The following is a 72,089-nucleotide window of genomic DNA, read 5'->3' as shown; positions in this document are numbered from 1 at the left end:
ATCAGTTCACAAAGCCGCCCTCAATCTCCCATTCTGTTCCTAAAACAACGCCATTACTCACTTTCAGTTACTGTCCTCTCTTCCTATATATCAAAACTTCAGAGTTTACCTTATCCTCAGTTTCTTCTCTCCTGCAGCCTTTTTTCTTGGCAGTGGGGGAAGGGGGTTGTCTTTTAATACCCTATCATCCGCTACTGTATGTTTTCTTTTCATTACTCTTTTCACTTGATGCCTTTGTTTTCTTCTTATGTGACCTCCTTCGTTCTATTTTGTTTGTGTGAAATAGCATTGGCAATGGCAGAATCTTCTCTTTTCCCCTTAGTTTACGACTAACTCTGTTCTGGTACTTATTTTTTTATTGACGTATAATGGACATATAATGTTGTATTAGTTTCAGGTGCACAAGATAGTGATTCGATATTTATATATATTCTGATATGACTACAAATGATCCCCACAATAACATCCGTCACCATACATAGTTAATTTGTTTGTGTGTGTGATGAGAACTTTTAAGATCTCTTCTTGTAGCAACTTGCCAGCATGCAATATAATATTGTTAACTACATTCACCATAGTAGACTGTGGTACTTATTTTAATATGTTTTTATATATTGCTACCTAGAGTAACTGGGATAAAACACACACACACACACACACAGATGGAATTGTGATTCTCTGTTGTCAGTCATTTGAGAAATAATTTATTGCCAAACTTCTCTAAAATGCATTTTATTCATATCTCCTTTTCTTGTTTATATTCATTCTAACTTGTCTCTGCTTATTTAGGTGGAATGGTTGGAGTTCTTCATTGTTGAGTTAATAGTTATAAATCACACTTCCAAAAGATAGTTGTGGATTATCAAAAAAGGCTCGAAAAAAAGAAGGCTAGCATTGTTCCCCTGTGCTCTCCACATGTCCTCAGGCTACAGAAATAGTCTTTGATGGATGTTCTTGTTTATTGAATGTGCTAAAACTAGGCAGAAGTAAAAGGTGGTCTGTTTCTGTTGCAGAAGTTTAAGGGATTTTCCCCCCAACTTCTTATTCCCACTTCCAATTATGAACTCACAGAACAGAAAGAAAATGGTGATTTTTCTCGTGGAGTGATGAAACCCAACTGACATGTAGGAGGAAGGAGCAGAAGTTCTGTGGGTTTGTCAGGATGGTGAGGACATGTTGTCTTGAGAATTACTTATTAAAGTCGGCGAGTTCACTAGGATGAAGTAGAAAGCTATACACTGCTAACCACATGTAAGTTCCATCCTGAACTTCATTCCCTTATAGTTAGAAATCTGGAGATGTAAGCGGTCATGTCTTGAAATTTCATAATATCTCACCGAAGAGATGTTTAATAAGTTTTTAATTTAGCTTGGTCTGGGTGCCAAAAAGAAAAAGAAAGCAGAGGATAACCTCAAGTGCCAGCTCTAATTAATTGGTAGTATCTTCTTGGACTGAAACGATGAGAAGGTCCCATCTGGACTCGGTAGGCAAGTACAGGAATGTAATAGGCATGCTTGCCATCAGCCCAGAAGAGGAAAGAAGGCAGGGTTACTGAGGGTCTGTGGGCCCTCCTGGGCTAGAACACCTTTCAGCACTTCAGGTTTGCATTTCAGCCCTGTACATTATTAATTTGGCCTCTTATTTTCTGACCGATACTACTGTTTTTTTGGTGCCTGATGCAAAGGTATGTTGTGAAAATAGTGTAGTAATAACTACCCCTAAGAAGAGTTTATACTTTGAAATATAGAGACACATGGTACTTGTACAACTAGGTTATCTGTTTTTAGAAACTAAACCAGGGCATTCGTGAGCTACTATATCACTAGAGTTTATCATGTGTGTATGATTGATCATCTCAAAGTGAATTTATTGATCTTTAAATTGGTTAAGGATCAAGAATGATGATTTCAATTAAAGAGTCAGTCCTGTCCTTCTCAAGTAAATAAAATTTAAGTTGCCAAGTTTCCAAAGGTAGTTTAAAGCTTAGAAATGGCCTGGCTTTTCAAAATTAAGTAATTGTATTGATTTATTTTTTTTATTTCTGGCAGCTACAGATGAATTCGGCACATGTTTTTGCCCACTTTTGTGAAAAATTTGCTTTGTGTACATTCTGTCCATTTTGCGTGTGTTTAGAATATTGTGCCTTAAGTTCAAGTAATTAAACACCCTTTCATGGCATGAACCAGACTTGATCTCTAACAGTTTTGCAAATTTCAAGAGACGAAGTGACTTTGGAATTAGTGTAGAAAAATTAAATGTATAAAAATAAGTGGGAATAGTAGCTACAGTATTTGCTGGAGAGCCATGTGGTGGTGGGGGGGGGAACATATGGGTTTCATTTTGGCAAGGGAAGGGAAAAGAGTTATTAAGACATGCAATACAACAAAAAAGAACTCACAACATTAAGCAACATATTGGCTGTGGGTAGGAGAGGCTCATGAGAACCTGACAACTTTCTAAGTTTTTGTCTTGGAAAACACACGAGTGGGTCGATTTGCTCTTTGTGCTCTGGAAATTGAAAATGTATTTACCTTGAAGAACTTCTAACTTGCATTCCATCACTCTTGAAGTTACATGATCAATCGCCTTATCATTATGAATAAGGGGAGCAATGTGATCCTGAGCAGTTTTTGCCTAAAACTTGTGTATCTTTTTGAGTGGCCTCTTTACTGATGATGCATTCTATAAATCTATTCTGTAAGGATCTTATTCCATCATTTTCATATTTGTTACTGGCCTGACATACCACACTACTTAATGTGAAGGTAGATATGTTAAGGGTTCCTTTTAAAATTGTATATTTTTTCCAACACATGTTAAGTGAAGCCAAGGGAAGATGGAAATGTGCTTTGCCTTCTGTGAGCTGCAGAACTGGGACAGAAGTGGACTTGCCTTCAGTTTCATTATTAGAGAAGCCTAAAATGTCACACATCGATCAGTAGTTTATGCTGTTGCTAGACAAATACAACAAATAATAACCTAATATTGTAGGCCATTCTCAGGAGCAGTAAAACTTATTAGAGGACGAAAGATGTTTGGAGCACAAACACATCACATGAATTTCTTACACAAAGGTACAAGCAATGAAAATTTGACATGAAGTTAAATGAGGATTTGAAAATGCCAAAAGGAGCATTAAAACAGAGGGCTCATAGTGACTTAGATGTATTCAGCATAGAACAGTCTACATCTTTTAGGTTGTGGCTCTCAAAATATCCAAAACTAAACAATGTGTATATGCTTTCTGATTCTTGAAGTTTTCTCTGACTTGCTCCCACTATTCTAGCAACGGGTCCTGAGTCTTCCAGTCCTTTGGACCTGGTATCTTGGAGTAAGTTTCATATATTTTTCGTTGTTATTACTGTCAATTCCTATCAAACCTGCCTTTGACATGTTACTGACGTCCATTCCCTTTCTTCATATTCTAGTGGCTATTATCCTGGTCTAGGATTTCATCTCCATTTTCTCACTAATTCTTTCTTTCCCTTTCAGAGTGTCCTATAAGATTACTCTTCTTAAAACATGATTGAGTCGTGTCATGGCTATACTCTAAAGCCTTTACTTCATTGATTTAAGTATATGTTTGGCAGTCTTGGTCCTTAATCATTTGCTCACAAGCTAATTATTAAAATTGTCTTTGATATTTAAAAAAAGTTAACGTTTATTTATTATTGAGAGACAGAGCATGAGCATGGGAGGGGCAGAGAGAGAAGACACAGAATCCGAAGCGGGCTCCAGGCTCTGAGGTTTCAGCACAAAGCCCGACGCGGGGCTCAAACTCATGAGCCGTAAGATCATGACCTGAGTTGAAGTTGGACACTTAACCGACTGAGCCACCCAGGCACCCGAAATGGTCTTTGATATTTGAATGACACTTGATACTTTCAAAGAGTTTTCACATAGTTATCCTATGGGATTTTCTATAAAACCTTGTGTGACAGGTAGTTTTTATTACGAGTCTGTTACCAAAAAGGAATGTAGGGGCACCTGGGTGGCTCAGTCAGTTAAGCGTTGGACTTCAGCTCAGGTCATGATCTCACCGCTCATGAGTTTGAGCCCCGCGTCAGGCTCTGGGCTGACAGGTCAAAGCCTGGAGCCTGCTTTACATTCTGTGTCTCCCCCTCTCTCTGCCCCTCCCCTGCTTGTACTCCATCTCTCTTTCTCTCTCAAAAATAAAGAAACGTTAAAAAGAAAAAAGGAATGTAAATTCTACCGGTTACAAATTACAAACCTTGCAGTTGTCACTGTGGGATTTGAACTTACAGCCTCAGACTCTAGAACAGTGTTTGTACCACAGTTACTGTCCCCCCAACAGCTTCTCTCTCTCTTTGCCTCTTTTGTCCCAGGTCACTTACTCCCACATTCCTCATCCAAAGATATAGTGTGTTAAGGCTCATTTCTAGTTCTAATTACTCCATGATGAGATATTAATTTTGGAAATATGAATGTAAAATAGCTTAGTAGCTGCACAACTTCAGGAAAGTTAGGGCAGAGTTCCAGAAGCAGGTTAACTGTTAACTTAGGGAAGCAGAAGGAACATAGTTTGGTGAAAGTGACAAACAAGAAATAAACACCAAAGCCTGGTGAGCTAAATTATTTCCATGCTTGGACATGGTAGTGTTAGAGTCCAAGATAGGTTTTGTGATACGGGAAGAAGGAATTCTGTCGTGCGGCAATAAGAGTTTAAAGGCTGCCTTGGGAAGGAAACGTGGCTTGGGAATGCTCTCAGAACAGTGCTCAGTGAATGAAGTCAGTGATGAGGATTTTGGATAAAATCAGAAGCCCTGTGTTGCTCTGAAAAAAAAGGGTATTTAAGTACACTGAGAGTCAAATTTTCATCTGTAGAATGGGATCAGTAATTTTCCATTTAATGTTTTGCTTAAATATTAAATGAGATATGTGAAATGCTCTGTAAACAATAAAATGCTATGCCAATGCAAAGTAATCTGTAATATCAAATGTGTTACAAAATTTCAGCATGATTGTTAAAATAAAAGTGAATCTTTAACACCAAGGTTGGGAATTTAATTCATTTATATTGTTCTAATCTCATTATGATAGAAGTGTAAAAACTCCAAGTTTGGTCTTTAAATTTTATTATACCAGATTAAAGGTGGCTAATACTGTCTCTGTGACTTTAATAGATTGTCACCGGCCATGCAAGACAAATGTTACCATGTAGATTTTGCAGAGATAGTAAACTCTCGATAGCTAGAAAACTTCCTTTGAAAGAATCACATTTATCCTTGATACATGGGGTCAGATATTGGTATTTAATGTCTTATTCAGACTTTACCATCTAAGATCACTGAAGGACTTTAGAATGTTTTCTTTGGCTTTCTAATAATAGATTTTTGAATTTGACTTTGCCTTACCAAAGTTACTTATTTATTTCAATGGAATGTATTTAAGGATGTCATGTACCATTGTGCTCTTTTTCATTGCCCAGGCATGTCTGGGCCAGGGGTATGAGGTGGGGCAGGTGAGGCTGAAATCCAGCCTTCCATAAAGGCATCCAAGCTATGCTCCCTGGCATGTAACTGCATCTGCCCTGAGGAAGTAGAGCCTTCTTTCACATAAATGCATTGTCCTTGTCCTGACTGGTTCTGGTGGCTGAGTCTACCCCAGTGGATAACTTGCTTCTTTAGTTCTCTGAAGGGGCCATATAGTGTGGAGGTTGGCCTGTTGTTGCTGTTGTTCTATTTTATTATTTTTTTAATGTTTGAGAGAGAGACAGAGCATGAGTGGGGGAAGGGCAGAGACAGACAGACAGACAGACAGACACGGGATCTGAAACACGCTCTGAGCTATCAGCACAGAGCCCGATGTGGGGCCCAAACTCGGCAATGGCTAGATCATGACCTGGGCTGAAGTCAGATGCTTAACCAACTAAGCCACCCAGGTGCCCCATGTTGTTGTTATTTTTATCAAGAAGATTATGAAGGTGATGAGCATAGAAGTTAGAAAAAAATTTCAGGAATGAGAAACGAATGGTTCAGTCAACACATAAGAATATTTCAGGTACAATGAGAATAATAGCCTTCAGTATGAGCTTTAGAGCTGAGAAAGGGGAGTTTGAAAGGAGGAAGTCAGAGACACTAACCACGTCACCCAAAGATGGTGTGCATAGAAAAGTTCAGTTTGTGTGAAAATCCGAGAAGCTGGTCTGCTAAGTCTGACCGTGGAAGAGGTGCTTTCGGGAAGGTGTGTGGAAGCCACTGCTTTTGCAAGGCTTCACTTAGTGGTGGGCTTGGGGCCATTGTTGGTCAGACTCATTGTGACATGCACAAATAGTAAAGAAATCTGGAACATTAAAAGTGCAAAGCATCAAAACTTTATAGGTAGGATGTTGATCTTATTTTTAAAGTTGTAAGAGAAAGCTGGAGGATCGAATGGGTAGCAAGGAGGTAGGGCACACCCACTCTCTTGGTCCATTCAGGCTGCTGTAATAGAATACCATAGGACAGGTGGCTTAAAACAATGGAAATTTGTTTCTCATATTTCTGGAGGCTGGGAAGTCCAAGATCAAGGTGACAGCAGATGTGGTGTCTGGTGAGGACCTCCATCTTAGTTCACAGTTGTCTTCTCTCTCATCGTCCTCACACAGTGGAAAGGGGGATGAGTTCAGTGGGGTCCCTTTTATGAAAGTACTAATTCCATTCTTGAGGGGGTCTGTCCTCATGACCTCATCATCTCCCGAAGCCCCCAGCTCCTGATACCATCGCATATGGATTTGGTTTCAACATAAGAACTTTCAAGGGATACAAAAATTCTGATTACCCCCTAACTGGCTGCTTATTCTGAATGAGAAATTCCCATGCTTTTCATTGTAATGCTGAAAAAGTGCCAGAACGTCACTAAATCTGTGTTTGTAAAGTGGCAATAACAGTGACGTGAATATGATATGATGCAGTTTTGTATAATTCTTCATATGTGGTGGATATCTAGTGAATGTTACCTACCATTTTTGGCTGCTATAGGAACTTATTGGAGGCTGAGCTTTATTGGAAATATGACTTCTATATTTTAGGCTTGTGGGTTATCAAAGTAGTAAATTCATCATTAATGTACATACTTTTGACACTTGCTTCCTTCAGTATTTAAAAATATTGATGTAAGCAGATAGTTCATCTCCTAAATAGAAGGGAATATGTTGACATGATCACTCAAGTGATATACTATAAGTCATTTGACATTTAAAATGTCAGTTTGATTGAAAAATGAGAGTCCTGGGCAGATTAATGTGATTTAAATGGGGTTTGGTTCATGTACATCACCAAATGAGTGATAACTGGGTTCTAGAGACTGGATAGACCGGGGGTAGGGCAATTCACTGGAGTCCTGGGGCACTAGGTCTGAGAAACAGGAGGGAGGTGATGCTCCCCTTTGTCACCAACAAGTGTGTTTCATAACAGGTAGATACACCTGATAGTCACGAGCGGTTGGCACAGGTTTTGGGATCTTGGGTTCGTAGATAAAGTGAAGAAATAGAGCACAGTGTCAGGATTATCTATCGATTGCACACCTCATTCTGACCATGGCAAATAGAGGGTCAGGGTGCCGGTCCAGGAAGATAGGATCAGGAAGTCAAAAGAGCTCTTTCCAGTTACAAGTTCAGGCCTCACAGGACTGAAGAGGGAAACAACTTACTGGAGCATAGGGCAGACCATGGGTCCTGAGAACCAGTGCAAGAACCAGGCTTGAAACCACAGCCACAGCAGTTTCTGATGAAGCTGCTCATGCTGGGACCCTCACTGGAAGCTTCCTAAATCCCTCAGGTAGGCACAGGGCCAGACAGAGAGGCTGGAGAGCACAGGCTGCAGGAGACAAACAAATACTTTAATGGACTCCAGAGCCTTTAGAACCTGAAATAAAAGTAGAATGTTCTACATGTAAACACAAGCATTCTGAGTGATCAGCACAGAAATACATAGGTCATCATTTTGTGTAAAGTCATAAGGTAATGACTTTTTATTACCATGGTTGTGCTTGATCTAAATGAGTTATCTTTGATTTCTGTGTACTTTGAGAGCTTTGTACTATAACATGACATCTCTGTCCACCAAATCCACACCTATTTACTCTCTGGCCTCTTTCTCCTTTAATCAGCTAGGTACTGCTTTTCATTTATACCTGTATTTTGTTTGCCTGCTAAGTTAGATGTGAGAGTAGGAGGTGGAATTGAGAATTGAGAGACTGACAGGAGCCAATTCACTGAGGATTGCATTACTGTGTGTACTGGGTTGGAGAGTACCCTGTTCTCCCAACTCATGTCCTTGTCAGAACTTCAGAAATGTGACCTTGTTAGGAAATGGAGTTGCTGTGGATAGAATTAAGGTGATGTCACACTGGGATAGCGTGGTCCCTTAATCTAACATGACTAATATCCTTAAAAGACGACAAGAGAAGATACAGAGAAGGCGACAGGGAGAATGGCGTGTGAAAACAGAAGGAGAAACATGGGTGATGGGTTTGTGAGCCAAGAAATTTCTGGCAAGCCAAGAATTGTTGGCAATACCAGAAACCAAGAGAGAGGCATTAGATAGATTCTCCGGTAGAGCCTTCAGAGAGAGCATGGCCCTGCCAACAGGCCAAAATTCTGATTTTGGATTTCTAGCCTCCTGGCCAGAAGGGAAATAGAGTTTGAATGCAGGAAGTCAGAAACATTCACTGTGTCAGCCCAAGGATAGCATGGCTGGAATAATTCTGTGAGAGAATAAATTACTGTTCTTTTAAACACCCAGTTTGTTATAGCAGCCCTAGGAATCAGATATACCACATAAAGGAATTTAAATACTATATTAACTTATAAAGAATTTTAACTACCAAACATAGTCTTCCGTTGGATATCAGTTCTATGTATCTTTTATGATATAATACGTTATTAGAGTAATAATTTTAAAAGACTTAAAAGAGGATGTAATACTTCCTTGAAGGTACCCAAAAGTTCTCATTTGTAGATCAGGTCAGTGCCTTTAAGGCATTTGATACAGTTTCTCATGGTATCCTTCTGTGCACTTAGAGAATTGCATCCTCTAAATAGATTTCTTATTCTATATTTGATGATTTAGACTTTGGCCTAGAGGAGGCAGATTAGGGCATATTAAGATATACTCTAGGGTAAAGGTAGCTATATCCTAAATAGAGAAATGAAAATAGGCAGAATTGCCCATCACCAAGAACATATTGCTTATATTTATCCCTCTTCTTAAAGCAATGATCCTTCTGCTCTCACCCTTCCCCTTTTTATTAAAATCTGTCAGTCTTCCAGATCTTTAAAGTATTGTCTTTAAAGTGTCATCCCCCACAATTAATCTTCTTTCCATTGTTTAGGCCAAATGCAAGTCTTCTGTGATCTAGTTTAGCATATACCATATGCATGGAAGTTCTTTGTAAATTTTTTGAAGACAGGTACCCTATTTGATCTTTGAAATATCAAAGTCCTAAAATATCTGCGTCCTGTTAGACATGTGTCTTGAGGTGGGGGGAAGTCTTAGTCACCAGTGAATACTGTGGCAGTTGATACAAGTACAATCCTTAGCTTTTTGGACCATTAGGGAAAACTTGGATCTAATAAAGAACACGAAAAGAAATGGATTCCTTTTCCTCCGAGGCTCAGATGAACAGTGTTTTTGGACATTTTCAAAAATGACAGAGATTCTTTTTAGTTTAGGGTGTGTGTGTGTGTGTGTGTGTGTGTGTGTGTGTGTGTGTGTGTGTGTACTGTGCTTTCTAAAACACAGCAGATACTTGATGGGTTTTGTTAGCACTTTTTAAAAAATTTTTTTAAATGTTTATTTAGTTTTGAGACATAGAGCATGAACAGGGGAGGAACAGAGAGAGAGGGAGATACAGAATCTGAAGCAGGCTCCAGGCTCTGAGCTATCAGCACAGAGCCCAACATGGGGCTCGAACTCACGGACTGTGAGATCATGACCTGAGCCGAAGTCAGACACTTAACCCACTGAGCTACCCAGGCGCTCCGTAGCACTTTTTTTTGAGTATAGTTGACACACAATGTTACATGAGTTTCAGATGTACAACATGGTGATTTGACAAGTTTATACCTTATGCTATGTTCACCCCAAGTAGCTGCCATCTGTCACAATATAAGACTATTAAAAATCATTGATTCTATTCCTTAGGCTGTGCCTTTTATTCCCATGACTTAATTCATTCCCTAACTGAAAGCCTCTATCTCCTCCACCCCTTCACCCATTTTGCCCATCCCCCACCCCCTCCCCTCTGGCAACTACCAGTTGGTTCTCTTTAGGTGTAGTTCTGATTCTGCCTTTTTTTAAAGTAAGCTCTGTGCCCATTGTGGGGCTTGAACTCACAACCCCGAAATCAAGAGTCATATGTAGTACCGACTGAGTCAGCCAGGTGCCCATGTTTGTTTTTCATCATTCCTTTGATTAAGGCTTTGATGTTGCCAAAAACGTTATGTTAAAAAATAGAAATAGTAAAACATTCAGCCATCAGTAGCTAACCATTCTTTGCAGATAGGTTGTATATCTGCATATTTCTTTGCCAGGGATTTTAATTAATGTTTCAGAGAGGCTCAGCGATTTGGAGGACAGAACTGGTTCCAAGTGGCTGCATTTCTTTAAGGCCTGAGCCTCCTGTGGAGGCATCTGGATTTGAAATGCTTATGAACATAGTCTAAATTGCAACCTAGATTGGTATTGTGAAGTTTATTAATAGATTCGGTCAACAGAAGGGGAAAGTAAAAAAACAAACACAAGATACTTGCCCTCCCAAATCATAAAGGCATCTATTTTTGAGGAAGTGAACGAGAAGTATTCTGTTCATTAAAATAATGGAAAAGTTGACATTATTATCAGTAGCCATAAAGTAGGATAGAGGTGTGTGAAATCATGTGAACAGTTTAGAGAATAAGCTAAAATTAAAGTAAGTTTTTGAATTGTACTTTTGGAAAAAGGACATAATATGCAATCAGGTCATGTCTCTCATAACTTAAATTAGATGAAAAAAATCAGATGAAAAAAATCACATAGATAAGAAAATGTGATTAAGTCACTCGAAATAAGAATGTCATTGTTACCACTTTCTTTTAATAAGTGAAAGGTGAGGAAAGATATCCTTTTAAACTATGTGTGAACAATTCCAGTACCTTCTTAAAAATGAAAATTGGATTGTAATATGGGCTTGTCTTTGACCATATTCTAAAAGGATAATATAATGAGTTGGCAAAAGACCCCATAAAGGGAGTCCGTGTACAAAGGAACAAATACAAACACTCCTACAAACAAAACTCCTACAAACAAAAGTCGATGTAATTGGCAGCAAGATTCAAGAGAAAAAAAACAAAAATGGGCCCAGGGAGACAGAACATGTTTTTCCTCCTCATTTTGGTGTTTTCTAATCTAAGGAAAACCAAAACAAAACAAGATATGAAACATTCCATCTTTGTGGCAGGAGAGTAGAAAGATTCAGGATTATTGTTTATAAACTGATTGGTGTGAATTCAGAATCTAGAAGACACTCCTGTTTTAGAAGTTCTAACACCATGAGCGTTGCTGCTGATTGTTAGATTTTTAAAGTATTTTTTTTTTACATTTAGCATTTTACTAATGCTCAAAGGAAACGTTATTTATTAAAATACAGAATGCTTGAAAGAGATAAATTGAAAGGAAATAACTGATATTTTGCCAACTTCTTGGCTGTAGCTTTAGAAATAAACCAGAAGGAACAGTATGTCAGGATTACCATTTCTTTTTATTGATTAGACGCATTGTTTGCATCATGCGACCTACCTAGTACTAAGGATTTGGGGGCCTTTCTGCAGTTCTTTTTCACCTATTAAAAGTGAAAGAAGTTATCTGTGCTACTTTTTAAAGATTCCTGAGAATTTGGATTATCAAGAGAACAGATGAGTCTTGCTTATTGCAAAACCAATATACAAAATTTAATTTTACAACAAAGGTAAAGTGAGCATTAATGTGGCACACTGCTTTTAGTAAAATCCCTTTAAACGACACTTTTCATAGTATTTTTTTTTACCTTATTATATATTTCAGTTTTATTCTTAAACACTTTTTAGGAATATCTCCATTGAGCTAATTCAAGTATCCCCATTTGTATACATTTTCACTTTGTTTTAGTTCATGGTTTTGTATTCCTTTTTGGAAAATTGTGTGGCAGTAAAGTACTAAATAAAAACAGAGAATTTAGTGTCCCTTGTGAAATACAGTCATTTTTTAGTACATATTCTTTGCTCTGAAACATAAATGATTTATAACCAAGACAGTTCATATCTGAATCAAGTGTGCATGATGAATACAGCACCATCTACATGTGTTAATTGAAACAACTTGGAAGTAATTTTTAAAACTGCTGAAAATTTTCCTTGCCATAATGTGCAATTTTTTTTTCTGATACACCTAACCTTTTGCCTGCCCAGTGGGATTGTTGCTTTTAAAATTTTTCGTTAGTTCCTAAACTGTATTCTAGTGTGTTTTTCTGTACATTTGCTTGAAGTGACTGTATATTTGAGGGAAAGCGAGAGTAGGTTTTCTGATGAGTTACAGTGGTAATATTATTGCTGGATGAAGCAGCTTTTAACATCGAGAATGACCATAAAATGGTAATATATTTAATAGAAATAACTTTCTCTGTGTTATAGCAATATATTGTAATAGTTTTCTGTACGTGAACTTACCTCCTTCCTACAGACAATTACTAAGTAACTAGTATATTTCACAGATAAAAATCTTTGATGTGCCTGGGTGGCTCAGTCAGTGAAGCGTCCAACTTCGGCTCAGGCCATGATCTCATGGCATGTGAGTTTGAGCCCCACCTGCTGTCTGTGCTGACAGTGTGGAGCCTGCTTGGGATTCTCTCTCTCTTCCTCTATCTCTCTGCCCCACCTCCCCTCTCAAAAAAATAATTAAAATCTTTAAAAAAAAATGTTCAGTGGACTTCAGTACACATAAATGTATACATACATACATACATACATACATACATACATACATTCTTACATACATACATACATACATACATACCCTAAATAGAAATGCAACATGCCCTTTGGAAAAAAAATCCATCAAAACTCACCTGTGTAGCTCTCAAGAAGCTATTACCATCTTCTCATCAGTTAACTAGGAAAACTAATGACTACCATCTTTTACCTAAATTTTCTAAGTCTAATATAATACTTTTTAAAATCCTGTGCAAATGCAAGGACCATATAGCAAGCAGTATAGTGAATCTATTTGATCACTTTTTTCAAAATTGTGTTAAAATTTTTGATAATTATAAAGGATGGTGCATTGTTAAAATATTTTTAATTGAAGGCTAATGGTTATATCCTTTCCCTTATTCTTTTTTTATTAAGAGCTCATTTCAGGAAAATAAAGATAGTGATCGCAATCATTTTTAGGTCTTAATATGGACGATTTCCCATGCATGAGCATGTTTTGATTTTTCTTTTTTTCGTTCAAGTTTTTATTTAAATTCCAGATAATATACATTGTAATAGTAGTTTCATGTACAGAGTTAAGTGATTCAGTACTTAAATACAGCACCCAGTGTGCATTACAGTAACATATTTACCCAAAGGATATAAAAATACTAATTTGAAGGGGTACATGCACCCTCCTGTTTATGGCAGCATTACCAACAGTAGGCAAATAATGGAAAGAGCCCAAGTGTCCATCAACTGATGAGTGGATAAAGAAGATGTGATGTGTACACACACACACACACACACACACACACACACACACACACACACAAAATGGAATGTTACTCAGCCATAAAAAAGAATGAAATCGTGTTTTGGCTTTTCTTGTTTAATGAATACACACTGTAAGTAAGGTCTTACCAATTTCCTTTTATAGGTAAGGAAATTGAGATTCAGAAAATTGAGTAATTTGCTTAATATCACTATTAAGTGATAAAGCTAGGATTTGATCCCAGATAGGCTTTATATCCAAGTTCATAGGACCATAAGCTTCCCGAGGGCAGAGACCATGACTTTTGTTCCTGGTATTTAAGTATCTACCATATCCAAATAAAACCTCTTACTACCAGATTTCATGGATATTTTGAATTCCTTTTGTATTTTTTAAAGAAAACACATTTTGGAATCTTACAGCAAATGTAAGCAGTTTCGTTAGCTAAAATAAAAATCAGGAGCAGTATTTAGTATAAATATATCATGGGAAAAAATAAGCAGCTAAAATGTATGGGGTTTTTGGAGACACAAGCAAAAATGTATATTTTTTTTGCCTTACACTTGTTGACTTCAACATTTCTATCTAACTGACCCCAGAGACTTGTAATAACTTAGGTATTTCAGATGGAAAAAGCTTTGGGTTACCTGAAAGAGGATGGCTGAAAATAAGTTGTATTCATTTCAAGGTGCTTGGTCCATCCCTTCAGAAGTACCCAAAGAGAGCTTCATCTTGGCCCATTGGAATCCATGCCAGAATGCAGCATACTCTAGGATACATGTTGATGATGTCACACTGTCACTGTCCTTGGTCACAGCCTGGAGGTTTTCTTCATAGTCTTGAATATAGTTTGAAAGCCTTAGTGTTTTGTTCACTGTTTTATGTGATGTCCTGAAACTGTGCTTCATGATTATCTATTCCTCCTTTGTGATTCACTTCACAATGGAAACCCTCTTATTCCACACAGGACAGTAATAGTTTGGTATGTTAGTAAATGGCACCATATGTCAAGGATCTAAGTGTGATGGCAATTCGATGTAGTAGAGTAAGGGAGTTGAGGTGTTTCAGGACCCGAAACACAGTATGAAATGAGGAGTCACGACGGATTGCATTGGGTAGCTGCAATCTGAGCAAGACTTGAGGCCAGCTGGGTGTCTGTGGGGGAATTGTTCCAGGTAGAGTGAACAACTAGAAAAAAGGCTCTAAGATGTGTTTTTTGTGTTCAAGCAATAGCAATGAGGAATGTGGATTTTACAACCGGACAGTAGTAGTAAACCATGAAGTTAAGGGGCTTAGCGTATAGATTAGAGACATGTACACTTTGGTTCCTGTGCACTGGAGCAAGAACATGGAGGCATTTGCAAAACAATCTGAAAGGAGATTCCTTGAGTAGTTTTATAATATCCCCCATAGGAAGGCCTTTTTTTAGCTTCAGCTCCTTTTACTAATTTTGTCCCACAAATTTAATTGAGTTTTATAGAAAGAACACATGGCTTTATTTTATACTCATATTTCATCTAATTATGTAGTATATATGTCATTAAATAAATAAGAATGGAAACAATCACAGAGGACTCTTAGTAAGCCATATGTTCTGGTTATCTTTTGCTATATAACAAATTAGTCCAAACTTTGTAGCTTAAAACAGCAGTCATTACTTATATCTCGTGTTTTTGCGAGTCATAAATTTGGGCATGGGTCAGCAGGGTGATCTTTCTACTTCATGTTGTATCAACTGTGATTATGCAATGGTAGCCAACTGTCAAGTGGCTGGCCAGGAGAATTCAAAGCAGTTCCACTCACATGTCTGGTGCTTCAGTGGGGATGACTGGAAGACTTGGCTCAACACTACTGACCTAGTGCCTACATATGGCCTTCCCAGCCTGGTGGACTTAGGATAGTTGAACTTCTCACATGGCAGTTGAGGGTCCAAGAATAAATGATGCAGAAGGGAGGAAGTGTGAGTTTCCAGTCTCTTGAGGCCTGGCCCCGGGAAGCAACAGAGAATTTCTTCTACCATATTCTCTTAGTCAAAGCAGTCATGGAGCCAGGCCATATTAAAGAAGGAAAACAAAGGCTTTACCTCTTCACTAGGAGGGGTATCAAAAATGTTTGCAGCTATCTTCAGTCCATGAAGCATACAGTTCAGGGCACCTGGGTGGCTCAGACGGTTAAGCATCGGACTTTGGCTCAAGTCATGATCTGACGGCTCTTGAGTTTCAGCCCCATGTCGGGCTCTGAGCTGACAGCTCAGAGTCTGGAGCCTCCTTCAGATTCTTTGTCCGTTTCTCTCTGTCTCTCACCTGCTCGTGCTCGTGCATGCTTTCTCTCTCTTTCTCAAAAATAAATAAATATGGAAAAAAATTAAAGCATACATTTCAACTTAAAAGTGTAGCTTTCTAATTAAGATCTTTCAGCAGGCCATCTTGGTACATCAGGAATGTAACAGGGAAATGGAAAGTTTTGGTGTATCCAAAAATTCAGGTAAATGGAGGCCTATTAAGACAGAAGCTGGTAAGGGGTACATGCACCCCTATGTTTATAGCAGCATTATTTACAATTGCCATGATATGGAAGCAGCCCAAGTGTCCCTCAATTGAATGGATAAAGAAGAATGGTATATTATTTAGCTATGAAAAAAGAATGAAATCTTGTCTTTTGCTATGACATGGATGGACCTAAAAGGATTATGCTAAGTGAAACAAGTCAGTCAGAAAAAGACAAATACGATATGATTTCACTCTTAGGTGGAATTTAAGAAATAAGACAAAGAGAAAAAATGAGAGAGCGAGAGAGAGCGAGAGAGAAATCAAGAAACAGATTCTTAAGTACAGAGAACAAACTGATAGTTACCATAGGGAAGGTGGGGGGGGGGTGGTGAGGTTGGGTGAAATAAGTGATGGGGATTACAGAGTGCCCTTGTTGTGATGAGCACAAGGCAGTATAAGGATGTGTTGAATCAGCATATTGTACACCTGAAACTAATATTACACTGTGTTATCTAAGTAGAATTAAAATAAAAACTTAAAAAAAGAGATGCTAGTAGAATTGCATTCATTGTTTTTATTTCACATTAACCTCATTTGAAATTATCACTCATATGTCTACCCAGATATTTAAAATCATAAAGGTGTACTGTATTATTTAGGAGTCAATGTCCATGTTAGTGTAGTGTAGTTATAAACATTTTAGTCTCTAGGAATCATATTCTTTTTGTCTGTTCTCTTTTAAACAAAACCGATCAGTTTTTAAATTTAAATTTACTGTACTTTAAGGTTTTAAATACTTACCTGAAAAGAACACTTTCCAGATTGGGAGGGTTGTGTAGATTTTACACTGCAATAAATCATTGTGAAAAATATGGGCAGTCAGATGTTCGAGATTCTCTTCCTACTTGAACCCTAAGAAATATTAACCATCTTCTCACAGGATTTTTAGCACATCTGCTCCTTTTAAAGCTATGCAATGGAGGTGTGCAAGACTGAATCGATTGTCTGTTAGAGTTTACTTTGTGTCTTTAAAACTTTGTTTTTCAGTAAAGGCAATTGCTCCTTGAGTAATACTGGTTGTTCCACACCCACTAATTATCATACAGCCATTTAAAGTTGAAATAGTAATCAAACCAATGAAAGCCCAAGATTAGCTGCCTTCCTTCTTCATTTTCTAGTGGAGTGACTCATCTGAATATCTATAAAGGATTTTGTGGTGCATTCCCCAGCAGATGCAGTGAAACAAATGCAGTACACGCTTTTAACATACAGCTTTGAATGTTAGGTTGAATTTTAAGTTGGACATATTTTAACTTCTACAATTTAATTATGGGAGTTAAGTGATCTTAGGGGATCATTTCCAGTTATGAATGGACTGTGAGGATTTGGGTTTGATTACACAAAGAAAAATCTATTTTAAACGGTAACATTTATATTTTTTGCCCATCAGAAATTACTGGTTGATGCTTCTATTAAAATTATTAAGAGCTAAGTCTATAATGATACTTGGGGCAAATTCTCATTTAATGAATGGCATACTGCATGACAGGTTGTGAGGTGTTAAGAGATAATTGCATGCCTAGAAGGTGTGGTGAATCATATGAGCAAAGGCCAAGAACATCCAGAGACCAAAATTCACAGTCATTTCAAATATTACTCCCTGGTGTGCATTATTCTACTTAAAATTTGCATACTTGTTATAAATATAAAGACCAAAAATTTTTTAAAAAGATGGTTAAATGAGTACTTTCATAATTTTTAGAAATGTATTTAAACATTTACCAACCCAGTGCAATTTATTCAATTCATAATTATAAATAGGGGAATATGCCACATACTATTCTGGACCTTCCTTTTGAAATAATCTTGAGTCCCAGAAGACTTAAATGCATGCTATGAATCAAAGAAATATAATGTATCAAATAACGAAGTGTTTACTTAGATGCATTTTGATACTCCTATATATTTAATTTTTAAGCAATTATTTTTTATTAGAATTTCTTTATTAGAGTCAAAAAGCAAGTCCTTAATTGTCCTTGTTTTGATAGAAGACCTCAGTGTTTTATCATTGATAACCAGGGAAATTATGGATAAGAGAAAGGAGACAGACAAAATGAACATTTTACGGTTTATTAATTTGTGTTCAATAAAATAATATGTGCCTTGCTGTCCCTTATATTCCTTACTCATGTAAAGGTAGAACTATTTCTGCTTGTGGAATTAATGTTAATTTTCTATGCCCAAATACCATTAGTAAAGGCTGCAGTGAGCATCTGACTCCACTACTAAAAACAGTAACAGATGAGGAGAGCAAGAGAGACACAGTGACAAAAGTAACTTACCATTCAAATTATACCTATGATCAGGACCTACGTTTAAATCCTGATTCCTACATTTTTAACTTTGTGGTCCTGGCAGTTCTTAAACTCATTTGCCTTAGTTTTTCCACCAGCATCTGTAGATGGATATTAATGGTAATTAACCTCTACATTTATTACAAGGATCACATGAACTAATGCGTGAAAAGTGCTTTGTAAACAAACAACCCAATTGAAAAATGGGCCAAAGACCTTAACAGACACCCGCCAAAGAGGATCCACAGATGACAAATACACATATGTCATCAGGGAAACAAAAATTTTAAAAAATGAGATCCCACTACACACCTTGTAGAATGGCCAAAATCTATAACACTGACACCACCAAATGCTGGTGAGGATATGGAAGTGCAGGAACTCTGATTCCCTACTGGTGGGAATGTAAAATGGTGCAGCTGCTTGGGAAAACGATTTGGTACTTTTTACCAAACATATTCTTACCGTACGACAGTAGCACTCCTTGGTATTTACCCAAAACGATTGAAAATTTATTCCACGCAAAAACCTGAACATGGATGTTTATAGCAGCTTTATTCACATTTGCCAAAACTTACAAGCAACCAACAGGTCCTTCAGTGAGTGAGTGAATGGATAAATAAGCTGTCGAGATAATGGAATATTATTTAGTGCTAAAAAAAAAAAAAAAAAAAAAAAACAAGCCATGAAACAACATGGAGGAATCTTAAATGCGTATTACCAAGTGAAAGAAGCCAATCTGAAAAGACTACATATTATTTGGTTTCAACTATATGACCTTTGGGAAAAGGCAAAGCTCTGCAGAGAGTAAAAAGATCGCAGGTTACCAGGAATTAGGGAGAGGGGGATGAATATGTGGAGCACAGACTTTTAGGACAGCGAAAATACTCTCTATGGTATTATAATGATGGATATATGTCATTATGCATCTATCCAAACCCATAAAATGTACAAGAGCATGAGTGGACGTTAAGATGAACAATGGAAACTGGGTGATGATGATGTGTCAGTGTAGGTTTATCACTAGTAACAAATGTACTATTCTAATGGGGGATTTGACCACGGGAGAGGCTATGCATGTGTGGGCTCAGAGGGTATGTGGGAACTCTACTTCTCATTTTTGCTATGAGCTTAAAACTAAAGTGAAAAAGATAAAATTAAGTCCATTAAAAGACTTGAAAAGGCTTAAAAAATAAAGTCTCTTAAAATTAAAAAAAATATTTTTAGTAGATACTTGTTTACTTCACCTCTTGTTACATTATTCTAATCATTTTATCGTAAATGAGTGCTAAATGGATTCATTTTTTTAACAACTAAAGAAAAACAAGTGCTTTGAAAGGCTTCCAACCCTTACGTGTTCAATACATATTAGATAATTTTTATTAAAATACAAAATTGAGTGTTAATACTCTCAATTGATGAAGTTTTAATATGCATGAGATGTATATGAAATGCCTAGAATAGGCAAATCAATACAGGTATAGAATAGGTGAGTAGCTTTCAGGGTCTAGGGAAGCGAAGAATGGAGCAAGACTGGTAATAGGTATGAGGTTTCTTTGTCAAACTGATAAATATGTTTTGCTTTAGTGGTGAGAGTTGCACCACACTGTGAATGTACTAAATATCACTGACTTGTGCACACTTTAAAAGAATGAATTTTAGGGGCGCCTGGGTGGCTCGGTCAGTTAAGCGTCCGACTTCGGCTCAGGTCACGATCTCACGGTCCGTGAGTTCGAGCCCTGCGTCGGGCTCTGTGCTGACAGCTCAGAGCCTGGAGCCTGTTTCAGATTCTGTGTCTCCCTCTCTCTCTGCCCCTCCCCTGTTCACGCTCTGTCTCTCTCTGTCTCAAAAATAAATAAACGTTAAAAAATTTAAAAAAATGAATTTTATGGTGTAGTAATCATGCTGTATTGAAAACCTTCTAAAAATTAAATGAGAAGGCTAGAGAGACAAGTAAATTTTGGAATGGTATTTTTTTAATCGGTTTACACAATACCTGGCATGTTAAGCACACTCTACGTATATAATATACACTATAATATGTATGATAATATGTATTATGTACAATATAATAACATGTCATATATATTTTATATCTCACATATATATAAATTCTCAATGAAGTATGTATTATAAATTAAAAAAAACAGATCTTATAATAAGTGCTTCACTGAAGATAAAACACAGTGGGTGATTGGATGGTTACTCTAGTTCCAGAAGGCTTTGCTGAAAAAAGGCTTTGCTCAGGTATATCACCTAAGATATGATTGTCTAGAATGAACCAGTCTTCTAAAGCCTAGGAAAGAGCATTCCAGAAGGACGGAATAACTAGTACAAAGACTCAGAAACATGGCTGCCTTCATGTGTTTAAGGAGGCCACAAAAGAGAGAGAGAGAAATGCAGGAGGGCTAGGGCCATAGTTGGCAAGTTAACCTCAAAGGATACTTTGCAGATTTTCTCATATGTGAAATGAATAATAGTATGGAGAATTGATGTGAGGTTTAAAAAATCCCGTTAATACTTATTAGTGTAGTGTCTAATTCATGATAGGAAGTAAATAAATATTACTACTCTATTAGCTTGTCAATTACATATAGACTGGCCCAATCATGAGCAAATTTAAAATAGATTTAAAATGGGGCAGCTGGGTGGCTCAGTCGGTCAAGCGTCCGACTTCGGCTCAGGCCGCAATCTCACGGTCCATGAGTTCGAGCCCCGCATCAGGCTCTGTGCTGACTCTCAGAGCCTGGAGCCTGCTTCAGATTCTGTGTCTCCCTCTCTCTCTGACCCTTCCCCGTTCATGCTCTGTCTCGCTCTGTCTCAAAAAAAAAAAAAAAAAGTAAACATAAAATAAAATGAAATGAAATAAAATAGATTTAGAGCACTTACAGTGGTACCTTGGGCTTCTGGAAAACCTACTCTTTCTTAATCTGTGAGGAAAGAAATGGTGAGTTTTCCACTGGTAACAAAAAAGAATTACGTAATAGAAAACAAACTGCTCATACCTTCATCATTTTTTTAAAAATTCCATGTCATGGGATTTTGGACTTACTCTAGTCTTCATATTAATTGGTTTTGGAGTCAGAATGCATTTTCTTACTTTTTTTTAAACTGGTATCCTTATTTATTTTTTTGTATCTTCAGTGGTTCTTCTTGTTCTTCACGTTATCGGGAGAAATGTGTATAAAGTTAGGAGGAGTAGAAAGTACGAAAAAGAAACTTCCTCTCATTTGGTTAATTGTCTAAAAGCCTGTATATAGATCATGGATATAGACAAAACGTGGCACACTAAGTAATAGGAAAGTATCAAAGACCTTTTCGCTTTTATTAAAACCATCATAAGGACTTTGGCAATAGTTTTCTTGCTAAGGTTATCATCAGCGCTCTTAACAGAAGGCATAAAAGGACTTCTAGGTTTTGCACACTGTATCTTAGTATTCTCTAAATATAGGAAAATAACATAATGCTGCAGTCAAAAGAGGAAGCTTAGAATAAGCTTGGGAATAATGTAAATTTAAACTTTCCCTTACTTTCTAGCAGTAGGAACTTAAACTAGTTCATTAAACTTTCTAGGATTCAATTTCCTTATACATAAAATTATCATACTAATAATTACTTCTTAAGATGCTGTAAGAAAAGTATTGAGTACAGTTTCTGTGATAGGCAGTATTGGTAATAATATAATAATCATCACCATCACTACCTTTCCCTTTATAAAATTCTAATGACGACAGAAAGATAGTTTTAATTTAAAAATCAAGCTGATATTGTGTTCTTGTTAAAATATATACAAGTACAAAGAAAAAATATCTCTCTACTAAAATAGTAAAAAAAAAATTAAAAAATTTGGTTTTGTAAACCTGACCTTGATAATTATCATGATAATTAAAATAATCACTATTATGTTACTTGTTTTGTGATTAACTTCTATTTATATGCTTTCCCTCTATTGATACTTTAAAATATTTCATAGCTGAATCACTTGGAAAAGAGTTTCATTTCATATTATGTTTTCAGTATTATATTGAGCATTTGACTCCAATTTCTCTACAAAAGTTGGGGCCCCCATCCTTTCCTTTCAACAACATTTGTGAGTTGACAAACATCAAGGGTTATGCCGTAGCACGCACAAGAGATGTGGAAAGATACTGTTTAAATTAGTACCATAAATTTTCCTTTTATGTTTCCCAACCTCATATTTATTGAAATGCACTAAATTGCCTCAGACATCTCAGGATACAGTATTCAATTTATAATAATCTTTGTGGTTAACTTAATTCCATTAAACTTATCTTTGAAAGGTGGCAAATTAAGCAATCCAGAGTGCAGTTACATTTCTTTGGGAGATGCTGTGAACTATGTAGATGATTGCTGTGTGGTGGGGCGGGAGGAGTATTCAAGAAGTAGTTATGTAATTTAAAAAAAAAAACAACAACTTGTGTATGGTCTCTTTCACACCAAAGCTCTCTGCTGCGCTACATGACTTTGGATGATGTCGCACTGCTTGAATCACTGCAGTCCTGACCATCTGGGGTGAAAAATGATGAGTTGGCATTTTCACCGATTTAAAGGCCTACATTTTTATTTTCTGACCAGATTTCTCCTTAGCAAAAGTAATCTCTAAAAAGAGTTTGGGCATTTCACTTTTGGCAAATTTCTTTTCTTGGGGTGAAATGTGTGTGTGCAGATTTGGATGTGCAACATAAGATTGTAGGTACTTAGTTACTGTTAGGTAATTAAATGCTGTGTTGTCATGGCAGTAAATTTCCTGTGTTGTGCATCACTTTTGGGGGGATGTGTGCTGTTTCAGTGACACTCGCTGAATTGATTTAGTGGATTTCCTGCTTGCTTGTTTTAGTACCCTAGGGACCAGCTAGTTCTTTGTGGAGCTTGTGAGCCTTTCGGATTTTACCTGGGTGTGTGATAAAACATGAATACAGTGTCCCCCAACTTAGGAGATCTGACTAGTGGGTTTCTCTTGATTCTCCTTTGTACGGTACCACCTCTCCAATCAGACTGAATGTCATCAAGGCTCTTAAACTTGTTTGAAGTTCTTCCTATCTTCTGAAAACCAGATATTAAAAATTTTTAAACTGTCATACTACATGGCCAATCCCCAATTGTGCTCTTTATCTGTGGTAGCAGTTTGGCGTTCTCGGTGCACAAGCCAGCCCCGTTTGGTTCAGACATATAGCAAGGTATATATTTGGAGAGAATATTAGGAAATAGGTAAACATTCATTTAAAATGTTTGACCAAGGGTGCCTGGGTGGCTTAGTAGGTTAAGCGTCCAATTTGGGCTCAGGTCATGATCTCATGGTTCATGGGTTTGAGCCCCACATCGGGCTCTGTGCTGATAGCGCGGAGCCTGGAGCCTGCTTCAGTTTCAGTCTCTCCCCCCCACCCCGCCCCCTCCTCCACTCACACTCTGTCTCTTTCCCTCTCTCAAAAATAAATAAACATAAAACAAAATGTTAAATGTTTGACCAGTTGTGACGTTACACTGGCAGGTTGCCCTCCCCTGTAACCTGGGGCTGTATTCCTGACTCCAACAGGTCTTCTGCTGAATCATGCTGTTAATCTCATAGTAGATAAGCAAAGAAGCAAATAGATGAACACAACCATGTTAGAAAAGGGAGTTTTTAGATGCATAGATTCTGGAGATAGTGCTGAGTTCAAATCTCAACACTGCTATTTAATAACTGTAGCCTTGGACAAGTTACTTAGATTCTTTCTGCCCCTCTTTATTTTTAAAGTGAGTAATGATATGCTTACTTTGTAGGTTTGTTGGAAAGATTTATATCTCTTAAAAGGTGTTCAGGACATAGAGAGCATCACATGATACTTTACATTTACTATTACCATTTCCTTGGGGGAAAGATATCAATGTCTAGAGATACAGCTGTATCTCCAGTTACTGATATAAATAATTTGAGATGAGGGAACCACTAGCAAATCAGAACTTCGTGTAGATCTATTCTGTGTGTATGCCACAGCTATTGTTGTTTTTTTATTTGTCAAGTTTCCTGAATTCCTATTGGAAAACCTTTTGGGGTCATTTCCATTAGTGTTTGTAGGATAGCTTGCTTATTTCAGGGGAAAGTACCCATTAGCGGTACAGTACAACCATTGTGTCAGGGAAATCTACTAAATGGAGTCATGAGTGTTCATCTTTGTAATTATATAAGTGTGCGTTTCACAGGGCCAGTGTTGTAGCAGTAAATGGTTATAAATCATAGAGTGCTAAATGTAGATGGGACCTTAAAAGCTGTGGAGTCCAAACCCTTATTTTATAGATCAGAAAACTGAGGCTCACAAGATGGAGTGATTTGTCTAAAGTCATAGTAGCTACTGTCTGAAATGAGGAAAATATCCAAATGTCTGAATAAATCCTACCTTCTTTCTGCTAAAATTTTATGTCCAAATTAGTGTCTGAAAGATACCTTTGAAAATAGCAACATTTTCTTTGTCCCGAACATCTCTGCCGTGTTCAGAAAAACCTAGAAAGCCCACTTGAAAAGCTATCCCTTTTTTCTCTTTTCAACTTCTGATTAAGACAGAAGCTCAAACTCTGCACTCTCCCTTACAAAAACAATCTAACATATTGAGACTAACACTAATAATATTAGAGGCAAATTACTACTTCCCATATATATTGGCAATATATTTGTGGAAAAACCCACTTAGAATTCAGAGACACTCCATACCATTTCAGGACACCATCCCAAAACCTGATTAATGAAATGAGTGACCTCTGACTCAAGAATGGATCCATGACGCTTGAAATACCGAGCAGTAGCTCTTAACTACTGATAGCAGAAATGTGATACATAAGGCTCTTGTTTGACCCTTTCAAAAGTTGAACTGAACCACTATCTGTAAAAAGCTGAAAGGCACAGGCAGAAGCTGGGATCCCAAAGATTCCCGTTCATACAAAGTATGTGCTTCCCTAATGGCTATTTATCTTCCAACTCAGACTAGGAATTGTATGTGGGAAGGAGGCTGCTTGTGATTTCACAAGCAAGCCAGAGAAGCACAATGAGGGATGATACTGTCCCTTTAGTTGTCAGCCTTCCAAATGTGAAACAAATAATAGCAGAGGGATAAATGTGACAGAAAGCAGAGGAGAGAATCAGAACAGTTAGATATGGGAAACATCAAAGAACAAGAAATAGCAACAAAGCGATGCCAGAAGCCAGCAAGAAAGGGGGGGGGGCGGGATATGTTGTGAGTACCAGTAAAATTGGTGAAGAGTGGCTGTAAGAAGGGGTGGAGAATGCTCACAAAGGAGGCCTTAAGAGGCCGGTGATCTGTTACAGGGTGAAAAGAAAAGGAAGCTGATGACTTTTCTCTGAGGCAGAGAATACATACTTTTCTCTTAAAAAAAATAAGTGGAATTAGAATGCATTCAGGAATGGAAAAAAATTAAAAGAGATGAATTCAGAAAGAAGTAGCAACATCATTGAGCATTGCACCTGTGATTGAAACTGCTGGGTTGTTTATGTCTCCTTCCAGCTATAAAGCTTGTTCCTGGGAAATCACCCACGAGCCTGGAAATTAGGAACAGGACAATGAGAGTGCCATCAGAACATCAATTAATCCCAAAAGAAGGTTTGCTGCCAATAAATAGCTGAGTGTGCAGGCCATGTCACCTCTGTCTGATGTTTCTCCCTTTCAAATAGGTAACAGTGACAATTACTTTATCTAGCTCAGGGGACTTTAGTAAAGAGATAGGAGGTTAATGCATATATAAATGGAGGGAATGTAGAATAAGCGTTCCAGAATATAGTGGTTAAAAGGACAGACTCAAAGCCGAACCTTCTGATTTTGAAATTCAACTCCTTTTCATCTTATCTCTGTGCTCTAGGGTGGATCACTTAACCTCTTTTCCTTAGTTTCTTCATTTGTAAAACGCAGTTAATAATAGTGCCTACTTCATAGGGTTGCTGTGAGGAGTGAGAAAAATACATGAAAATCACAATACTACCTGTCACCTATTAAGGACAATCTGAATGATGTTCACGGTGTTGATGCTTTGGAAATCAACTTTTCATATGAGCATAACGTAGTGCATTCATTGATGGTACGACATAGGGATTAGAGTTATTGCTGGTGATGAAAAAAAAGTCCTGACATCATTATGTTCTGTTCATTCACTTTCTCTCCTTCCTCATGTCCACATTTTTTCAGTCCTGTCTCTCTCTTAGTTCACTGCAAAAGAAAATCATTCCTTTTTGCCTGACTTGCTGAATATATATTATTCATCAAGCATTTATCAAACACTTACTATATACAGGCATTGCTAGAATTATGAAGAGGTTGAAGGCACTTTTTTTTCCCTGAAAGATACTCATCAAAACAAAGTAGCTCCCAAAAAAGAATAAATAATAAATGTTCTGATAGATGTATGAAGAAACTAATTTCACCTGGGCATACTTGGATGCTAAGAACAGACTTGCCACAAATGTTGAAATAATAATTGTTTTTTTAATCATTGCGTTTTAATGGTACAATATTACATCAAGCTTTCTTATATCTCACATTTCACCTTTTCATCTGTCTTCTAGTAAAATGTAGGGCTGGAATCTCAAGTGTCCTCACTCTTCCTGTCATCCTCCCCTATCACTAAAAAAAAACCCTATTTTAGGCTTAAATGTTTCTGATGATGTTTTTCAGTATCTCATTCTATTAGGCTAACAGTTCTCATGCTCATTTAAAGCAATACTCATGACAGAGAACTGAAAAATAGCACAAACCCTACTTCTTATGAACCTTAGGGAAGGAGGCAGCAATCTCTCTCAAAGTCCTTTCGTGTAATTTATGAGGTTAAGAATTATAGTAAAGAGGGCACGTGGGTGGCTCAGTCAGTTCAACGTCTGACTCTTGATTTCAGCTTAGGGCATGATCCCAGGGTAATGGGATTGAACCCCCATGCTGGGCTCTGTGCTGGGCATGGAGCCTGCTTGAGATTCGCTCTTACTCTCTCTCTGTCTTCTCTCTCCTCTCTCCTCTCTCTTCTCTCTTCTCTCCTCTCTCCTCTCTCCTCTCTCCTCTCTTCTCTCTCATCTCTCATCTCTTCTCTCTCCCCTCTCTGCCTGTCTTCCCCCACTCCACTCTCTCACTCTCTAAAATTAAAAAAAAAATAACAATAAAGAGATTTTTACAGGTTTTTTTCTTTAGTGGTGCAAGTTTACATGAAAGCACTTGGAAATTCTTAGTGAAATAGAACATAGTTGAACTACCTCTACTATTTGACAGGCAATAAGATGCTTCTCATGCCAATAGTTGTTGTTTTCAGCACCCCCAGTATGCTTCCCTGTGTGTGCATTTTACCTATGTTATCTTCAGCAAGCATTTTATATATTTTAAAAGGAACCAGAATTAACTTTCTTTTTTACCATATGAAGTAATGTATGCTCGCTGTCCAAAGTAGACTGCAGAAGAAGACAGTGAAAATAAGAGTTGTCTGAAAGTTTACGATTCAGGAATAACCAGTGTTAACTGTTTGCTTTATACAGTTCTGTTGACAACTGTATAATGATAACGAATGTTTATTGAGCATTTTATATGCACCAAGCAATTTGAATGACTTTCTATGTTAAATATTACCAGTTATGGCTCACAACAATCTTAGGATCTAAGTACTGTGATTATATCATATTTTAAATGAGGAAATGGGTGCAATAACAAAGTGCAGTACCTCATTCACGATCGCTGTTATAGTAAGGAATGGACCCAGGATTCTAACCAGGCAGTCAGGCTCAGAGCCCAGGTTTTTAACCACTAAGAAGTAATGCCTTTTTAGTATTATCACATGCACACAATTTTGTTAAGCTGCTTTAACTCACTTAATATATAGCACATGTTTCTTCCAATGTTTTTTTTTTTTTTTAACGTTTATTTTTTGAGACAGAGACACAGCATGAACGGGGGAGGGTCAGAGAGAGAGGGAGACACAGAATCTGAAACAGGCTCCAGTCTCTGAGCTGTCAGCACAGAGCCCGATGCAGGGCTCGAAGTCACGGTCCCCGAGATCATGACCTGAGCCGAAGTCGGATGCTCAACCGACTGAGCCACCCAGGTGCCCCTCCAATGTTTTTAATACTCTATAAGAGTATGATTTTTGTTGGCTGACTATAAATCTATCCATTCCATGTACTAGAATTGTTTTAAGTCCTATTTGATGGAGATTTAGTTTGCTTCCTGTTTTTCACTATGGAAATAATCTAGCATATTTTGCAAAAATTCTGACCAGGTGTACCACTTTTTGGTGAGTTGAATATTTATTTAAATAAGCAGGTATTGGACCCCAGCGGTGTACATAGCAATATGAAACATGCAATAAGTATTTTCTGTGCAACAGCTTGTTCCACGAACGATGCTAGGAGGCAAAAGGGAATAGAAAATTATAATGCCAGAGTTTCTGTTCCTAAATATGTTATAATCTAATGGAAGGAGATCCCTGTAAAGCAGTGTGTTTAAAATAATTTTTAATGTTTATTTATTATTGAGAGAGGGAGAGAGAATGGGAGACACAGAATCCAAAGCAGGCTCCAGGCTGTGAGCTGTCAGCACAGAGCTCGACAAGGGGCTCAAACTCATGGACCATGATATCATGGGGCTCAAAGTCATGGACCATGAGATCATGACCTGAGCCGAAGTTATACGCTTAACCGACTGAGCCACCCAGGTGCCCCTAAAGCAGTGTCTTTAAGCCAAATCCAGATAGGTGTATTGAGGAATGAATGGCAGGTAATAAAATTCTGGCAATGGATGAAAAAGTCCTATCAAGGGTTATGGTTATAATAACAAGTGTAGGTGGTAAGAGGAGATGAGTGTTTTAAGAAGATAAATATGATAGCATTATAGACATGGGAGTATTTGCGAAGACTGGGGCTATACCTACTTAACTGGGTTGATTTGATCATTTCTCAGGATCTTATGATGTTAAATAGCATGTCTTACACTGTCCTTATATCGGTAGTGTAATACATGGGCATGCCATTAACCAATGGTGATTGTAAGTAGAAGAAGCAGTTCTGTTGGCTAACAGCACTGGTTATAAATTAATGGGTTTGCTAAATAGTTTTTTCCCAGGCCATAGAAGTATTGGGGTTTTGAATGTAGTAAGAAATTTCCACATGCTCTTAGGGCCAAGTGGTAAGCAGACCATTCTTTAAGACTGGATCTTCTGCGGTATTTCTGTAGTCTTTTTATTTTACTCTAAGCCCTTGGTGTTGCCTTCAGGGGTTACTGACTAGCATTTAATTGAAGGCCGGCTGAGTTAGATATATACCTCCTATAGTTGATGGGTTTTGTTGCCAGAAATATCCTTTTGCTTATCAGTGGGGAAGGTTTTTGCTTCTACTGCTGGATTTAAAGGTGTCCCTCAAGATTCCATTACTCAGTTCATTGAGAAAAGCTTAAAGCTAAGGGAAGGTCGATCGGAGCTCCGTTTGATGAAGGAGGCTGAGTGAAATAACAGCTCCCAAGTTGGCTCAAGTTCTTCCAGATGTTCACGTTTATATGAAAACTTAATACTTGGAAAGATTCCATGTGGTGAGACTTCTGTGCAAAATTTCCTTATACACAATTACAACCCTAAAATGATTGTTTTTGGTCATTAGATGTGAAAGCTATCACTGATCATCCACAATAAACAACCAGAATGATTTTTTATCCTCCTTGACTTCTAAAGGCAAATACTCCTGTGATAGTCAGTGTATCGTTACCTGATTTTTTCTTTAAACTTGCTGTAAGTCCATGGGAAAGACATGGAGTCAAAGGAAACAAACAATATTAAGAAATAAATTGGCCCTGAAGAATTGTGCTTAAAATCTTAACGTAAACATAGATGCATACACTCTCCACTGCGATGTGATTACCGGGACTATAAAGAAGCTGGCTGAAGTGGTGGGGAAGGACTTGACTTTCCATGAAGTGAACAACTAAAACTAAACTTCTTCCCTGGGAGATAAGCTGAAATCATAGCACAGTTTGCATAAAAGTATACCTTTCCAAGGTTACTGCAGAACAATTAGGGCTGGGATCCTGGCAGAGAAAGCTCTGTAACCTCTTATTTGAAAGTGACTTCCTTGAGCTATAATGCCTCCCGGCCTGCACTTTCAGGCACTGTGTTGGGTAATGTGTTTACAGGCTGGTCTCATTTTTCTTTGTGTAATAGGAGATGGGAGTAGCTTACTGCTACTTGGAGGTGACTTCAGGAAACAAGATTTTCAGGATGGTAGTTTTAAAAATGTGATTACTGGGAATAATAACTCCAGAGACAAAGATTTAATGGGATTACTCCCGATTTATTCAGCACATGACCAGGTTATTGAAGTTCTAGTTTTAGACCCGTGCATTCAGATTCCACATTGTTCCCTGATGTATTGGACGTTTAGGTTCTTACTACCATATATAGGCATTAAGGTTGCCTCTAACTCTCAACAGCCGTCTTGCCTCTCAGAACACTTAATTGCAGCCGGATCTTTGACAGCTGTATTCGTTGCTTACTTACCACTACTATCTCTTTAAAATTAGGCTATGGAAAAACTACATTATTAAAAGGAAGCAACCCCATCTCCAACGCCATTATAGTGTTTTTCAGTTCAGCATTTTATTTTGTATGCATCATTTGATTTCATTTCCTCCAAGGCCTTGGGAAATGTGAGTTATTACCATCTTATTGTTGTTGATAAACAACAGATACTATTTATTTAGCACTAGCTCCACATCAGGGGCTGTGCTAATAAACACGTTGCCCTTCGTCCAAACAATACCCCTAGGAAGCTGGAATTAATATTATGCCCATTTTACAGATAATAAAATCGTGGCTTAAATGACAGGCCCGGTGTATGCAGTTAGTGCCTAGTAGAATTGGAACTCGAGCACTCCTTGATCTGCTTTGAGTCTCTGTGGGCATGTTGCCGCACTGTTTTTTAGATGGAAGGGCCAGCGATGCTGAAAGTTTAAATAAGTTGCCTTGGGTTATACAGTTAGTTCCTGATGCCTTCCACCTGCAGCCCCGAATATTCTCCATTATAGCATGCTATCCCCAGAGCTCTAGCTTATGTGGTGCTCTGAAAATGAGACAAAGGAGCACTGCCTCCCAAACCATAGGGGAACCAGTTTTTTGAGAAAGCACGCTATGTCTGATGCCAAGTTCACAAGGATGGGGGAGTGGATTTGATACAGGATACCGTATTCAGCCCCTACTCATCTTTTCTCAAGCACTATTGTCCACGACGCAATACCCAGAGCTGTCACCAATGGCCCTGGCAGGCCTCATTGAAACTAACAGCTTGGCATTCTAAAATAGTGGTAAGAGAAATATTCAACAGAATTTTCATATAACTATGTGCTCTTCGAAGCCGTAAGGAAGTAAAATTTGTAGTCCACTAATTACATTTCTAATAATGCTCACATTTTCCCTTCACCGCCAACAAAAATGTTTAACGAGATACAATGTGACAGCACTCGTGCTAAAACTCCCCTGAAGGCAAAATGTGTCACTAGTCAAAATGACCCTCATCTTCTCCGGCCCTTGAAGAAGAGTTGAGAATCATTTATGAAGTGGGTTTTAACCACAGGGTGATACATTGTGCTGCTATTATTGAGCTCAGGGATCATTTTTTTGGTGTATTCATTTCAACTTACTATCCTATTCTTTTTCAAAATCGATTACTTTTAATTATGTAGCTACCTTGTGCATAAAGCTAACATCCTATAACTTGGATGCTTTCCACTAAAGTACTGACAAAGTAATAGATAGAAGGTGCACCTGACTATAATAAGAAAAACAACTTTAAAAAAAAAAAAAGCCTTGAGTGTATAACGGGGACACTGATTACCATGAGAGAGAGAAAGAGAGAATAAGTGTGTGTGTGTGCGCGCGCGTGTGTGTTTAATATGTCCGTGGATGGGGATGTTGTGGTTTGAGAGGCTCAGGAATTTTTAGCTAGGAACGTGTCTCATCAAAGTTGAAAATGTTCATGGTAGCACACGGCTGATTGATTTCACAGAGGATGGACTAGAGAGTGGTTCTCAAACTTGGTTAGAGAGCAGAATCACCTGGGGAACTACTTAAGCATGCAGAGGCCCCAGTCTTATCCTACTTTAAGGAACTTGGGCTTTGTTTTGTATGATCTCTTCGCTTGATTCTGATGCACAACTCTTGTGAGACCAGCCGGTCTGTGGGCAGATCCCCATTCTTGGCTGCATCATAAAATCACTGGAGTCTCACACCAGAGATTCTGAACAAGATGAAGTGCAGCTTGGACCTTGGGAGGGTGGAAAAGTGCCCAGGTGGTTCTCATATCAGCAAAGTTTTTAGAAACACTCTTCTAGGGCCTTGCTACCCAGTATGTGCATAATTCAAAACCCAGCAGCAGGAATACCATCGGGAAGCATGTCGGAAATGCAGAATCTCAAAGCTCACCTAAAATTACTGATTCCGTAGCCACCATTTACCAAGGCGCCCAGGTGAGTGTTGATGCACATTACCTTTTGAGACCTACCAGGCGAGAGAGTCGGGAAGAGCAAAACACTTTCAGTGCTCCCATCCAAGGCATTCCTATTCTTGTATTCGTGAAGGTTCTTTGTAGGGGTGTGTGCAAGGTGATTTTCATTAATTCAAAAGAATATGTGTTTCCCAGACACAAATGTTGTCTTCCGGAAAAAAATAAAATAAAATCACAGGAAAGCGATCCTTAACCACAGTGTCCTTGAAGGTACCTCGGGCACTCTGCATTGTTGTGCATTTGTGACCAAGTTAATCATACTGTGCCACCTATTCATACTGTGTTACCTTTAATTTTCTCTGTTAGATCTTGATCTGCTCTTTGTGTCCTCCTTGACCAAGAGCTAGTTTCTTTAGAGAAACTCCTATATAGGGTTCCTTTGCTTTTCTCTTCAAGCCACTGACTTCCATAATTACTTTTTTTCTTAATTTCTCTAACTTTTGTCCTACAAAATATTTTCTCATTTTTCCTGTTCTCCCTGAACTCAGACGTGGAACTGACTTGTTCAGTAAAGTTTCTGTCTGATCAGAAGGGTATTAACGTACTGCCTTTCTAGTATAATCGTTTTCACATTTAGATAGAAGTTGAAGTGTCTAATGGGGTACTGCCGAAGAAACACCCTCAACTAATCTTTCCAAGCAGGACGACAGTGAGTGATGATTGCAGTGAATTAAGTCAGGCAACCTCCATTTCCATTCACTTAGCACCATTGCTAATTATATACTCATTCTACAAGGTTTCTTTAGTTCTTCTATAACTTGGATGCAGTATTCTTTTGGAGGCATGGGGTTACGGTACGATTAATGACCTTTTCCCCACCAACACCTCATGTTCTCTCCAAGTGAAATTTCCACATCTGGAAATTGAGAGTAGAAAAAGGAACAAGGAAAAAAACACTCACATTTTAACATGTTCCCATCATAGCACGTGGTTGTCATGGCAGAATATTTTATGGTAAAGAAAACAGTAGCATTTATTTTTTAAATTTTTTTTTTTTCAACTTTTTTTTTTTTAAATTTATTTTTGGGACAGAGAGAGATAGAGCATGAACGGGGGAGGGGCAGAGAGAGAGGGAGACACAGAATCGGAAACAGGCTCCAGGCTCCAAGCCATCAGCCCAGAGCCTGACGCGGGGCTCGAACTCACGGACCGCGAGATCGTGACCTGGCTGAAGTCGGACGCTTAACCGACTGCGCCACCCAGGCGCCCCGAAAACAGTAGCATTTAATTTTTTTGGAAGCCAGGTCAATTTAAAGCCTGGGCTTATTTAAAAATGAAGTACAGGGGCGCCTGGGTGGCTCAGTCGGTTAGGCGTCCGACTTCAGCTCAGGTCACGATCTCGCGGTCCGCGAGTTCGAGCCCTGCGTCGGGCTCTGCGCTGACAGCTCAGAGCCTGGAGCCGGCTTTGGATTCTGTGTCTCCCTCTCTCTCTGCCCCTAACCCACTCACATTCTGTCTTCGTCTCTCTCAAAAATAAATAAACATTAAAAATTTTTTTTAAATAAAAATGAAGAAGTACAGGGGCGTCTAGGTGACTCAGTCGGTTGAGCGTCCGACATTGGCTCAGGTCGTGATCTCCGGCTCATGAGCTTGAGCCCTGCGTCGGGCTCTGTGCTGACAGCTCAGAGCCTGAAGCCTGTTTCGGATTCTGTGTCCCCCTGTCTCTCTGCCCCTCCCCTGCGCTTGCTCTCTCTCTCTCTCTCTCTCTCTCTCTCTCTCAAAAATAAACAAACATAAAAAAATAAAGGAAATACAGAACTTTGCCATTTAAAATATAAATAGCAGTGACGATGACACTTGATGTTGTATGCTTTTGTTCACTTTAAATGAACACTTGTCGCCTGCCAGGCCTTGAGTCAGGCCCTGAATCGACTACGTGAAATAGAAGCAGCCCTATTTTTCCAGGTTTCATTACATGGACCTCAAGCATTTTGACAAGTTACTCTTTAAATTAGAAAACCGAGAGAAACGCAGCTTTTCCTGGGGTATATTGTTAATGAAGCACTTGAAAAAATTAGTTTATGTGCTTTGATCAGATGGGGATTGACATACTTAAGAGTTTTATTTTTAATCTGAAAATCCACTTCAGTCTTATGCTCTGGGTAAACAGTCATTACTCAAGGCTGGCACAATTCTGTACTTGCGAGAAGTGGGATTCAAGGTTTCACTTCCAGTACAATCTCAAGTAAGTTCCTCATATTATTCCTTTTATTTAAAAATCAGGGTTTACACGCATGGATTTTTGCTTCAATCTTCAGTAATCTCCATTTGCTTTGGGTATTAACTTGTGCACTGTGGCTTGTGTGCAGTGTGAGTCTGTTTCAGATTGTAGAATTGATTTTTAAAAGTAGGTCTGGAAGAAGGTATCTGGATATCAAGTGCTCGTATTTTGATACTTTCAGAGGAAGTTCAAATGCATTTTGAGCACCACTGGACATGATTGGAGTTGTTTTCTACCCTCCTAGCAGCATCTCACAGGTGCACAACTTTACCGGTCCAGGCTCTTCTGTGTGCGTCCTGCTTTCTGCTGCTCTTTCATAACATGTTTGCATAAACGAGTGCACTGTCGAGTTCACATGAAGGCTAGACAAAAATACAGGTGTCCTCCTAATAATCAGCTCCTTTAATTCTGATCTCTGGTTTCTGCTGCACTCTCCAAGAAAGCCTATATAAAGCAGCCGGCACACTTATTACTACAGAAACTGAGGTTACTGATTAGAAGGGAACGTAATCAGGTAGATTGAGCCTGTGAGGGAAGAAACCATTGCCGTGAGAGGGGAGTGTTTGCAAAACGTTCCCTGTGAATCTGCAAAGATCACCTCACTTTGCATGGCAAGCGGAGTGGAAGAAACAGGTGCAAAAAGATAATGTGTTTGTCTGCTTTGGTGAAGCTGGTCAGAGATTAGGTACCTGCTTTATCTGTGCCGGGCTATGACTCTACCTCCAGGTTTATCAGACCCCATAGAATGTGTAGGAGAAAAGTACCAACAGGGAAATCAGCAAAAAGCTTTCCTATGAAGGTGTAGCAAGCCACCGCAGAATTTGAAATGTCTGAGGTCTCATCTGGTGAGTAAAAGCTGCAGATAAATGCCACAGCCATTCAGAAGAATGATAAATGCCACAAGCCTTCGGGAGCAGGCTTCCCCAGAGGTGACTCCTTGGTCAGTTTGCAGCCTCTAGGGTAAATTTGGATCTCTCTCCTTCCATATGGCTTCCTCTAAAAGTTAAATTGGGACTTTTGCTGTGAGAAAAGGAGGGAAGAGGTTGGACATCAACGACCTGTAGGATAATGCGAAGCACTGAAATAACAGGGAGCCCAGGTTCTACTTTTTGGGTTATGACTTTTATGAACTTGCCCTTCAGGAATCTAAAATTAGTTCTGATATGAAGTGACAAGAAAAAAAAATTCACGACCCAGACCTGAGTCGAGAAACAGTAATATTTCTACTTCAAATGCAGTTGCTAAGGACCTAGACTAAATCCATGGACGTATTAGAAAACTTACGTGAAGTGTTTATATAAATTCTTGAAAGTGTATAAAGTTTCAAGAAATTTCTTTTTGTCAAAGAAAAGGAAAATAATAAGGATTGTTGTGGAGAGTAATTTAGACGTGATCAGATACTCACAGCTTATTAGGAAGCAAAGTGGGCTCCCGTTTGTAAACAATGATTCTAGGCCGCCTAATTGCCTGAAATATTTAAGAATGATTTTAAAGGCTATATATTTACTGCTACATCCTACTTCTTAAGTAAACTATAAAAGAGTTAGGATTAATCGTATCTGTGATGTTTTTAACTCTTTTAAGGTATCCTAAAATTTTAAATAAGGAAAGATTTCAGTAGAGACAAACCATATATTAAATGTACTTTAATCCTAAATTTGGGCCATTTTCTTAAAATTCATATCTCCTCTGACAGGTTTTTCTCTCCTTAGGAAGGAGAATGTCTAGTTTTGGGGGCAGGGCAGAGCTAAAAAAAAAAACAGGATTAAGAAGCCTTTTTAAAATTATGAATATATATTAAGAAAAAAACCCAAAGTTAAAAGTATATTTTGATCCCCATCTATCCCATAACTTGATTGGTAAGAAAAGCTACCCACTTTTGCAAGACTTGTCTCTCATTTGCTCTGAACTAAGTGGTTGCCATTTCTCACTTAAAAATTGCCTTTTACTCCTCTTTTTGTAAAAGATTTTTTTTCTATTATTTTTCTATTTGTGTTTTGTTCATCAGGCAGATTGTCCTGGAAGTACAGAGGCCAGTTAATGGTTTATGAATTCAAGCTGAGCCGAATATAGCTAAGCTCTGTCTTGCTTGACATTTCGTCAAAAGCTGTGTTGATTTGCAATGTTTACCGACCTATTTATTGAACCCTCACAGCTTGAACTATGCCACCAAGCTTGCTGACATTGCTGAGATTATCTTTAAGTGCATGTACAAACTACAGAGGAAATAGAGAAACAGAAAAATAAGTTAAAAACAATCCTTGACCTATTTAATAAATTATGCTTACATAGTCCTTGGTTTATTTATCTGTTTCTTTCAGAACGCCATGACATAATTTTTCTCCTTTGATATTCAGAAAAATTCTGGAAGAAGGTAGACTAGAGCAGTGATTCTCCCTGCCTTGGGAGGGCATCAGAATCCCCTGGAGAGTCTGTTAAAATACAGCTTGCTGGGCCCCACTGGCAGAGTTTCTGGTTCGGTATTTCTGAGGTGTGGCCCAAGAATTTGCATTTGAAAAAGTCTCTGGGAGATGCTGATGCTGCTGGTGTGGGGACCATCCTTTGAGAAGCACTGGCAAGATGAGAAGATTCTCATTTAGGAATCAGGATCACCAGGATTCAGGTAGATTAAGAATTTGGCTCCTAAGGATTTATCTAGCTGGAGGACATTCTAGGTAGGGGGAATGGACTCATGGGAAATTGGGAGACTGGCGAATTGCCAAGGAAGGCTAGGTTATCTGAGTTTGGTGGGAGATAAAAGCAGAAAGAAAAAGTTCTGCTCTCTGAAAGGTTACATTTTTAATAAAAGGACAAAAGACTTTTGAAATAAATGCATTGCATGAAGTAGGAGTTCAAGAAATAGTGGATTGTGATGTATGTGTCACGTCAATGTTGCGTGCTCAATAAACTTCCTGTTGAATGAATAGAGGGAAAACAAGAAGTTGGCTTCTATTCACAATTGGAAACAAAACACCTATTTTCTGTCTCTTAGTCTAGTTACCTATGTTCTCTTTACACACTGTTGAGAGAAGTTTCCCACAGCACATGGAAATAAGTACAAATCCTACACAAAACTGAGGCATTTATTAAAGTAATGGTTAACACATTCAAACATGGAATATCTCTTTAGAGAAAATTATTATTCCATAGAAATTAGCAATAAAATTACTAAAGTAAACAGTTGGTCAGCAGTTCTCAAATATGTAATATAAGGAATCCATTTTTAATTACTCTTTTGATTCTTATTCCCTGAGATACCTCCCTAAGTAAGGATTTAGTCTGTGATACTTTTAGCAAAATGAAAATATGATCCATGTTTTATAAGCACTTAGTCTATACTGTCCATCAAGTCTCCCCTTGTGGGTCAGTAAAAATAAGATGTTTTCCAACTCACTTGACTGAAGCCACAAGTGGGAAAGTTAAACCATGGAAAGACAGAGTATTTTACTTAATTATAATGCCTAATACAAAATTTAAATGCATCTTTTGAGATGGGAATGCCTGAATTGAAACATTCACAAAATTGTGATCTTTGCTACTTTTTTAAGTTACATGCTCATTTGTTTTGGTCCATTTCTTCTATAAAATATAAGCTTTGATATGTTGTAATGGGGTACAACACTGAGATTAAATGTATAATATGGATAGTTGACTTTTACTGGAATTTAGATGTTTGTTACTTAGAGTTGAGAGTGAGGGGCCTTTAAGAAAGTAGAGATATTTATTATACACATTCTCTCCGTTTTCCTGATAAAATACATCAAGAAAACAAATACTGCCATTTATTCCAGTTTTAGAGTGTGTTCTTTTTGTCTAGTCTTACCTATCACATGCCACCTATAGAGGCTTCAGAAATCATCAGAGCTATGATGGCATTTTCATGCTATTTTAATTCCAATACTATTCCAAATTGATGAAATGAGGGTGATGCTTAAAAGGCAATGTGCCATATTTTTGATGTTCAAATAATATAGCAAGATATTTATTCTGGCCTGGCTCACTTCTCAGTTTATTACTTTTCACTTCCACATTCATGATCAAAGCAACTGAGAATTACTAAAATAGATAATATTTATGATGATAAATTACGGTTTTATTAGGAAAATAAACCCATCTTTAATGGCATTTTAGAGGATAATTTAGGGGGGAAAAAAGCCTAACACTCTCCTAGGTCTCTCCTATCCCTTGGCTGTCATCATTGAGTCCTGAGCACTTAATCCCACCTGAAATGTAAGGAGCATTCAAGAAACCAGCTCTGTGAATGAATCCTACAGGCAAACTTGCCCAGGGCAAAAAGAGAGGGTGTTTTTATTTCAGTTTTTAATGCCATTTATTTTGGCAAATGAATAATATCTGTGACATTTTATTCTAGTAGCTATTCGATCATTAACTCAATGTGAGAACAAAAGGCATTTTGGGTTTTTTTGTTTTTATTATTAATACTAGATTTATTTGACAAACTCATTTGAGTTTTTCAGGATACGATCATCTGTTCATCTTTTCAGTTCCCAGATTCCTCCTGGTCAAGCCCAAATCCTAGCTCTTCACATACACACACACACACACACACACACACACACACACACACACACACAGCAGTGCATTTTATTTTAGCAACCACTTGAAATTGAAATGGAAGTTGGGGAAGGGAAAACCTGAAACAGATGGATTCTTTTCCCAGCCGGGCAAAACTGAGCCTCTGTGTTTTAGGAAAGGTATTGTCAATATGGTGAAGAGAAGGTAAGGGAGAGAAATGAAAGTTCTGGAGGGAGGTCCTCACCTTTTTGTACTTTGTTAGGTAGCTTCAAAGGTGCCAAAAGCAGAAAAAGGGTTCCGCCTCACTTGACTCAAGCCAAGATTGAGCATGGACCTATGCAAAAGTGCCTTTAAACTCAATCCTCTTAAAAATACAGTATGTTGAATGTGTTTTCCTTTTTTGAAAGTTAAGACATCCTGTCTTCCTAATGAATAATGGTAAAGGGGTGCCGACGTGCTCACAAAATTTTCAGGAAATCTAGATGAATCTCTTTCCAATAAAAATTGAATATCACCAGTGTCTACAAAAAGTTCTTTGGAAGAAGAGCAAGTAGGAAAACTCTTGCCATGTAATAAAGATAATGAAATGATCTATCATGGCTAGTTGCATTAGATTATTTGACTTAAAGGTTTTTGATAAAAATAAGTTTAGTGTGAATTATGTTAAAAACATCTATTAAGTATGTGCATCACTGTAGAGAGTGTCATTTATGCAATAGATTATATATTTAACCCCTTTTGGAATGGTAATTGTTAATCATTAATTAGACCAAATTAAAAATAAAGTATACTACATGTGAAGTCACTTCAACGAATAAAACAATTTCTGTGTGAACTAGCCTGCTGTTCAAATAAACTATAGTTGTGTTTCAGATACTATTTACCAAAATACTGATAGATTCCTGTAAGCACAGTTTTTAAACACTTACCTTGGAGGTTTCCAGGACCCTGAAAAGACGTCTATTGGTTTAAAATCCAACCGCAAAACAATAATAAAAAAAAACTCTACTCGAGGCCATATATAGCCCAAATGAAAATATTCTGTAAAGAGGATTCTGAATTTAAATAGCTTTTGTGGTTCAAATATTTGCAGTTAGCCCATTCTTAAAAGTCTGCAATTTTTTTTTCATTTGAGTATTGAATACAGATGATAAAACCCAACAGATGTTGGCTTAGATTTGAAAGTTTGTGACCCAGTAGGAGGTACTACATGTTGATAGTTGGCAATGTGATACCGAGGTATTAGAATTAATGTTCATGTTATTGAGAACCTAAAAATACATAAAATACTATAAAATGCAATGTACATTTTAGAGACCAAGCAAAATGTTTGCAAATAGTGTCCCTAACATTAAATGAAGAGTTTTGGGGTTTAATTTTCAAATCTTCAATTAAGAGGGTTGGATTAGAGGATTTATAAGGTTCCTTATATAGGTCATAACAATAAGTCCCTTAAGGAGTGCTTCAGTAGAGCTGAGAAAGAAACAAGGTCTTAAATGAGGGAAGAACATGTAGATGGTCCTGGAACTGCCCTTCCTATTTCCTTCCCCACCAGCGTTCATTGTGTTTCCTGGCTCACCATCTCCAGCGTTTGTGTTTCTTGCTCGGTTGCTCTGCCCAAGGGCTTACTCCAGCACCACGGCAGCTTGCTCTGCTGGGAACAGGAGTGATCCAGAATTATTGAGGGAGGGTGATGATGTCGCCAGGAGCAAGCTTTAACTACTAGGGGATGGGAATCCTTGGAAAGGCACCCCAGCCTCCTCTTCCTCTGGCAGGACAGTTCTGAAGCATGGTCCACACTGCTTCTCAGGGAACCACCAGAGGGATTGAGCCCCAGTTACCCCCATTACTAATTGCTCATTAATACATCCTTTCTTGCCTCCTCCCTCTTCCTAATCTCACTTTCTTTGCCCTCTCACGTATACTTTCTGAAATCAGAAAGAAAAGCTACCTGCATCGTAAGTCCTTGCCTTAGTGTCTGTTTTGCAAGAATCCAAATGAACACAGGGTGTTAGAGATAGATTATTTCACATGCTTACAAATCAGGGCAAGGGCAGTGGAGATGATAGAAAGGGGGGCATGAGGGAGCTCATGCAGGATGAACTATGCTCTCTTTAGTAACTAAAGCACAGTCATCCATCAATATGGAGCAAGAGGTGGAAAAGAAGGAAACAGTTTGTGAACCTGAAAAACCCTGGGAAGGTTTAGAAGAGCTGCTCTAGGAAACATGCCAGAATGTCACAATACATGAATAAAACACTCAAGGAACAGGAGAGAAAGTACATGTCATCCGTATATTTTGATTTCATTTTATTCTAAGTTACTGCTAAACATGGCAATACCCCCCCCCATACCTTGTCCCTTGCCACTTGTGCTTTTGACACATTCTAGTCCTTTCTCCTTGATGCGTCCATAGCGATCATTTAAAAGTGTAAACCAGGTTGTGTTCATCTCTGGTTAATGATTATTATTATTAGTCAGATTCTGATAGATCTTACTTTTTCCTCCTCTGCCTCTCTGTCCTTGCTGTGCTTCAACAACACTGACCTGTTCTCATTCTCACATGGCAGACTCAATTCTGCTATTGTGTCCACCAGCAATACTTTGCTCACTCAACCTCTCTCAGCTTTGATCATCACTGAATATATAGTGAGGTGCATGTTGTCAGGTACACTGTCTTAGCGTAATACATGTTTTCGCTGAATGCGTTCATTAGAAGAGAAGAGTAGGGGTTAGTTGATGGTAGGTAAATAGTAATTTACTGAAGCTCAGTGTCTCCATCCTGTGATGTTTCACTAGCAAAGAGTAGACCTTGAGAGAAAGTAGACAGTAGTTAGAATTCAGTACTCTGGATTGTGTGGAAGCATGTATAGGCATGGTCTGAGATGTTGTTCTTTGGACAGAACACAGAAGTGGTCATTTGCAAGTCTACGTAGGCTGGGCATCACACAGTGGATTGTGTGAAATAGGAGTGAGTGATGCTACTATTAAAGATGACGAGCAGTTCATAGGTGACAGGGTTAGAGTTAGTGTCAAACATAGAAGTTGTAGTTGGTTAGTAGTACTTTTAGTGAGAAGCCCTTTGAAATCGGTAAAGGGGTTTATTGTTGTGGATAAGGAGATTGACATAAATGGGGAGAAAGTTAGTGTTGAAACATGGGGTGACACCAGGACACATGGCCGGTTTGGCTTGGTTAATAGAACACCTATGATGCAAGAGAGGCTATGCTGGGAATGGTTCAGCAGACCTGATTGCAGGGAGCTTCTGAGGGCAGTGTATTGGGTTATCACATGCCAAAAAAATACTTCATTTTGGAGACTTGAGTTTTCTCATTAATTTTATCACTAATCCGTTCATTTTCAAAATGTATTTCAGGATTTCACGTCAGGTTGACTTTAAAGCTTATACCCAGATGAAGGTTTCTTTTCCAAGCACCAAGTGAGGCAGTTGGTCCTATTCTGTGCTTAAGAGTGAAGCAAGCTTATGCTGGCTCTGCGAGCAGGATTATTAAATAACCAATTACTATTCAGACCGTGTTACATTCCTTAAAATTACTCAAGCAAGAGTCTTGAACTTGTCCAACCCGAACACATCTGATATCCTCAGCCAAGTAGGGGATGTAAATTAGGGAGCTTCTGGCTTTACTACTATGGAATCTGGCATACTTTTTTCCCTTAGGACTCCATGACTAATGACCTGAATTGTCTAAATTTCCAGAGTAGTCAGGTCTTCACTGGTAAGCTTGTTTCATCATTTCTGCTTCTGTTTGGTCCCATATTATTTGATGGTACAAAGGATATTTTACCTGCAAATTTAAGCAGGTTAAGATAATCCTTTAGTGGATTTTTTTTCTCCATATTCTGTTAAGGTGTGATTCCAGACATCCTAGACATGTTTTTGTGATAAAAGTTTCACTTTCTCAATAACATGAGGAAATTATAGAAGTAGGTAATGGTTTTGTAATCAGGACATGTGGGAGGCATCCCTACGCCCATGTTTATTGTATGCCTTTAAATCAGTCATTAATCTTCAGGGGGCCTCTGTCTTTGCATTCAAAAAAGGGTAGATCTTAAATGTTCTTACCACACACACACACACACACACACACACACACACACACACACACACAGAATGGTAACTATGTGAGGTGAAGGATCTATAAACCTCACTGCTTTAATCATTTCACAATACATACATGTATCAAATTATCATGGTGTATACCTTAAACTTATACAATGTTATATGTCAGTGAAACCTCAACAAAATGGGAAAAAATACAAATGAAAACTGACACAATAATGATCTTTTCCTGACTATTGTCACTACTTTCAGGGATCAAATAAGATTAAGTGCAAAAAAAAGCAATAAAGATGAGTTACTTTTAATAACTGTGTCTTTAATAACTACCAAACCTGCCTGGTCCAAGGCCTTTAGTGATCAGCTGCATGATTCTCAAATCTAGCAGAATTTCTTTTAAGTTGAGACCAGTATGAATCCTCTCATTCTGACTGTATGCTCTTTTTTTAATGTTTGTTTATTTTGAGAGACAGGGAGAGCGAGCAGCTGAGGGGCAGAGAGAGAATATCCCAAGCAGGCTGAGCGCTGCCAGCACAGAGCCAGATGTGGGGCTCGATCTCACCAATCGTGAGATCATGACCTGAGCCAAAATCAAGAAAGAGTCATATGCTTAACTGACTGAGCCACCCCGGTGCCCCCTGACGGTTTGCTCTGAAGGGTTTGAGGTGTGTTTTCTTTATATTCTCAGCATAAAAATTCTCTGTCCTGCATAGGCCAGTTTACTCACTTTTATCTTGCTAGTCTCATTCTCCCTTTCTGGAATCTTTTCATTTTGGTTTTAAAGCATTACCGTGTTCAAAAATCCATTCTAGTATTATAGGTACCACAACAATTTCCCTAAGTGCTTCGAATCTCAGTTCATTCTGTGAACTTTTGTTCCACGTTTTTACCCAGTTCTCAGCTTAATTACTTGCTAATTATTTCCGGTGGATTTTCTTTGTTTCTGTAATTTTTTATAAAGTTCTTGAGAGCAGGTGCTATCTTTTAGGTTTTCCACGTTTTTGATTCATTATTTATAAAACATTAAGCCACAGATAATGTTTTCAAGCTTTATATGACTAATACCGTGTTCATAGAAGTGTTTCCTTGAATGACCATATATTTATCATATTTATCCATAGTTTTGGCACAGTCTCCAGAATGAACATCACTCTACTGTAATTCCTTTTGTTTAGCGGATCCCCGCGCTCCACTTTCATTAGAAGGAAAAATTCTTTCCCCTTCTCTGTGATGGACAATTGGGTCATTTCTGGCTTTGATTGTAGCATAATATATTCGAGCTTTGTGTCACTTAACTCGAGAACAATTAAATGTATGTGTAGTGAATGTCTCAGAAGAAAGTGAAGAATGAGCTTTCATCATGTATGGATTTGTTATTGTTGCTAAAAATAATGTGGTTGTTCTGTGGGAGTTTCATTAATTTATCCAACAAATACTTAATAATAAGCATAAGTGAGAAAAGGCATGTCCTCATCATAGAGTCTTTGGTAATGCTGAGGTTGTGTTTTCCAGCATATTTTCAATGCTCCTGCTAACTGGAAGTGTATATTATCAAATGATCGATTCTCAAATATCCAAATGAGGTCCTCTGCTCTGTAATATGTACAATTTTCCTAAGTGGTTGCTGTGAAGATACAGAGTTTTGAGGAGAACTTTATGACCCGGGCTGACGGGTTTAGCACGATTAACATCGATGTAACTCCCTGGTGTGATCATTCTTCCCTGGGAACTGGAATCTGGGAATATTGAAGTTATTCCCTTGTACAGTACGTTATTTAAGCATTAAACACGGACCCTACTTTTTGAGTGACCTATTGTTAGACACCTATGAAAATACAGTACTATTTATGTTTGCATAAAAATAGCTCCTATACTTTATTTTGAATATGATAAAGTAAACTTGTTAAAATAAATATGAGTTAGCAGCTTCTGTTATTTTTGTTTGTTTGTCTCAGATTTATGCTCTTCTGGTGTGATCTGGACCCTTCACTTTAACAAGCTTACCATACAGGAGATTTTTATTTTCAAAATAATGAGGACTAGCGGCAACTGTAGATGGAAATATAAAATGTGAACATGCTAAAGGGCTTTCCCTCTTAGCTACACATTTCTTGCAGTAGTATTTAAATTATCTTTTTAGAATTATTTTGGCATCCATTCCCATTACACAATAATATAAGACAGAGAATATTAGAGGAAAATGATTGTATTTTAAATATTTCTAAAATATGTTTCGTTTTGATCCTGTCTCATAGAATTATATTCCATTTATAGCACAACCTATTTCTTGGTCTTTTGAGGTATACATTGAAAGAGTACTATATCACTGTTGGCAAGTTACTCATCTACCTATGAGTACCTACAGTTGTGTCATTTTACAGTAGCTAATATTGTGTGAGAGATCATTTACTCTTCGCAATATATTACATAGACATACTGTTAAAATGCATTATGTATATATGACAACCGATCTTGAGGGGAAAAAAACGTCCATGAATCACTCCTGTAACATTTGGAATTAAATTCATTAACCAAAATAATGCCATGCTTTATATTTTAAATTTTGCTTCCTTAGCATCTGGTCTGTAGTCTGTCTAATTACATTATAATAGCTCTGTGTTGCAACAGATGCTAGAAGGTTTTTTTTTCCAACGATGATAATTTTGTTTCATATTTTGGAATACCTGCTTTGCAATTGTCTTTCCTATTTACTAAAGCCAGGAGGGGAAGAAGCCTATTTCTTTTGTCATTTGAAAAGTATTACAAGCTCATCTTTGTTCAAACAGCCAGAACTCTATACTTCTCACATTAAAAACTTTTTTTTCCAATTAGTTTTTGAGTACTGCGCTTCTGGTTCTGAAATCAAGAGACATGATTAGCCATCAAATGGCTAACATAAGGAACAGCACATCTCCGTTTTCTATGTATGCAATTAATATTCTTTTAAATGTTGAATAAATTAATATGATATTAGAGCTATACAATGGGCTAATTCCTTGTAGTGAATATAATAAAGTCTTATGAAGAAGAATCAATTTTTAAGAAAGTAATACAAATAATTATAACTCAGGTAGACTTTTATCAAGTTACACTGTAAAGGTCCTTTATATTTTACCCAAATCTTATTTTTGTACTCAAAGGGGAAAGGCTGCTACACTTCCCAATTAGGCGGCACATTTGTTATTATTACTGAAAAAGCCTGTTTTCTTCTTCAAGCAATTATCTATTGATGTCTTTAACGTTAATAAGCGGCATAACATTATGAAATCTCTTTGAAAATTTCTGAATTTAGAAATAAGTTTTGGATGGGAAAGTTGAAAACAGACTCCTTGTTTTAATTCTTTTGTAGTGAAAAGCATTATATTTTTTTATACATGTTCTATGTATCATATCTCTTTGCCAAATGATTGAGATGATTATTTTCTATAGTTGCTTTTTTTTTTTTACTAAGATACAGAATTGTGTCTTTGTTGGAATCGTGTCATTAAAACACGTTAAGATAAATGGTGTTTGTCATTTTGTTGATCATCTAATTGGATTACATTGAACAGAACAGTATGTCACCTATAGCTATACCAGACAGTATGCTAGAAATAAAACAGGGGAAAGCTGAAAAGTTAATCATAGACTATTGGTTCATATGATATTAGGAAGCAGTTTATTGGGAGACATCCAAATGATAGGCTTATTTTTTTTTTCCACATAAGTCTTGGGTAGTTTTCTTAATATAATAAAGAAATAGCCATTAGTCAGGAAATGGAGCATTTTGTTTTTCTCACCTTCGCTATCTAATAGTGAAATGTCTTTTTGCGTGTCACTGTCACTGGTGTCAGAGTCTTCTATTTGAAAGGCTGAAGTCACTGACGGTTCCTGTCTTCACGCTGTGCTGTAGAGACTGCTTAGGTCCTGTGAAGAGAGATTTAAGCTGGAACGACAGAAGTGACGTTCAGTATGAGGACATTATCGCCAGCGTTATCAGCATCTCCACGGTTGTCTATTGACTTAGGGGAAAGGAGGGAGAAATGTAACAAACACCAATCGCTTAGTCACAGATGTGTTTCAGTTTTAGTTTTCAGGTTTCTGTCTGTGTGAACAGAAGAATATACATGGCACCATGTATGGTACCCCCTGACAAACTGAATTGCAAATACCAAATGTCTTCATGTGTTGTGATGTGCTCAGGGTATTGACAGAATCAGCAGCCATGCCTTCCAAACACAATTCGGCCACCTTTCAGCAAACTTTGTGGAGCACTTGGATTGTGCCAGTGGTTCTGTTGTGTACACAACGATCAGCAAATCAAACACTCTTCCCCCAAGGCTATGCGGTCAAATGGAAGGTTCTTAATCTGGGAACCACAAATCAGGATACGGTTAAAAAGTGCATCCTTATTTTCACTAACCTGTAACTAAAAATTACCATTTCTTCCCAATGATGAAAACAGGCAACGCAGTGCAGTGTTAGCAACATCTGTGAATTTATCACCAGTATTTTTATATCCTATCCTAGTGGTAGACAATCGGGAAGATCATTTTTTTTAACCACTTGTTTGAATGTATGTTAATTATTGTACCTTGAAATAGAGAATGAATCGCTCATAATACTCCTATATTTAATATTTGCTAACCATATTGTAGGATAATTAATTTCCTTTGTCTTCCTATATAAGTTTCTTTTATTTTATGCGTTTAAAAACATTCTGGGAAGTGTTCCATTTGCTTCACCAGTTGCCAAAAGGATCCATAGCACAAAAATAGTTAAGAACACCATGTTTAGAAGAGACCCAGGCGAATACATATAATACCGTGGTGCAGAACAGTAATAGAGGCACATACCAGATGCTGTGAAATTGGCCATGACTGTCCCAGCCGGGAGAGCTGGAAAGGCAGTGTTTGATTTGGTCTTGAAGCAAATGTAATCGTTTCACGAGTGGTAACATGTGAGAGAGGGCCTGCGGAAAAGATAAAAGTAGGTGCCTAGTCACCCAGCGAGAGCCTGCAGGGTCAGGGACCAGAGAGTAGCTTAGTGTGACAAGGTACAATCTCTTTCTTTACGATGTTGGGGGCCTCCTGTGCTGTTTACATTCGTCAGTGTGCAGAATTCTATTTGCCAAGTTGTTTTTATTAATCATTAGCAAGGAGAAACTATGCTCTGGCTTTTTCTTTTAACTGACCCTATTTTACAAAGAGTAACATCGTAGACAACAGCAGGAAGCATCAAAGAAGAGATCAAAGCTGTGTCAGCTTTTTAAATCTCTCATTATTTCAATCAACATCTACCTGTAAGAGGGGAAAAAAAAGATGAATCTGTTTCACCTTCCCACTTTATCATCATGTCTTCAGACAATGATCAGTCACTTTTCTGGCCTGTGGGCCATAATTGGCTACCACTAAATCTCAAGAGACTGAACCACATAACTGGAATAATTTTTTAAACACCCACAGAGTTGTTCTTCAGTTACAATAGTCAAAGGCAGCTTTATATGCCATGCTCAGACTTTCTAAATTTGTGCTTTATCTGGCTTTCGGGGAGAAATGTCGATGTGACTGTCTAGATTATAATGAAGGTCACCCATAGAAGCAGCTATGATTTCAAGAAACTAAAGAAACAAAGTAGACTGAAAGACACATTAATGGACAAAGGTAGTCTATTTAAACTGCTCCTTCCTCTGGACAATTCTGCTTACATTCCTTGTTGAGTGAGAACCTCCATTCTTTTTGTCTTCTCTTTTTTAAAATTTTATTGTGGTAAGAACACTTAATATGGAATCTGTCCTCTTACCAAACTGTTAAGAGTACAATATAGTATTGTTAACTGTAGGTACAGTGTTATACAACAGATCCCCAGAGCTTATGCATCTTGCTTATCTGAAACTTAATGCCCATTGATTAGTAATTCCAAATTTTCCCTTTCCCCCAGCCCCCCATGGCAACCATCATTCCTTTCTTGGAGTCTGTGAATGTGACTATTATAGATACCTCACATAAATGGAATCGTGCAGTATTTGTCTTGCTGTGTCTGGCTTGTTTCACTTAGCATAATATCCTCCAGGTTCATCCGTGTTGTAGCAAATGACAGGATTTCTTTCCTTTTTTTAAGGCAGAGTAATATCGCCTTGCCTGTATATAGTGCATGTTCTTTATCCATTCATTCATCAGTGCACATTTAGGTTGTTTTGACACCTTGGATCTTGTAGATAGTGATGCTACAAACATGGGAGTGTAGATATTTCTTTCAAATCCTCATTTCAGTTCTTTTGGATAAATACCCAGAAGTGAGAATGCTGGATCATATAGTATTTTTATTTTTAGTTTTTTCAAGGAACCTCTATACTATTTTCAATCATGGCTGCATCATTTTGCATTCCTACTAACGTTGTACAGGGGTCTTAATTTCTCCACGTCGTCACCAATAGTTGTTATCTTTGGGTTTGTTTGTTTGTTTTTTTTAATAATAACCATCCCAATAAGTATGAAGATGTGTCTCATTGTGGTTTTGATTTGCATTCTCCTGATTATTACTGTTGTTGAGCTTGTTTTCATATACCTGTTGCCCACTTGGTTATCTTCCTTGGAGAAATACCTATCTTAAATTCCTTTGCCCATTTTTTATTCAGGTTCTTAGGTTTTTTTGCTATTGAGTTGTAATTGTTCCTTACATATTTTGAAGATTAACCCCTTATAAGATACATGAGTTGCACATATTTTCTCCCATTTTAGAGTTCACTTCTTTAAAAAGAAATTCATTTTTGAGGGAGAGAGATCGAACATGAACAGGTGAGGGGGAGAGAGAGAGAGGGAGACACAGAATCTGAAGCAGGCTCCAGGCTCTGAGCTATCAGCGCAGAGCCCGATGTGGGGCTTGAACTCACGAACGTGAGATCATGACCTGAGCCGAAGCTGGATGCTTAACCAACTGAGCCACTCAGGCACTCCTAGAGTTTACTTCTTAAACAGCTCTTTCAATAATTCTCTTTAAGACTCTTATTATTGGCTTTAATTTCAATCAGAAATCTGCTGAGACCTGAATGGACACTAGTTAACCAATATAAACTTACATTTGAAACTAAATGGTTATCTGTAATTTTCAACAAATAAGCATGGGAATGTTTTTTAAAGTGGTTGAAGTGGGGAAATTTAATATTCCAGGATGAAATAAAACAAATCAAAATATATAACACATTTAACTGTGGTCCAACAGACCATAATTAGATTCACTTATATCACTGGGATTACAAATTGGATATATATCTACTTTATTAAATTTTTAACTGGCCAATAAAATTGATAGTATAATCATGAATATAATTTTCATTTGAGACTGTGAGCTTTATAATTGAACAAACTTGGGTTTAAATTACTTCTTAAAGTGTAATCCTGTGTAAAATTTTCAACTGAGTTTACAGTTTTCTCATGTATGAAGTTGAACTGAAAAAAAAAAATGACACAGGGACTTATTATAGCAAAATGTGTGATTGGTATTTTGTAAGTGCTTCAAAAACAGTCATCCTAATTACTTACTGTTTTTAATGAAAACCTATTTGTTTTATAGTTGTCAAAACAGTATATTCTTGATAATCCATATCCAGCATGATTTTGCTTCTTTCATAAATCGGTCATCTTAGGTTTGTTCCTTTACATTCCTGTAAACATTTTTTTTTAAACTCCTTTTCCCCTATCAATAAAAATGTGACTTTATTGGATTTGGAGGTTAGTTTTATTTCAGGAAAAATGTTTTTATATCAAAAAGTATACTTTGAAACTCACACGTTTCTAATTTAAATTCATTATTAGTTTCTAAAGACCCTGAAATTATGACATGAACACAATAATTATAATTTTTGCTGAATGAATGAATAAATGATTCTTTAGGAACTTGACTCTCCTACACTACAGTTAATGCTTCTTTAACCTGTTACAAATTCTGTTGCTTTGTTCTCGTTTCTGTTATAAATGCAGTTTTGTTATTTTGCGTATGAATCCCCATGCATAAATTCATAGTCGATATGGGGTTTTAAATAATCATTACCATAGATTTTATACTTACTCAAGTGTCAGTTTCCTTGGATGGAGTTTTTGAATTTCTAAATTTAAAAAAAATGCTGATTTAAATTTAGTGTCTCAACTCCCCTAAAGTATTTTCACATCTGCTGCCTTTCTAATAAACTTTGTTAAATATGTCTTGACAGCAACTGATATTTATTCCTGCCCCCTTGGCATTTATGATGCTTAAACTTCTTTTTGAAAGCTTTCCCTCTGATGCATTTTGAGTTAATTCCTGCTTGTCCTCTGACATCCACCCAACTTACACAAAAGCTTTTAGCCACTTGCTGCCATAAATGGAGAAGTGCCATAGCATGACAGGATGGAGGCTGGAAACATGACTGCCCAGAAAACAGTAAATAATCTGCAAATCTGTATTTCTCCTAGAATTTCTTGGCCACGTGTAACTAGACATTTTACATTTCTACTGCCTGTCTGCTCCAACAAAATCTGATAATCAACTAAAATCTCTGTTAGAAGTAAATAGGGAAAAATATCTGATATAAAACTTGATATTGTAGGGGGAGCTAAGAGAAGACACTGTACATAGTCATACTGTTGTGATAGTAATAATGAGAAATAAAATAATATGAAGGAAATGGGTAATGAGGAACACTTTCAAATGTTTCAAGTTTGGCCTTAGAAAATCACCGGCAAGTAATTTAATGAAAAATATTTCAAAGAATAAATATTTAATAAGCCCTTACTATGGTGCAGTTTGCTGAGAAATGTGAATATCTGTAATATTACAAACTTCCTCCTATTAGAATAGACATTTTAAAATGTTGGATTTGGGGGCGCCTGGGTGGCTCGGTCGGTTAAGCGTCCGACTTCGGCTCAGGTCATGATCTCACGGTCCGTGAGTTCGAGCCCCGCGTTGGGCTCTGTGCTGACCGCTCAGAGCCTGGAGCCTGTTTCAGATTCTGTGTCTCCCTCTCTCTCTGCCTCTCCCCTGTTCATGCTCTGTCTCTCTCTGTCTCAAAAATAAATAAACGTTAAAAAATAAAATAAAATGTTGGATTTGGAGCTACATATGGTTAAGACTTCAATTTTCAGCTACTGTTCATTTTGGTTGAGGGGAGGGGTAAAGAGCTTAATCATTTTAATTAAATTGGTTATTTTATATTTACATTTACGTTTACCTCTGGGGCACCTGGCCGACTCTTGATCGTGGCTTGTGAGTTCAATCCCCGTGTTGAGTGTAGAGCTTCCTTACAAACAAACAAACAAGCAAAAAACCCAATATTCAGCTCTGACTATTAGAAGGTGATTCACATTTGAGAATGAAAGGTAGCTTATGGTCTATAACTTGACACTGTGACCTGTCTTTGAGATAACCACTATTTTAGATTATAACTGATATTTCCCTAAAACTCTGAATTTTTGCCAGTTTGATAAAGTCACTTTTCTTGAATTAAGAATGGTTCAGTGCCTATATATGAGCATTTTATTCAAATGCAAAAGTACTATGTTATTATCTAAAAATGTAAATAGCCTATATTTCCATGGTAAAGTAAAACCTTATTTAAATGAACTAACTCATTTAGAATTTATACAATATGATCAGATTCTAGGAGGAAGTTTACCTGTGAAAGGAGTCTGTTACCTAAATCAGTAATGTATTCATGAGTCAAGACATTGCATAAATTTTTAGTACTATCAGTTCTTCTTTTGCCCAGAAGTATCGATATCCTCTTAAATTAATCTCATTTATATTGTTCCCCTGAGGACCTAATTAATCATCAATTAGGATTACCTAATTTGAATTACCATTCTAAGGAAGAAAATAAAGAAATAATGATTTTCTACTTAAGATTTTCATTGCTTTTATTTAAACTTGCCTAAATTAGTAAAGTTTTACTATGAAATCACTCTGCAATAATCTTCTAGTGATTATACTTTTCTGTGAGTCCGTTATGGAAATACATTGAAACTCTAAAACTAAAACTTAATTTTAAGAAGAAATTAAGTTAAAGTCCAGAATTCATGGGAATTCTGGCCACCTTTGATAGTGTGATGCTGGAATATTTATGGGCAGTTAACATTACTGAATTTTTTAATTGTATGTGAAGTTTTAAGAGATATCATTAGTTACTTACCAAGAGCCTCATTCCTGTGTTCTTTCCAAAAGAACTCTAATTTTGTTGAGATATCCATCTATACTATTTGGCAGTAATTTTCAAGGGAGAAAGAAGCCTATCCCCTTACCACAGAAAATAAATCATACTTCATTTATTCCATTTATGTGTTCCCACACCCTTTGCCATTTATAGGTTTAAGTATGGAATGGGATACAATTTGGGTCACCAAAACATGAGGCAACTTTTTCTTACCAACGAAAAAGATGCACTTAACAAGTATTTCCTTGTGCTTTGATTCAAGATAAACATCTTGATCGTGCCATTTAAGACAACATGGATGGACTTAGAAGGTATTATACTGTGTGAAATAAGTCACACTGAGAAAGACACATATCATATAGCTTTATTCATATGTGGAACCTAAGAAAACAAACAAATGAATGAACCAACAGAAAGCAGAATCGGACATGTAAATCCAGAGAATAAACTGATGGTTCCCAGAAGGGAGGGGCTGGGGGATGGTCAAAGTGGGTGAAGAGGAGAGGGAGATACAGGCTTCTAGTTGTGGAGTGGCAAGGTCACAGGAAGAAAAGGTAGAGCATAAGGAATGTAGCCAATGATATTATAATAGTGGTACGTGGTGACAGATGGTGGCCACACTTGTGGTGAACACAGCATAATGTATAAACTTGTCAAATCATCCTCTTGTACACCTGAAACTAATACAACATTGTGTGTCAACTCTATAAAAATTTTTAAAAAGAGGTATGTATATACCTCTTGATTATATGTGTGTTCTGTATATATAATTTAAAATGTAGAATATCTCGTGCACCTGGGTGGCTCAGTCTGTTAAGCATCCAACTGTGGCTCAGGTCATGATCGCGCGGTTTGTAAGTTTGAGTCCTGCATGAGGCTCTGTGCTGACAGCTCGGAGTCTGGACCTGCTTCAGACTCTGTGTCTCCCTCTCTCTCTCTGCCCCTGCCTTGCTCGCAGTCTGTCTCTCTCTCTCTCAAAAATAAACATTACACTTGATCTTAGCCAAAAGGCTGAGAAGCGATAAAAATAAATAAACATTAAAATAAATTAAAATGTAGAATATCTACTGATTTATACGTGATTCAGTAAGTATTTACTGAGCTCTTATTATGCAACTGGACAGAATGGACTCAGGGTCTGAACTACTATACAATGTGTATAGTATTACATTTTAGTTGAACAGGTAAGGCGTTCACAGAAATGAATCATTATTACTATTATTAGTTCTCTCACTTTAGGAAGACTTAATTCTAGCATTACTTTGTAATGTAATACTTTTTTAAAAAAATCCATTTCTAAGCAGTCATTTGATGAGGAAAAAATTTAACTGTACAAAAAAAAAGTTAATTAGGACTTTGTCAAATAACATTGTCTGTATTTCCTTCAGGTCTAACATACTCAGTGAAGTGTAACACCTGATTTTTTAAAGTAGAATATTAAAAATGTTAGGATTCTAGGGTAATAGCCATTCTTTGGGGGTTTCTTACATAGAAATATTCAATAGTATGCTATTGAAACATACTACATTTTTTGGACATTATATTACAAAGACAATTATTTTGGTGAATAAATTTTAGAACCAAGTCGAGGGCATAATGGAGGGAATATTCTTTTGTTTCAAAGAAAAAACTTTCTAGAAGAAAATGTCTATTGTGGTAAACAACTTGAACTTAATTAAATAGGACTTTTGGAAATAACCTGTGAAGTCCCGTGAATCTAGAGCGCCGTGGTTATATTAATGTTCTAGGAAAGTTTACGAAGTTTGGATTGTATTAAAACTTGAATTTGAATATGTTAGCTCAACTTTAAATAGTTTGGAATGAATATTGAACGCCTTTGAAAGTTCAATCAAAGTAGCACAGTGAAAGCAATGTGAATGAAAGCATATTGCAAACTTGAACAAAGTGGGGGATACCTGTATAACCAAAAAGAAGCAAATTAAAAAAAAGACAGGAGACAATACCATTCTTTTCATGTTTATTATTTGCTTCCTCAATTTATAAAAGGAAATAGACATTTATTAATTAATATATCAGGTGCTGAGCATTCAGAACACACTATCACATAAAATCTCCCCAACAGCCTTTTGAAGTAGTTTTTCTCATTTCCGTTTTATTGATAAAAATAGTAGACTTCACAGAAACTAAGTAACTTACAAAAGATTTTACAGTTGCTAAGTGGCAGAATCTAGACTGAAATCCTGATTGACTCCAAAACATTATTTCCTTAGCTTTATGACGACATTAACGATACAGTTGCCCCTTCAATACATTTAGAAGTGTGTTTTTCTTTTAATATGAAACCAAATAAATAAGCACCATAAGCAACCCACAGTCTCTTACAGAGAACCCTCAATGTAACAATTTCTAAAGCATTGAAATTGCTTCTTCAGGAAGCAGTTAGTTCAATCACTAACTGCTCTTCAGGATGTCACATGAGTCACATGGCTCTAGAATATACCATCCCATTCTCCATCCCTACCTGCTGCTTCTTAGTTGGCCACACTGACCATTCTATCCACAGATGATAGTTGTTTTTTAAATAAAGACATTTTCTAGGAGTCGATGACATTTTAGAGAGGTGAAGTTAACTTGTAAGGGTTAGTATAGGTTGATTATTGAGATATTCTATCCAAACATAAATGTATTTTTGTCATGGCAATTAATGCAATTTCATAGTTGAGACCCATATAGTTCACTAACTCCAAATTGTTCAGTTTTGCCTCTTGCTCGTTTTATTTATTTAAAAAAAATTTTTAGCAAAGAAATACATGGTACTTAAATGAAATTTTTAAAGTATGATTTTAAAATGAAGGCAAGACTACACACATCTAACATCTTTCTCCTAAACAATTTTTTTCCTAAGTACAGTTAGCTTTTGAGGTGTTTATTTTTTTAATATGAAAGGTAATTGTCATTTAAATTGTTGCACAATATTCTCTCATATGGTTGTAGTATAGAGTTAATGTTGGATCAATATGCCCTTGTACAATTACAGCAATTTAAAACAGCATCTGTTTGGATTAAGCCAGCATCTATTCAGTGTCCAGGGGTCAGTGTCCACTCCATAATGCTGCCACATATTTTTAAAATTACTGCCTATGTTTAGTATATTGTTTGTCCTTTAATGTGGCACTTTAGGGCTGTTACCAAATTTTGGTTATTTTGTAGAGTGCATTTAACGTTCTTGTGCATAAATCTTTTGGGTTTTCCTCGTTCTCTAGTTGTCACTTATGACCAATCACAAAGTATATAAATTGTACTGATTTTTCTTGGTTGTAAAAAAAAAAAAAAAAAAGTAAAGAATCATTACAATAATGTTTTTGTAACGTGAAATACTGTCGTTTTGAAGATGTAATTTTTAAAAATAGTCTATTTTGCCTTTAATAAAGAAGATGAAGAATTTATACCGTTGTATAGCAAATGTCTTAATTTCAGCATTCAGTGAAAATTATTCTAGGTACAATTTAAATAGAAATACAGCTAAATTATGTTCATAAAGTTTATGTTAATTTCAAGTTATGTTTTGGCCCAGTATAACTCCTGTAGAGTGATAAACAAATCGTTGGTTTATAGCAGATATTTGATGAAAGTTTGCTCGTCAGGGCATCAGCAGGAAACACACACCATGGTGAGATGGGTAAAGGATGAGAGGTAATAAAGAGGCATATTACAAAGGTGTGTACAAGGTTAAGGGAAACTAATGGGAAGTTGCAAGTGGTGCTAGCAACACTAGGAAGACTTTACCTCCTCACAGGCCTGAAGAGGGAAAAGGCTGCTGTAACTAGGAGCTGGAGATGGAGTAGCATAGAGAGAGGCCACCCAACTAGAACTCTGGCCTTTGGAAGACACATACAGCCTTTGGCAACCTAAGCCCTGACAGAGAAGGAGCATTAAGAGCATACATCCTTCAGACTCACTTGAAAATTATATATGTATGTATGTGTGTATATTATATACATATATATTACATATATATTTGTGTGTGTGTATGTTATATACATATGTTATATACATATACATATATATATTGGCCAAGTCTTTGTGATGTTTCCAATATGCAGTGACAGTAGTCCTGTTCACAAAGAATTGGTTTGCACCATTAAGTACTATACACCCGAAAGGTTAGTAACTTGCTCCTAGGCATAACATCAGCACATAGTGTCCACTAGGATTCAAATACAGCTATATCCAACTCCCAAGTCCATATTAACCAAATTTGGTACATTTACACAAAATGGAGAGACAGCAATTTTCATGACAGTGGCAGTATTCTCTGATGGAAAGAGTTCCAGTCTTGTGATAAGTCAAACTACCGTTTTCTCTTCTGGTAAATGGGGTTGAACCTTTTTTTTACTGAATCGGCATCTATATTCTTAAATATCTGTGCCAGGCACAGTTACGTGTTGCAATTGAAGTCTGTTGTGCTATATTATGGGTAAAATCACACTGTATAGCAGGATAAAACAGTAGATCCGTTTCTCTTAGTGAGACTAAGCAATATTGCTCAGAGTACGCTGTCCTGTAGAACTTAATGTAATAAAAATATTTTCTATCTGTAGTAACCATTACAGTAGCCAGTGGTCACATATGACTGTTAATCCCTTGAAATGTGACTAGTGTGGCTGAGACATGGAATTTTAAAATATACTTTTCATCAATTGAGATTTCAACTGCTTCATGGATATTGTTTTAAACAACAGTAAGAAAATAGTAAAGGTGATAATATAAAAATTGTAAATACAAAGACCCAGTGTAAATTTCACTGGCTTACCCCTGTCGTGGTAATAATTTTAGAGTGACATCTGAATGATTAATGCATTTCTATATCTCTTTCAAGGGGTATGGGAGCAGGGGTATGAAAAGATGGTAAACCCAGAGCACAAACTTGTAGATGTTTGGCAGTAAATGAGACTGGACCTATTTGAGATTGTCTTCTTTTCACTATTCAGGATCACAGATTGGTTACACAGAACTTTGTCATCTTTTTTCAGCTTCCATTTAGAACAGTCTAAAATACCTTTGCTAATGGTTAAAGGAAAAATTCTAATGGAATTTTTCAAAGTACAGTGTTCTGTGATATCTCAGAAGTGATAAAGCTATAAAAATTATAGTTCATGCATTTTTTTCACGTATACCTTACCTTCTCAAACAATAAATGAGAGTCTTAAGAGCAACTATGGTTATTTACATTATGGAGGTGGTAGAGAGGGCAGGAAGGTTCCATACAGCAGATACACCACATAGAACTCTTCTGAGACCATGCTAGGTAACTTCTTATCATTTTGAATCCCCTGGTAAAACGTATACTTATTGATTCTCAGGGTGGTGAAAATGCCAGATATTGTGACTTATTTATGGATCTTTCTATGTTTGATAGTCCCAGATGCCTTGGGCTAAGTCAGCTGAGCGGGGTCACCTGTGTGCTTGTGGTTTGAATGGTTACAAGGTTGTTGTAAGCTTTCCCTCGTACTTAAGGAAAGATTCTGTAGGTAATAGAACATGGCTTAAAATAGAGTATAATGTTCCTATGAAACATTTTAACTTACAGATGTAAAAAGAACATATAAAGAACATTTAAAAAGAACATATAAAAAGAACACTAAAGAAGCGTTATTTTGAAACACAACTGTGGTTTACTGACCTCTATAATATTTCTAAAGCCAGGAAGATTAAAATACATATTCACGAAGAGCTTCCTTGTTTATCTCTCTCTTTTATGTCTCTCAAAACTTCTGGAAGAAGTCATGTCTGATTTAGCACTCTTACAGGGCAATGTAAGTTTGAGGCTGTTAAAATAACTTCCAGATTTATATTTGATTTCCATTATCTATCCAGTCTTCTCTTTTGGATGCCAGGTCAATGTATGTGATAACGAAATTATGATTGCTTTCTAACAATCTGGCAGCAATTCAAGACAGCTTTGGAAACATTCAGTGTACACGTTGATGCTGTTATTTATATCACATATGTCTAACAGGAAAACAAAATTTCTGAGAATAGGAAGATTTAATTATGACAGGTTGATATTCTGGAGGTAACAAAAATAGCCCCAAAGTTTGCAGATATACAGGTTAATGCACTAAAGGAAAGATAACTTTATTCTTTTTTATTTTTTCAATGTTTATTTTTGAGAGAGACAGAGACAGAGCATGAGCGGGGGAGGGGCGGAGAGAGAGAGAGGGAAACACAGAATCCCAAGCTGGTTCCAGACTCTGAGCTGTCAGCACAGAGCTGGACACAGGGCTTGACTTCCCGGACCGCAAGGTCATGACCTGAGCCAAAGTTGGACGCTTAACCAACTGACCACCTAGGCGCCCCAAGGAAAGATAATTAAGGGGAAAAAAAAGTTTCAGTTCATTGGATTACCACTATTCATTCTTGATATAAATCGGATGTAAGTTAGTGAACCACCTGTAAACACAACTAGAGTGGTGGCTAATAGTGACAGTCTACCATTTAGTTTGCCTTGAAATTGTTCTGCTTCCCTGATAAAACCATAAAAAGGGATGTAAAGAGATTGTTTTAATATATTGAGTGAATTATTTACATGAAAAACTACGTTCCCATAAAAGGTTGATCTATAACGCTTCACATTTATGTTGCTCACTATTTCTTTGTACTCACGTGACCACCGTGAGTGTGACTGTTGGCTGATTTGGAAGAAGTAAAGAAATTTTAAAAAGCACTTGCATGCGCAAATATATCCATTACCAACATGTGCATATTTGCAGTTTAGCAAGTCATTTACTTTCGTTTAAATATTGAAAAATTTGGTGTGTGTGTGTTGTACAGATTAGGTTTTATATTTTTTTAATTTACATTTGTCTGTGTACATATGGAGCAAAATTTTAATTACCTTAACAAAAAGTAAATATATGTATATTTTATACGTTGTACTTTCTATTAAATATTTCATTCATTGATCTTTAAAAACTAAATTTAGTTTTGTAATAAAGAGTCATACAAAATTGGAACATAGTTTTTTTATTTAAAATTTTTTATCTATTTAGAAATCCTGGCTACCTCTTTAGCCTCAAATCTATCTTCCTTTCCCCCCAGTATGCTTTTGACACCAGCCCCATGACATTACTTGCTTTCTCTTAGGTATATTGTTCAATTTCATATAACACATGCACATTTCTCTGCCAGAAATACCCTTACTCTTTGCTAGTCTCATATAGATTCCCCTTTCTAGATTTCCCTTGTTCTGCCATATTGTGACTGTCGAGTTATGTTGAAAGTACTGGTTTGTCTCTCCCAAAAGACAGTAAGTTCATTGATGACAGAATCTGTGTCTCTGTCAGTATCTCCCAAATCTTATACAGGGCCTGCCACAGAGCCATTACGCAAGTCAGGGTTGGGAATGAATTAACGAATGAACAGAACGATACCTGCTTTCTACAGGTGATTATATGTAAGCGAAAAAGTTAAATGATCAATCTTGATATGATCAGAAGGTGGTTGTTAAGTTTGCAATTACCTCTGAGCATGAAGATAGTACTGTGTTAGGAATAATGCACTTAACGTGTTTTTGATGTTTCTGTTTCTATGAAAGCAACCCATCATCACGCAATCAGAATCAGCAAACATTTCTTCTAAGGTGTATATAAACTCATGGCAAAATTATGTTGCTTCAATATTTTTTATGTGGTGAACTTTCATAAAAATTCAGCATAACATTTGAATTGCATTGATTTATTGATCTTCTTAAAATATTTAGGGCTTCCCTATTAATATATATGTAGTAATCAAACCTCAAGACTATTCATAGTTTATAGCGTCCTAGATATTATATTGCCCATTACCATAGTCAAAGAAAGGAAAGGTTTGGTTCTGAATAATTTATTCTTCTTTTGTATCATTTCAATCAAAACATGGAGGAAAACAGTGTTTCCACCCTTTCATAATACTTGAATTTCAGTATTCATTACTTAGATTTTATCCACTGTCTTCCTCAAAGATATAGAGACATTCTCTAATACTAACACGAGCAACAAAATTAGTGACAAAGAAGAATTAGGAAAATCATGAAATGGAACCATATGTGTATACAGATTTAAGAACTGATACTCCATTTCATCCATTCAGATATTTATTGGCTACCTTGTACGTAAAAGGTGCTACTTGCTGGAGTACGGTGCTGAGAAAGCTAGCACCACCAATAGCAACATGGGAACTACACCCGTGGTCCTTATTCTCATGGAGCTTGCTGTCACTAGGAGTGACACACTGAGGATTACTTGTGTATTTACAACATAACACGGCTCGGTTCAGAACGAGCACATCACAGAGAGCTCATGCAGAATGTGAAGTCAGCGTGAGCAGCCACAAGGATGGGACTCTGGAGCTGTGATCTAAAAGGTAAATAGCAGTTAACTAAGTAGAGATGAAGGAACCCTGTTCTGGTGGAGTACAAACTTTATGCCAAGCTCCTGTGAAGGGAAGGAACAGAAAGACTAAGGTGACTGAGTCTAAGCACTTAATGGTAGAACAAGAGAGTAGAGAAGTAGGCAGGAATTTTCCCATGCAGGGTCTTTTTTTTAATGTTTATTTTTGAGAGAGAGACAGAGAGAGAGAGAGAGAGAGAGCGCACGAGCAGGGGAGGGGCAGAGAGAGACAAAATCCAAAGCAGGTTGCAACCTCAGAGCTGTCAGCCCAAAGCCCGATGTGGGGCTCAGTCCCACAAACCTTGAGATCGTGACCTGAGCCAAAGTTAGTCGTTTAACCAACTGAACCACCAAAGCACCCCTTTCCATGCAGGATCTCACACACCATGCTGAAAATCCTAAGAATTTAGATGTGTACCTTAAGGGCATTAGGAAGCTATGGAATTTAAAGCACATCCTGAGTTGATCATATCCATTTATCAAATTGTTACTTGTGAGGGAGATGTTGAGAACGTACTGAAAGGGGCAAGAGCAGGAAAGCTGCTCATGTGTGTTTGGATTACTCCAAGCAGTAGAGGATGGTGGTTTGGATTAAGAGCAACCTGGGACTTGAAGATGCTCTGTATTTCAAAGTGATACAACTGGTATGCAAAAGAGCTGGGACTAAAACCCACATTTGTCAGACTATACATCCTGTGTTTTTAGCCACTCTTCTAGAGCCTGATGAATGAAAATTCTTTAATTTGAATGCATATTTCTAATACCCAAACTGCAATCCATAAAATACAATTCTGACTGATAAAACACCTTTGAAGGAAATAAGCACCCTTCACCCCCAATGATTAGCAAATTAGAAGGCTTAAAATACAAACGCATGGTTGAGGAAACTATATATGTATGTATATACGTATGTAAACTTGGGCCTTTGAATTGGGTTAGATTAATTTTCTAAGTCTAGAAAAATGGCCAGTTGACGTCATACTTTATTCTGAGACCCTTGGTGGCCGGGGAAAATGGAAAGTAAGATCAGTTCTAAAATTCTTTTGTTCAGAGAGGAGGAATTTCTTCAGGAAAAGGGAATTTTTTCCTAGAATTCTTTCTTGTATCTATAGGTAGAAATGTCTCACTTGTTACTTTATTACATATATGCAAAATAGACACATTTTAAATTATTTTTAAGTGAAATAAATTTCACGATTTTTGGTAGTGTCAATAACACCTAAAGAAAATAAGCACAACTTTTTAAAAGGAGTTTTGGAGACATTAAATGTTAATCATGCCCTATGAAAAATTGTTTTCAGGCATATCAATGGCTGCTCTATGCCCAGCGACCTTTCGGGATCACCTCATACTACATCCTCCTATACTGTGCGTCACTCACAGAGGTTTAATTGAGCACTTGATCCAACTATTTGAACTCGGAGTTCAAATACTCTTAGAATCCATTCATAAACCAGCTTCCCTGGGATTAAATGGACTTCTGGTTGAGAATTCCTGCTTCCAAATATCTTGATAAAATAACGAAGAGACAGGAAGATACATAAATAAGATTATGTATACTTTGCTGAAATTTTAGGATATCACCATGTTTAAACTGCAAACTCTGAATTTACTTCATGGCTTAACAACAGACCATATATTCAAATAAAATATATATTGTGTCTATATGTCTATGTGTGTATATATACACACATAAATACATGCATGCGTACATACACATTTACATGCAGTCCTTTACTCACAAATACACCTACATGGTGTTGGAGATTTCTCAGTCCTGGACTCAGATTTGGGAAAAAGTATGTTTTCTTTACCCTTCTCTTGTAGGACCAAAGTAACGTGAGAATCACACAACGTAGGCCTTTGCAGTAGGACCTAAGGTCAGCTTCTTACCTTACTATCTATTGACTATATTACTTCATACAAATTACTTAATATGTTTATACCTAAGTTTTCATTTAAATAGGAAAAAATACCTAGCAAAGTGTTCCTGTCAGGATAATGTATGTATGCGTGTAACATTGAGTGAAAGCATTAAGCTGTGTTTGGGGCTTGAAATTCAAACTGATAGACATAGTCTTTTCTCAAGTAGTATGCAAAATAATAACAACAACACAGCTTTGCGTCTAAAAAGTAATCTTACGTATTATGCTATATGTAGTATATGTATAATCTGTATAGCTTGATGTGTATTATGAAACTCCCATAGACTGTGTTTGTAGTTGTGGGTAAATACATGCATGTTATTACGGGGAAACATACATAGGCTGTGGGTTGATATGAATGTCATGGTAGCTACATTTTCACAGGGCTCATGAGGTCTACTGTAGTTTAAACAAACACATTCCATTTCTTGCAGATCTCATTTTCTGTAGTCTGAATAAAAAAATCAAGCTTTATGGTCATCCCTTACTTTGTGGTTAAAGGTTACATCAAGGGCAGATTAAACAGTAACGTGGTACTCACATGGTGGACCATCTTGGAGATATTTATAGTTTGGTACTTAAGTATGTCAGGGAACCTCACAGTTGTTAGGCTGGATATACTGGAGGACTTCTGCTTCTCATTAATTCATGAAAACAAGAGACAGAGTTGCTATGGATTTAATCTTGAATCAACCCTTTGCCTTCCTTGATTTGTCTCCGAAGAGTACTGTCTGTTTTTTTTTTTTTTTTCATGTCCTTCTGCAAAGGCAAAATGTAAATATTCTCTAAACTCTACTTCTCTATCTTAACGAGAAGAAGAATAATAAACTCATTAATTTAAGTTTTTAAATATGCGTAGGTCAACAAGATTGCTTCTAGGACTTCTCATCAAATACCCCTGTGTACTACAATTTCCTTTTGCTAAAGCTCTTTAATTGTTAATTTTTCGTTCCCGAAGTGTCACATTGTCACTCCTTTATACTGAGGTTTATTATCATTTTTTAAGGATAGAACAATCAGCTAAGATTTGAGTAGCAACACGTATCTTGAGCTTTTTCATGCCAGCAGTGAATTGAGTCTTTCAACATCACATTTAGATATATGCTTCTGCCTATCTGCATGCGCTGGGCTATTTGCTCATCTCTGTTATTTTACTGTCCTGTTTTCGAAGTTCTACAGCACTATTCCCCTCACTTTTTAGTGTCCCTTTTGCCCGAGCCATTGAAAATAAATAATACCTTAGTTAAAATAATGAAATACTTCTTGGGAAATTAAACAATTTTCGGGAGTGTCTTTAATAAAATTTATTTTGTCATGAGATGGTTTAAATACCAGATTTACAACAATCGTATGTCATTTGGTGATTAATATTTAATGTTAAATATTAAGTCATAAGCTATTCACATACTAACTTCTCCACATCGTTATGACTTCTCAGCAGCTTCTTAGAGAACCCAATGCTCTCTAATGCAGATAAAACTGTGGCATATTCATTTATTCATTTAACCCTCCCCTCACCCCCTAATGTGGGATCCTGCCATTTGCAAGGTGCTGTGGTAGGCTTGGGACTCATTCAAAAGAATAAAATAGCTTCTTAGCCTTGGCAGTATTCACAGTTGAAAAGGAGATCCCACATAAACTCTAAATTAAAACGTATCAAGTTGAATATTAAAATAGAAGTAACTTTGTCAAGCTATAGGAGACAGAGCTGAGAATGGTTCATTCACTTTGGGGAGGCAAAGATTAGTTTCATACAGGAGGTGACATCTTGAAGATATGTAGAATTTGAAGAGATTGAGAAAAAAAATGCCTTCTAAGCAGAGGGACTAGAAAATACAAAGCAAAAAGTCATAAAGATACAGAGAACGCAGTGATAAGCAAGAAGGTAAGTGTAGCTAAAGCATAATTGTAAGAGGCAACTTTTTTGTCGAATTCTTATGTCACCATTTGCTCTATTCTGGATGTTAACCTCTTTGTAATATGCTTAAAATAACCCTTGTGAGATAAGATGTGTTACCTTTATTTTATTATTTTTTTTTAATATAATTTATTGTCAAATTGGTTTCCATACAAAACCCGGTGCTCATCCCAACCAGTGTCCTCCTCGGTGCCCATCACCCACTTTACCCTTTTCCCCCATCCCCCATCAACCCTCAGTTTGTTCTCTGTTTTTAAGTCTCTTGTGGTTTGCATCCCTCCCTCTCTGTTTCTTTTTTTCCCCCTTCCTTTCCCCCATGGTCTTTTGTTAAGTTTCTCAAGATCCATGTATGAGTGAAAACATGTGATATGTGTCCTTCTCTGCCTGAGTTATTTCACTTATCAGAATACCCTCCAGTTCCACCCACATTGCTGCAAATGGCAAGATTTCATTCTTGCTCGTTGCCAAGAAGTAGTCCACTGTATATATAAACCTTTATTTTAGAGAGAGGTTGAGAAATACAAGTAAGGTCAACCAGTTATCACATGGCATGGAACCAGATTGAGACCCCCACGCTATCTGATTTTAAACCCTGTGCATTACAAGCACAGTGTTACACTGAGCAGAGTGAATGAAAGACAGTAAGTAGAAAAGGCACTTCCCAGTACAGAGATGGAAATATATCACACAAAGTAAGTAAGTATTAGTCAAGAATCGCCTAGAGAAAGAGGGGGTTTAACCTCAACCGTGACTGTCACCACAAATAGATTTTTTGAGTTCTCACAATGGACTTAACATGGACATTCAGTTCTAGACATTTCCTTGCTTAATGCTACCAATGAATTTTGTAATCTTTCCAAAATGTTGACATTTTTACTAATTTTTAAACTAAGACCAAGATTCAAAGATTAGTTGTTACCTATGTTTAATTTCAAATAATAAGTTGAATTTAGCCAACAGTATGGAGCAGTTACTCAGGAACACTTTGAAGACTTTTTTCCAGCCCCTTATCTCCAGATCCTCTGGAAAAGTAACCTGGGTTTGGTTGTTAATCTTCTGAGGTTTTCTGACTGAGAAGACTTCTTAGAGGAGTGATATTGGACACCTCTCCTGATTTTTGAATTGCCAAACAGCAGTGAGTTTAGAAGCATCTGTGTTTCTTGGCAACAGATATAACATTTGTGGAAGAGTCCAATAATTTAAATCCTTCCACATGTCTCTACTGGAGAACAAAATGATCTATTCATTCAACTTTTGTATTTTTCTTTTATTCTTTGACCCTTTAACTACAAAAAATAGAGAACAGTGTGGTCTACTAAAATAAATTGAACAAAGAAAACTCCCTTCTCCAATATAAAAACATATATATATATTTATGTAGCCATATATATTATATATAAAGGCATTATGTAGAAATACACACAAGTATTCTAAATATTTCAAAACATAGACTTTAAAATCTATTAACCTGGATTTTAATACCTTGGGTCACTCTAAAATATTTTATATTTTACTTTACAAGAATTAATTAGCAGTTTGTATATGAATACTTTGTATTTTGGGGGGGGAGGCTTTCACATCCTATACTAAATAGCAAATGCTACACAGCATTTCATAGCATAAAATGTACCCCATTTTGTAACACGCCGATGCCAATTTCTGTTACCTACACTAAGAAAATGGGAACATATGTTAAAAACAGATGTTGTTTTGAAAGCTGTATTACTAAATGTCCTACCTTATCATTGGATTTTGACTTAATACAAAAAATGTTTTGAATTCTTTTAAAAAATACTTAAGATCTCACATTTTCAAAGTTAACGTAACAATTCTGAATTATATGATCTTCATAGGAAGATGTTTGGTATCCATGCCTTAGAAGTTCATTATTTTTCTCTTTCTGGGTGTTCACAGTGAGGAGAATGATCAGAAAATCTATTGCAAATAGAGAAGGGAACTCAAAAGGTTCGATTATATAATGTTCTGAGATATTTTCCTAATGTAAAATGTTGTTTTAATAAATTTCCCCATCTCTTTGTTTACATCCAGGCTGCAGCCCTTATCTACTAAATTCTGGCTTTTGAATGATATCTACTACTTTAGTCAAATCAGAAGACCTAGTGTGTGCATCTGAGGTTTTGTTCTGTACTGGTAATAGAGCTTTTTTTTAACTTTAATTTTTTTCCTGTGTTCACATCATTTCATAAAATCTTTACTAAAGTCTAGGAGTTCTAGTAAATATTGCAGTAGAGTAGCTCTACCTGTTGTTTGCCAGTTTAACAGTTGCAAAACAATGACTGGGTTTTATGGTTGTTGTCTCTATGCAAACTGCATACCTCCACAGAATTTTACCTTGTGATTATTTGTGTAGAGAGTGAGAAGAAATTCTGAGTCTTTGAAAATAAGGGCACCTGACAGCCTCTTTCTAAGGTTACTATATTTTGTCTTTGAGCTTTACCATCTGAATAAAGACACAGGTATGGGAAATATGATTGGATGGTGTCTAGTCAATTTCTCGTATCATGGATTTACAGAATGAGATTGTTCTGAATTCTTGGTTAATAGCACACAGACAGAGTTGTTTTAGTATAACCTGTCATTTGAAATAAAAATGCATTTTGTCGCAACCTTAGAAAATGTGAGATGGTGAGTGAGAAGAATGTTCTAGTTCTCATCAGAACCTAGGAGACACCATATTTCATAGAGAACAGCTGCTAAAGCTTCCTTTTTAGAAACAAGTACATGTAGTGTGAGGATTGAATCATAATTAATACTCGTGGCACTTAGGTCTGTGGCAAGAGCAAAATTGTAATTAGAAAATAATTATCATAAAATACTGAATTATACCTTTGTAAGGCCTTTAGAAATTGAATCACTAATTTAGTACATAGTGATTTAGTGTTAATTCCTTTTCATGAGAAAATGGTCAGTTTATGAAGTTGTGATATTTTTTATAGCCCTTATTCTGTTTTTCACCAAACAAGTTCTTTGACTGAAATATTCACTTAAACATCAAATAGCACATATATCCTTAAAATGTTTTTAGATTATTATGAAAAGTCTGTCTTAGCTTAATCAAACATAAAATAATAAATCTTTCCTGAAGCATTTAAGCTTCAGTAAAATAGTCTCGTACAAGTGATACAAATTAATTCAGCCCCCTCCTTGTACCCAATTAAAATATGTAACTAAAAGCTCATTTTTTTATGTTAAAGTAAAACATAAAAATTTAGAACTCATAAAGTCTTTTTTTTTCTTACTCATCCCCATGTCCTCATTTATAGTTCACACAAAACCAAAAGCTTTGTAATCTAGTAAAAAAGTATTTGTTGAAGCATTGCATAATTGTTACATTTTAGATTACCAAGTTGTCCTGGTTTGTCTGGAAGTCCTTGGTTTGAAAATTGAGAGTTCCATGTTGTGGGAACTGCTTGGTCCCAGGCAAACCAGGATGGTCACCTTGAAGTTCTAGTTTACCTTGGCATTCTTGCATCCCTTGAAATGGAATACAAAAGGTTGGATATATGTTTATACCTACATGCATGTTTGCATTCCCCTAAGATAAGGATTTATAATTTTTATCAATGCCAAGGTATCACGGATCTCCAAAAGGGTGCCTGGGTGGCTCAGTCGGTTAAGCGTCCAGCTCTTTTCTTGATTTCAGCTCAGGTCATGATCTCATGGTTGGTGAGGTGGATCCCAGCTTCCGGCTCTGCACTGACAGCGTGGAGGCTGCTTGAGATTCTCTCTCTTCCTCTCTCTGTGTCCTCTCCACTCATGATCGTGCTCTCTTTCTCTCTGTGAAATCAATAAACATTTAAAAAAATGTATTCACATCCCTAAGTCTGTGACTTAAAAAGTCCCAGTCCCCCCAAATCTTAAGAACCGCTAAACCAAACAGGATAAGCACCTTTTGAAAATTTTATGATAAAAGTACAAATTTTAGATAGTAGAATATTTTTTAAATAATACATTTCAATACTAAATAATAAGAGAAATAGTGATTATACTTTGTAACGTTGATTGTTAGTCTTTGCTGTACATAAGGAACTCTTGGCTTGGCCTAATTCCTGACGTTTGGAGAAACCAACTGAGGTTTGAATCTTGTCTCTAAATTTATTACCAGTTGAGCTTGATCAAGTTTACGTTTTTGTGATTTGCTTTCCTTATGTGTAAAATGGTGGAAATAATGCCTAATTTTTAACATAGTTGTAAAGGTCAGTGAAAGTGTAGCGTAAGCCTCTTAGTTCATTGTGATATATAGTGGGCACTCTGTAAATGGTAACTATTAATGATGGTTATTGTGTGTCTGTTCCATCCTTAATAGTTTTCCAGTTAAACATGTCCCTATTACAATTTTGTCATTCTTACATTGATGTGTGATATTAAACCACTCCCAACCCAAAATGAACAATAGGTATACTGAAACGAAGGATTATCTTTCTTTTTTCTTTTTTTTTTTTTACTTGGGGTTTGTAGTTAGAAGATTTTGTAATGTCTGTGGCGGTGAATAAAGGGTTATGTATAGTGATATTAAGAAATTCCTGAATTGAACACCCTTTGCTTTAACTTTTTCTAGCCATATGGATTCCTGAATATAAAGTGGCAAACTAATTAGAATATAGGACATTCAAATGTAGTTTACCTCAATAAGTAATGAATTCCAATAGTAAGTAGAACCCAAGGCTGAAATATCATGGTGTGATAGAAATTACGCTGCCCGATGTTTTTTAAATCTCTACTGTAATAAAGAGCTGTGTAACATTTAAGCTGCCATGTCATCTTGGTCAAATCATTGTTACCTGAGTTGAGAGAAGCTACCATCTCCACATATTCTAGTCCAGACCGGTAAAATGCTCATGGGATCCCCCCGCAGCCAGTCTGGCTATCTAACTGAAACTGACCTTGGTGTCCTGATGACCTTTTGGCTTGTTCATAGCTAGATTCCATCCACTAATAGCCATATTAATGGCACATTTCCAGGTGATTCTGAAGTTATTTAGAGAAGATTCTGACACTCTGCAGTGTCCAAAAAACATTCCAAGTTTCTCAGGAATTACATTTGGACATCTCTAAGTGAATAACAGAGAGATTAGATGAAATCCCCATGTAATAACCTGTGCCCATATTTTTTTAACCAACACACGCCTTTGGGCTTTCTGTTCAGTGTTCCACACAGTTGGTTTTGCTGCATTGAAAAATCACTAAGAACACATTTTAAAATAATCTAGCTGGCTCCATTTTTGTCAGCTAAATTGCACTGAATACAATCTGTGATTGCAACTTTGCCTCTGCTTCAATCTATTAGCTATTTTTGAAAGATGCATAACTTAATTGAAAGATAAGTACAACCTTTTTGCTTAGAATCTTTATGAAAAATGTAAAAGATGCTTTGCCAGTCTGAATAGTTAATTGAGTTTGACTGTACCAGGGTAAGATGCAAAAAGAGTGTGTCTATGGCAACTCTTTATGTCATAAAAAATTTAAACGGCCTTATTTAATGTGACTCCTTTTTAAATTCACTTAGTGGAGTAAGTAAAACTGGATATATAATTAGAGTCTAAGATTAAAGCATCATAATTGAAGTAAGATAATACGAAGAGGCTCATACAATAATGATTCAGCTCCAAATGAATACATTCTTCCTTAAACTCAACTAAAATCATGTAACTCTTGAATTAATTCACCATGATGTCATAATAATAGTATGTGGGGGGCACCTGGGTGGCTCAGGCGGTTGAGCATCTGACTTCAGCTCAGGTCATGATCTCAGGGTTGTCGAGTTCGAGCCCCAC

This window comes from Panthera tigris, chromosome X (genome assembly GCF_018350195.1).
Source record: "Panthera tigris isolate Pti1 chromosome X, P.tigris_Pti1_mat1.1, whole genome shotgun sequence".
Classification (NCBI taxonomy): Eukaryota; Metazoa; Chordata; class Mammalia; order Carnivora; family Felidae; genus Panthera; species Panthera tigris.
Note: the sequence above shows the minus strand (reverse complement) of the source record.